The sequence below is a fragment of the Salmo salar genome, chromosome ssa02, assembly GCF_905237065.1.
Source record: "Salmo salar chromosome ssa02, Ssal_v3.1, whole genome shotgun sequence".
NCBI classification, from domain to species: domain Eukaryota; kingdom Metazoa; phylum Chordata; class Actinopteri; order Salmoniformes; family Salmonidae; genus Salmo; species Salmo salar.
This window is the reverse complement of record NC_059443.1, coordinates 74577288-74649376: the sequence shown is the minus strand read 5'-3', so window position 1 is coordinate 74649376 and position 72089 is coordinate 74577288. Positions and strand designations below refer to the sequence as shown.

General features: G+C 43.2%; 3 protein-coding genes across 6 annotated transcripts; 1 reads left to right on the top strand and 2 right to left on the bottom strand.

Annotated features, from left to right (window-relative positions):
• Positions 1-15977: 15977 nt before the first annotated feature.
• LOC106593014 (E3 ubiquitin-protein ligase TRIM35) lies at positions 15978-35923 on the bottom strand. Its single transcript, XM_045709922.1, has 8 exons — positions 35643-35923; positions 21826-21921; positions 21429-21665; positions 21288-21310; positions 21031-21149; positions 20764-20948; positions 19831-20016; positions 15978-16569 (listed from the first exon to the last, which is right to left on the bottom strand). Exons 1-8 carry the CDS (start codon positions 35895-35897, stop codon positions 16000-16002), a joined length of 1671 nt encoding a protein of 556 aa, XP_045565878.1. The 5' UTR covers positions 35898-35923; the 3' UTR covers positions 15978-15999.
• On the bottom strand, positions 26308-34442 carry LOC123731409 (zinc finger protein 239). Its single transcript, XM_045709927.1, has 2 exons — positions 33184-34442; positions 26308-27236 (listed from the first exon to the last, which is right to left on the bottom strand). The coding sequence occupies exons 1-2, from the start codon at positions 33422-33424 to the stop codon at positions 26446-26448; spliced, it is 1032 nt and encodes a 343-aa protein (XP_045565883.1). The 5' UTR covers positions 33425-34442; the 3' UTR covers positions 26308-26445.
• A 3673-nt stretch (positions 35924-39596) lies between the features above and the next one.
• Positions 39597-71818, top strand: LOC106592756 (nucleoredoxin-like protein 1). 4 transcript variants are annotated; one of them, XM_014184103.2, is made up of 7 exons: positions 39597-39702; positions 60092-60673; positions 63289-63672; positions 68856-69026; positions 69435-69595; positions 70423-70555; positions 70759-71818. In XM_014184103.2, exons 4-7 carry the CDS (start codon positions 68862-68864, stop codon positions 70978-70980), a joined length of 681 nt encoding a protein of 226 aa, XP_014039578.1. In that variant the 5' UTR covers positions 39597-39702; positions 60092-60673; positions 63289-63672; positions 68856-68861; the 3' UTR covers positions 70981-71818. The 4 variants fall into 4 exon arrangements, with proteins under 4 accessions (XP_014039578.1, XP_014039557.1, XP_014039586.1 ...); XM_014184082.2 differs by having other exon boundaries at positions 68853-69026; positions 70759-71816; XM_014184111.2 differs by lacking the exon at positions 63289-63672 and having other exon boundaries at positions 68853-69026.
• The last annotated feature ends 271 nt before the right edge of the window (positions 71819-72089 follow it).

Genomic DNA, 72089 nt, shown 5'->3' with positions numbered 1-72089 from the left:
CTGTATGGCTGGGTGGGTCTGTGTGGGTGGGGGTCTGTATGGCTGGGTGGGGTCTGTGTGGGTGGGGGTCTGTATGGCTGGGTGGGGGTCTGTATGGCTGGGTGGGGTCTGTGTGGGTGTGTTGGTGGGTGGGTGTGTTTTTAGGTATATCTGTAATTTTAGCCACAATTAAATCGTTGTTACAAAGAACCTACTGTAGATGTCTTACCACACACACATGCAAACACACACACACATTTGTTTTACTATCCTTGTGGGGACCAAACAACTGATCCCCATTCAAAATAATAACCCTAAACATAACCCCTAATTCAAATTCTAACCCTGATTGTAAATCTAACCCCTAAGCCCAAAAAAGCCTTTTCCTTGTGGAGTCTGTAGAAATGTCCCCACTCGTCAGAATGTTCCTTGTTTTACTATACTGTAAGGACTACTGAGGGTATCTTACAAAGCTGGTTTGAGAAGTTAGCGAGGTAACTTCGGTCAACTCTGAGTTCAACTCAGGATAACCAGTCATACGAAAGTGGCTCACCTTTAAGCCAGGTAAATGTCTATGGCAACGAATCCTTCAGAACTAACCTGTTTCGAGGCAGGCTAACTCATGGCTAACTACACTTACCCTGAATGAAATTAATGAGCCTTGAGTTGATGACCAAGGAAATCAGATTCCCTCCCTCTTGCGTTATAATCCCCTTCAAGACAGCTAATTAAATATTACATCTTTTTTTATTCAAATGTTTAAAAATAATTGTACAATTTTAAAATACCTACTGTATCACATTATTTAGTAATAACATAATGCATTTTCAACTTACGTACTGTAAACATTTGTATGACTTAATACAATTATGTTCTCGATAGGAGTGGGGGAAAAGTTGCTTCTGCATTGAGAAGTACATGAAACCACACCAAAGACAGCATTAACAATAAGTAATAAAATAAAGACAGTGTTCCTACAAGCCTCTCTCCCTCCCCCTACCTCTCCTCCACCCTCTATCTCTCTCCCTCCCCCTACCTCTCCTCCACCCTCTAGCTCTCTCCCTCCCCCTAACTCTCCTCCACCCTCTATCTCTCTCTCCTTCCCCTACCTCTCCTCCACCCTCTATCTCTCTCCCTCCCCTTACCTCTCCTCCACCCTCTATCTCTCTCCCTCTCCTTCCCACTACCTGTCCTCCACCCTCTATCTCTCTCCTTCCCCTTATCTCTCCTCCACCCTCTATCTCTCTCCCCCTACCTCTCCTCCACCCACTATCTCTCTCCCCCTACCTCTCCACCACCCTCTATCTCTCTCCCCCTACCTCTCCTCCACCCTCTCTCTCTCTCCCTCCCCCTACCTCTCCTCCACCCTCTCTCTCCCTCCCTCCCCCTACCTCTCCTCCACCCTCTCTCTCTCTCCTTCCCCCTACCTCTCCTCCACCCTCTCTCTCTCTCCCTCCCCCTACCTCTCCTCCACCCTCTCTCTCTCTCCCTCCCCCTACCTCTCCTCCACCCTCTCTCTCTCTCCCTCCCCCTACCTCTCCTCCACCCTCTCTCTCTCTCCTTCCCCCTACCTCTCCTCCACCCTCTCTCTCTCCCTCCCCTACCTCTCCTCCACCCTCTCTCTCTCTCCCTCCCCCTACCTCTCCTCCACCCTCTCTCTCCCTCCCTCCCCCTACCTCTCCTCCACCCTCTCTCTCTCTCGTTCCCCCTACCTCTCCTCCACCCTCTCTCTCTCTCCCTCCCCCTACCTCTCCTCCACCCTCTCTCTCTCTCCCTCCCCTACCTCTCCTCCACCCTCTCTCTCTCTCCTTCCCCCTACCTCTCCTCCACCCTCTCTCTCTCTCCCTCCCCTACCTCTCCTCCACCCTCTCTCTCTCTCCTTCCCCCTACCTCTCATCCACCCTCTCTCTCTCTCCCTCCCCTACCTCTCCTCCACCCTCTCTCTCTCTCCCTCACTCTACCTCTCCTCCACCCTCTCTCTCTCTCCCTCCCCCTACCTCTCCTCCACCCTCTCTCTCTCTCCCTCCCCTACCTCTCCTCCACCATCTCTCTCTCTCCCTCCCCCTACCTCTCCTCCACCCTCTCTCTCTCTCCCTCCCCCTACCTCTCCTGCACCCTCTCTCTCTCTCCCTCCCCCTACCTCTCCTCCACCCTCTCTCTCCCTCCCTCCCACTACCTCTCCTCCACCCTCTCTCTCTCTCCCTTCCCCTACCTCTCCTCCACCCTCTCTCTCTCTCCCTCCCCCTACCTCTCCTCCACCCTCTCTCTAACTCTCCTCCACCCTCTCTCTCTCTCCCTCCCCCTACCTCTCCTCCACCCTCTATCTCTCTCCTTCCCCCTACCTCTCCTCCACCCTCTCTCTCCCTCCCTCCGCCTACCTCTCACTCTCTCCCTCCCCCTACCTCTCCTCCACCCTCTCTCTCTCTCTGCCTCTCCTCCACCCTCTCTCTCTCTCCCTCCACCTGCCTCTCCTCCACCCTCTCTCTCTCTCCCTCCCCTAACTTTCCTCCACCCTCTCTCTCTCTCTCTCCTCCCCCTCCACCCTCTTTCTCTCTCCCTCCCCTACCTCTCCTCCACCCTCTTTCTCTCTCCCTCCCCCACCTCTCCTCCACCCTCTATCTAACTCTCCTCCACCCTCTCTCTAACTCTCCTCCACCCTCTCTCTCTCTCCCTCCCCCTACCTCTCCTCCACCCTCTATCTCTCTCCTTCCCCCTACCTCTCCTCCACCCTCTATCTCTCTCCTTCCCCCTACCTCTCCTCCACCCTCTATCTCTCTCCTTCCCCCTACCTCTCCTCCACCCTCTATCTCTCTCCCCCTACCTCTCCTCCACCCTCTATCTCTCTCCCCCTACCTCTCCTCCACCCTCTATCTCTCTCCCCCTACCTCTCCTCCACCCTCTCTCTCTCTCCCTCCCCCTACCTCTCGTCCACCCTCTCTCTCCCTCCCTCACCCTACCTCTCCTCCACCCTCTCTCTCTCCTTCCCCCTACCTCTCCTCCACCCTCTCTCTCTCCCTCCCCAACCTCTCCTCCACCTTCTCTCTCTCTCCCTCCCCCTACCTCTCCTCCACCCTCTCTCTCTCTCCCTCCCCTACCTCTCCTCCACCCTCTCTCTTTCTCCTTCCCCCTACCTCTCCTCCACCCTCTCTCTCTCCCTCCCCCTACCTCTCCTCCACCCTCTCTCTCTCTCTCCCCTAACTCTCCTCCACCCTCTCTCTCTCTCCCTCCCCTACCTCTCCTCCACCCTCTCTCTCTCTCCCTCCCCTACCTCTCCTCCACCCTCTCGCTCTCTCCCTCCCCCTACCTCTCCTCCACCCTCTCTCTTCCTCCCTCCCCTACCTCTCCTCCACCCCTCTCTCTCTCCTTCCCCCTACCTCTCCTCCACCCTCTCTCTCCCTCCCTCCCCGTACCTCTCCCTCTCTCCCTCCCCCTACCTCTCCTCCACCCTCTCTCTCTCTTTCTGCCTCTCCTCCACCCTCTCTCTCTCTCCCTCCCCCTGCCTCTCCTCCACCCTCTCTCTCTCTCCCTCCCCTACCTCTCCTCCACCTTCTCTCTCTCTCTCCCTCCCCCTACCTCTCCTCCACCCTCTCTCTCTCTCCCTCCCCCTACCTCTCCTCCACCCTCTCTCTCCCTCCCTCCCCCTACCTCTCCCTCTCCCTCCCCTAACCTCTACTCCACCCTCTATCTCCCTCCCTCCCCGTACCTCTCCCTCCCCCTACCTCTCCTCCACCCTCTATCTCTCTCCCTCCCCCTACCTCTCCTCCACCCTCTCTCTCTCTTTCTGCCTCTCCTCCACCCTCTCTCTCTCTCCCTCCCCTGCCTCTCCTCCACCCTCTCTCTCTCTCCCTCCCCTACCTCGCCTCCACCCTCTCTCTCCCTCCCCCTCCACCCTCTTTCTCTCTCCCTCCCCACCTCTCCTCCACCCCTCTCTCTCTCCCTCCCCATACCTCTCCTCCACCCTCTTTCTCTCTCCCTCCCCCTACCTCTCCTCCACCTTCTCTCTCTCTCTCCCTCCCCCTACCTCTCCTCCACCCACTCTCTCACTCTTCTCTCTCTCTCCTTCCCCCTACCTCTCCTCCACCCTCTCTCACTCTCTTCTCTCTCCCCCTACCTCTCCTCCACCCTCTCTCTCTCTCCCTCCCCCTACCTCTCCTCCACCCTCTCTCTCTCTCCCTCCCCTACCGCTCCTCCACCCTCTCTCTCTCTCCCTCCCCCTACCTCTCCTCCACCCTCTCTCTCTCTCCCTCCCCTACCTCTCCTCCACCCTCTCTCTCTCTCTCTCCCTCCCCTACCTCTCCTCCACCCTCTCTCTCTCTCCCTCCCCCTACCTCTCCTCCACCCTCTCTCTCTCTCGCTCCCCCTACCTCTCATCCACCCTCTCTCTCCCTCCCTCCCCCTACCTCTCCCTCTCTCCCTCCCCCTACCTCTCCTCCACCCTCTATCTCTCTCCCTCCCCCTACCTCACCTCCACCCTCTCTCTCTCTCTCTACCTCTCCTCCACCCTCTCTCTCTCTCCCTCCCCCTACCTCTCCTCCACCCTCTCTCTCTCTCCCTCCCCCTACCTCTCCTCCACCCTCTATCTCTCTCCCTCCCCCTACCTCTCCTCCACCCTCTCTCTCTCTCTCTCCCTCCCCCTCCACCCTCTTTCTCTCTCCCTCCCCCTACCTCTCCTCCACCCCTCTCTCTCTCCCTCCCCATACCTCTCCTCCACCCTCTTTCTCTCTCCCTCCCCCTACCTCTCCTCCACCCTCTCTCTCTCTTTCCCTCCCCCTACCTCTCCTCCACCCACTCTCTCTCTCTTCTCTCTCTCCCTCCCCCTACCTCTCCTCCACCCTCTCTCTCTCTTCTCTCTCTCTCGCTCCCCCTACCTCTCCTCCACCCTCTCTCACTCTCTTCTCTCTCCCCCTACCTCTCCTCCACCCTCTCTCTCTCTCTTCTCTCTCTCCCTTCCCCTACCTCGCCTCCACCCTCTCTCTCTCTTCTCTCTCTCTCGCTCCCCCTACCTCTTCTCCTCTCTCTCTCTCTCTGATACTCTCCCTCCTCTCCTCTCTCTCTCCCTCCCCCTACCACCCTCTTTCTCTCTCTCCCTACCACTCCTCCACCCTCTCTCTCCCTCTCTCTCTCTCCCTCCCCTACCTCTTCTCCTCTCTCTCTCTCTCTGACTCTCTCTCTCTTGTCCCCCTCTCTCTCCCTCCCCACCTCTCCTCCACACTCTCTCTCTCTGTGTCTGATGCTCTCTCTCTTCCCCACTCTCTCTCCCTCCCCCACCCTCTCTCACTGTCCGGCTCTCTCTCTCCTTCTCTCTCCATAACCCGTCATTGTAAATATAACCGTGGGAAATACGAGTGCTGAAGGTGCTGTAGCACCACCTGGTGGTGAGATGTTAAAACAGTAACAATTTGTGTTCCAATAAAAATGCGTTATTGATGTAAATGATCATGAGATTTGGTTAGGGGGAAGAACAAAACATGGGATATTTATATATAGGGCCCATTCTGAATGCCACAAAGAGGGACTTAGGAAAATGACAGTTGGCTCAGAACAGGGCAGCACGGCCGGCCCTTAAAAGTCCACGGAGAACAAACATTAATGATTTGCATGTCAATCTCTCATGGCTCAAAGTGGAAGAGAGATCGACATCATCACTACTTGTTTTTGTGAGAAGTGTTGACATGCTGAATGCACTGAGCTGTCTGTTTTAACTACTAGCAAACAGCTCAGACACCCATGCATACCCCATAAGACATGCCACCAGAGGTCTCTTCAAAGTCTCCAAGTCCAGAACAGACTGTGGGAGGCGCACAGTACTACTTAGAGCCATGACTACATGGAACTCTATGGATGGAGCAGAACTAGTGGCTCTGTTCCAGCCATTATTAGGAGCCGTCCTCCCCTCAGCAGCCTCCACTGGTAGGTGTACTAGCAATCCACGCAGGGCTGGATGCAGCCCAGAGAGTGGTGCGTTCTACCTACTGGTATTGGATCAAGGTGGGCACATTTCTCCACGATGGATCACATAGCCATCCATTTGTATTCAGTTTTAATAAGCAGAATCTTAGCAATACACCACCCCTCTCGTTATTACACACACACACACACACACACACACACACATTGTAATTATGCAGTACAAAGAAATGTGCACTCTGTTCACAACAGTATATTCTTAGGCAGCACTTGAGGTTCAAGTTTGTGAGTTTCAAATTTGGAGAAGCTTACAATTTATCCTACCATTTCTACCCATCTACGTGCCAGTTGTGTTTTTCATATGCGCATTTTCGTGGAACAGTTTCCCTTTCAATAATAATGTTTTAATTTCTCAAAATCACCGTCACGTGATTAATAATAATACAAATCGTAATTAAAATTATAATTGTAAAACAATCATTAACATGAGAGCAGCAGACCGTCCCGTATGGAGACGTTGATTCACCAGGAGCCATTGGCCAACCTGGTATCAGAGCATTTCGTATTATTCTGTACGTAACTCTGCAAACACTCCCATTTAGTATTATATGTTAAGTTTCTTATTGTACATATTAATTTGTGGATGTCCATCATCCATTTCGAATGATTTGTTACGAACTACAATTCGTATTATATGCTAGGAATTTGCAAAAAGTATAAAACCGTTAAGTATTTACAAAATGTACTATATGTTACGAATTTGCAGAGCATACGATATGTTACGAATTCTAGCTATGTGGCTAGGTGGCTAATGTTAGCGAGCTGGCTAGAGGAGGGATTAGCTAAAAGGGTTAACCTCTATGGGCTAGGTGGGATGCTTGCGTCCCACCTACTCAACAGCCAGTGTAATCCCATGGCGCGATATTCAAATACCTTAGAAATGCTATTACTTAAATTTCTCAAACATATGACTATTTTACACCATTTTAAAGACAAGACTCTCGTTAATCTAACCACACTGACCGATTTCAAAAAGGCTTTACAACGAAAGCAAAACATTAGATTATGTCAGCAGAGTACCCAGCCAGAAATAATCAGACACCCACTTTTCAAGCTAGCATATAATGTCACAAAAACCAAAACCACAGCTAAATGCAGCACTAACCTTTGATGATCTTCATCAGATGACACTCCTCGGACATTATGTTATACAATACATGCATGTTTTGTTCAATCAAGTTCATATTTATATCAAAAAACAGCTTTTTACATTAGCATGTGACTAGCATGTGACTAGCATTCCCACCGAACACTTCCGGTGAATTTACAAAATTACTCACGATAAACGTTCACAAAAAACATAACAATTATAGATACAGAACTCCTTTATGCAATCGCTATGTCCGATTTTAAAATAGCTTTTCGGTGAAAGCACATTTTGCAATATTCTGAGTAGATAGCTCGCCATCACGGAGAGAGAGCGCTCTTATCGTGGCCGCAGACACACACAGAGAATACGCTATCTGCGATGGATACGTGGCACCCTGAAAAGCGGTTGAACACAGCACGTATCCGGTCAAACTATTATACAGGTGAGCGCCACTATTCATTAACATTATGGGTAGACCTATAGTAGCGTAAAATTCATGATATTAATAATAAACATTTACATGTGGATATTGTCTTTTTAACAAGGACATTTATAGACCATTTGGAGCAGACCTAAATATACCATTTGGAGCAACTTTGATGGAGGTGGGGGCCACAAAATATCAGTGGAGAGAACATTTTATCGTTCTAGAGTTCATTTAATGCAATTCTATACATTTTGCCATTGGGTGTACAGAAAATGATGCGGTTTTAAAGCAAGTTTGCTGCAATTCTACACATTTTACCAGGTGGGCAGAGAGAAGATTTAGCAATTCTATAACTCATTTCCTGAAATTCTACACATTTTGGGGTGAAGAGAAATGTTTGCAGTTTATTATATCTGAGTGAGACTAACAAAATCAATGGGGCCCCAGCAGTTAATACAACCATTATAACACGTTTAGATAGCTGGCCGCAAAACTAACGAAGCAATCTAAAAAATGTTGGCCTACATGCCATGGGCTAATACTGTAACAGGAGAAACACTGCTGATGCACAGCCACATTTAGAAAAGTCACCTGTGTATCTTACTATTGTAATTCACAACAGTGAGTTGAGACCCCGACGAGCCTTAACCACACCGAGAGTGTTTACCCTAAATGTTACACAGCATCATCTGGATTTGTATGGCACCAAAGTTTAACATTCACCGTCTGCTACCAATTTCTGTCAAGCCGTCTACACATACAGTTTGACCCATACGTTCTATAAATCCAACGTACGCACCACACCGAACACACTGCAACTGCCTCTGCAATGAAATGCTGCAAGGAAACACAGCGTTCCATAGGAAATGAATGTACTTCTGGTGTACCAAAACGCAATGAGGTTGTCGGGGTGATCGAAGCGTAAGTTCCAAACAAAAGAAAAGAACGTTGCCTGTCCCTGATTCAGAGCTACTGTGGGGGTTGATATTGTTATAATCTGGGTGACCGGTGTACCATATGGATAGTTACTGAATATGATGGAAATAGTTCAATTGACTTTCTGGTGGTTTTTAATCCTCTGTGATGGTTAATGTGTGATTAGTGGTAGGCTACTCCCATGACTGAGACAACTGTCTACAGGAAATGTGTCATAAACAGTTCATTCATTCATAGACAGTTAGTTATTGTGTATAGACAGTTCATTCATTCATTCATAGACAGTTACTGTATAGTTAGTTATTGTGTATAGACAGTTCATTCATTCATTCATTCATAGACAGTTACTGTATAGTTAGTTATTGTGTATAGACAATTAATTCATAGACAGTTATTGACTATTTTATTTAACTAGGCAAGTCAGTTAAGAATAAATTCTTATTTACAATGACGGCCTACTGGGGAACAGTGGGTTAACTGCCTTGTTCAGGGACAGAACAACAGATTTGTTTTACCTTGTCAGCTCGGGGATTAGATCCAGGAACCTTTCGGTTACTAGTCCAACGCTCTAACCACTAGACTACCTGCCGCCCCAAAATTGACTATAGACAGTTATTGTGTATAGACAGTTATTGTGTAAAGACAGTTATTGTCTATACACAGCTTTTGTGTATAGACAGTTATTGTGTAAAGACAGTTATTGTGTATAGACAGTTATTGTGTGTAGACAGTTATTGTCTATAGACAGTTATTGTCTATAGACAGTTATTGTGTATAGACAGTTATTGTGTATAGACCGTTATTGTGTATAGACAGTTATTGTCTATAGACAGTTATTGTCTATAGACAGTTATTGTGTAAAGACAGTTATTGTGTATAGACAGTTAGTGCATCGACAGTTATTGTGTAAAGACAGTTATTGTCTATAGACAGTTATTGTGTATAGATCGTTATTGTGTATAGACCGTTATTGTGTATAGACAGTTATTGTCTATAGACAGTTATTGTCTATAGACAGTTATTGTCTATAGACAGTTATTGTGTATAGACAGTTGTGTTTTGACAGTTATTGGGTATAGACAGTTAGTGTATCGACAGTTATTGTCTATACACAGTTATTGTGTATAGACAGTTATTGTGTAAAGACAGTTATTGTGTATAGACAGTTAGTGCATCGACAGTTATTGTGTAAAGACAGTTATTGTGTATAGAGAGTTATTGTGTGTAGACAGTTATTGTCTATAGACCGTTATTGTGTATAGACAGTTCTTGTGTATAGACAGTTATTGTGTTTTGACAGTTATTGGGTATAGACAGTTAGTGTATCGACAGTTATTGTCTATAAACAGTTATTGTGTATAGACAGTTATTGTGTAGATAGTTATTGTCTATAGACAGTTATTGTGTATAGACAGTTATTGTCTATAAACAGTTATTGTGTATAGACAGTTATTGTCTATAAACAGTTATTGTGTATAGACAGTTATTGTCTATAGACAGTTATTGTGTAGACCGTTATTGTCTATAGACAGTTGTTGTGTATAGACAGTTATTGTCTATAACAGATTACCGACCATTTTGAATCCCACCGCACCTTCTCCGCTATGCAATCTGGTTTCAGAGCTAGTCATGGGTGCACCTCAGCCACGCTCAAGGTCCTAAACGATATCTTAACCGCCATCGATAAGAAACAATACTGTGCAGCCATATTCATTGACCTGGCCAAGGCTTTCGACTCTGTCAATCACCCCCAAAGCCAATTCCTCCTTCAGCCGCCTCTCCTTCCAGTTCTCTGCTGCCAATGACTGGAACGAACTACAAAAATCTCTAAAACTGGAAACACTTATATCCCTCACTAGCTTTAAGCACCAGCTGTCAGAGCAGCTCACAGATTACTGCACCTGTACATAGCCCATCTATAATTTAGCCCAAACAACTACCTCTTCCCCTACTGTATTTATTTATTTTGCTCCTTTGCACCCCATTATTTCTATTTCTACTTTGCACTTTCTTCCACTGCAAATCTACCATTCCAGTGTTTTACTTGCTATATTGTATTTACTTCGCCACCATGGCCTTTTTTGCCTTTACCTCCCTTATCTCACTTCATTTGCTCACTTTCTATATAGACTTATTTTTCTACTATATTATTGACTGTATGTTTGTTTTACTCCATGTGTAACTCTGTGTTGTTGTATGTGTCAAACTGCTTGCTTTATCTTGGCCAGGTCGCAATTGTAAATGAGAACTTGTTCTCAACTTGCCTACCTGGTTAAATAAAGGTGAAATAAAAAAATAAAAAAATAAACAATTTCTATAGACAGTTGTTGTCTATAGACAGTTATTGTGTGTAGACAGTTATTGTCTATAGACAGTTATTGTGTGTAGACAGTTATTGTGTGTAGACAGTTATTGTGTGTAGACAGTTATTGTGTATAGACAGTTATTGTGTATAGAGTTATTGTGTATAGACAGTTATTGTGTATAGACAGTTATTGTGTATAGACAGTTGTTGTGTATAGACAGTTATTGTGTATACACAGTTATTGTCTATAGAGAGTTATTGTGTATAGACAGTTATTGTGTATAGACAGTTGTTGTGTATAGACAGTTATTGTGTAGACAGTTGTCTATAGACAGTTATTGTGTATAGACAGTTATTGTGTGTAGACAGTTATTGTGTATAGACAGTTATTGTGTATAGACAGTTATTGTGTATAGACAGTTATTGTGTAGGCCCGTATATACCACAGTATTGTAATAGTTCACATTATAGTATTCATTGGCAGTCAGTTAAATGACTCTGCGTTTAGACAAGGCAGAATATATCCTGTTAAGTTCCAAACACAAAGTGAAAACAGTCTTCCAACTTCTGGGTCAGGTGTAGTGAAGTAGTGGTGAAGGAGATGTGAACTGGACCAGGACATGACTAGGGTAACATGATAGGTGGGACCAATCCCAAACAGACTCCTAGACTCTACGCACCTGTGGAGATCTGAGAGGATTTGATTGTAATAAGTAATATGGTGAAACATCCACGTAGCAAGGTGGAGGGCAAGATGGTGCTATTACCAGATTGTTTACAGTCAAATCCTCTTAGATCTTTACAAGGGAGTAGGGCTTAGGAGTCGATTTGGCACTGGGCCGTGAACTCATGGCTCTGAAGGTTATTCTCTCCATGATAAAGTTCCTGGCAAAGAGTAGCGAAGTTCCTGGATACGGGCCCTGGCAACAGGGTAAATGATACGTGGGATGCTTAGGACGACCCAACTCTGACGTCAACCCATTGAAATTAAAATTTAAGGTAAAGGTTAGGTTAAGTTTAGGGAATGGTTAGGGGTAAAGATCAGGGTTTGGGTTTAGGGTCAAGGAGGTTGTCGCAAGTATCCCATTTAGCATATACCGTGGCAACATCTCTGATCCAGCCACCACTCTGGTACAGGGGAATGTCATGGAGTACTAAACCAAATAAAATCACAACTTTAACGTCTCACAGAATGGACAAACAGGATATAAATGACATTTTGACGTGTGTGTCTGTAGTACTTGGGGGGGGGTAACCATGGCATGTTGGAGATATAAAGCAAATCAGAAACATCATGGATGTTACATGAAATGGACCCAGCTTTTAGGGGAGACTGAACATAACCCTGAAAAATCATACTGACAACGGAAAGACAGAAACCAACTGTAGACCTTAAAAAACGTTGCTGGAAGTTATCTTTACAGAGAAAGTTTGAAGATGAACCAATGTAAGTTGTTGACTAACTGTGTCTGTACATGTTCAGGTTGACTTCCCCACGGAATCTCCGGGATGGATATCACTATGTTGACTAACTGTTTGACAATGTTCACGATGACTTCCCCTCGGAATCTCCGGGATGGATATAACTATGTTGACTAACTGGGATGGATATCACTATGTTGACTAACTGGGATGGATATCACTATGTTGACTAACTGGGATGGATATCACTATGTTGACTAACTGAGATGGATATCACTATGTTGACTAACTGGGATGGATATCACTATGTTGACTAACTGTGATTTTTTATCCTCAATCCATTTTAATGTGTTTTTTATCATCACTACATTTTAATGTGTGTTTTGTTATAGTCTATCTTCATAGGCAATTATATATGCATTTTACGTGTGTCATATACAATTCATTCATTCAGTCATAGATAGTTATTGTGTGTAGTTATAGTGCAATACTTTTGACCAGGACCCATAATGACTTTCCTTATATACAGTGAGGGGAAAAAGTATTTGATCCCCTGCTGATTTTGTACGTTTGCCCACTGACAAAGAAATGATCAGTCTATAATTTTAATGGTAGGTTTATTTGAACAGTGAGAAACAGAATAACAAAAAAATCCTGAAAAACGCATGTCAAAAATGTTATAAAATGATTAGCATTTTAATGAGGGAAATAAGTATTTGACCCCTCTGCAAAACATGACTTAGTACTTGGTGGCAAAGCCCTTGTTGGCAATCACAGAGGTCAGACGTTTCTTGTAGTTGGCCACCAGGTTTACACACATCTCAGGAGGGATTTTGTCCCACTCCTCTTTTCAGATCTTCTCCAAGTCACTAAGGTTTCGAGGCTGACGTTTGGCAACTCGAACATTCAGCTCCCTCCACAGATTTTCTATGGGATTAAGGTCTGGAGACTGGCTAGGCCAGTCCAGGACCTTAATGTGCTTCTTCTTGACCCACTCCTTTGTTGCCTTGGCCGTGTGTTTTGGGAAGGAGGTTCTCTGGCTGAAGGAAGGAGGTTCTCACCCAAGATTTGACGGTACATGGCCCCGTCCATTGTCCCTTTGATGCGGTGAAGTTGCCCTGTCCCCTTAGCAGAAAAACACCCCCAAAGCATAATGTTTCCACCTCCATGTTTGACGGTGGGGATGGTGTTCTTGGGGTCATAGGCAGCGTTGCTCCTCCTCCAAACACAGCAAGTTGAGTTGATGCCAAAGAGCTCCATTTTGGTCTCATCTGACCACAACACTTCTGTTTCTCACTAAATAAACCTACCATTAAAATTATAGACTGATCATTTCTTTGTCAGTGGGCAAATGTACAAAATCAGCAGGGGATCAAATACTTTTTTCCCCTCACTGTAGTGCACTACTTTTGACCAGGACCCATAATGAAATTCCCTATATAGTGCACTACTTTGACCAGGACCCATAATGATATTCCCTATATAGTGCACTACTTTTGACCAGGGTAATAGAATGAAAGTGTATTACCTAGTAATTATCTTGTTGTTCTTCTTCTCCTCCACTTACCTCCTTTTTCCTCCATCTCTCCCCTCTCTGTTCCTCCATCCCCCTCTTTCCCCTCCCCTTCATCTCCCCTCCCCTCACCTTCATCTCCCCTCCCCTTCCTCCCCTCTTCTACGTCTATCCCCTCCCCCCTCACATTCCTCCCCTCTTCTACATCTCCCCTCACCTTTCTCCCCTCTTCTACGTCTCTCCCCTCATCTTCCTCCCCTCTTCTACATCTCCCCTCTCCCTCCTCCCCTCTTCTACATCTCTCCTCTTCTTCTACATCTCTCCTCTTCTTCCTCCTCTCTTCTACGTCTGCTTCTTCCCTCTCTCTCCTATCCCTCTCCCCCTCTCCACTCCCCTGTCTCACACCCTCCCCCTCTCCATTTCACCCCCCCTCTCCTCCCCTGCTGTCCTCGTCTCATCCCCTCTCTCCTCTCCCTCTCCACTCCGTCCCCTCCCCCCTCTCTGCTCCCCTCCTCTCTCCCCTCTCCACCAGAAATAATGCTACTTGGCTACTTCTGTCTGCGTCTCTGAGATCCATAGGGGTTGTCCTCAGCTCTGTACCCTGGTCATGGAGCCTGGAGGCTGGGTTAGGATTGTACCTCACTGTGGGAGGATGGAGGTTCCCCTATGTGGCTCTACGCATCGCCAAGAGAGACCTAATGTTAGAACGGAGGAATGGATGGTCTGGTTTGATTGGAGGTGGGTGTGGAAGCAGCTCTCATCAACTTCAACCTGCGCCGTGATTCGCTGCTTCACTGTGTGGGTGTGCCCAGAGCGAATGGGGTGGTGTTTGTGGTGGAGCTAGCAGAAGGTAAGAAGGGAGGAGAGGGTGAGGAAGGAGAGGAGAAGCAATCTAATTGTTCAATTTTGAGAGCAGCTTCTGTCCGTCGAGTCTACTTTGGATACTATTGACCAATGTCCTTCTCTTCCTCCTCCAGCTCGCCCTCCCTCTCTCAATCCTCGCTCCCTCCCTCCCTCAACCATGTGTGTATTACAGCATTTTTTCCACTATAATAACCTCAACAATGTGTGTATTACAACATTACCTCCACTATAATACACTCAACCATGTGTGTATTACTACATTACCTCCACTATAATATACTCAACCATGTGTGTATTACTACATTACCTCCACTATAATATACTCAACCATGTGTATATTACAGCATTACCTCCACTATAATACACTAAACAATGTGTGTATTACAACATTACCTCCACTATAATACACTCAACCATGTGTTTATTACTACATTACCTCCACTATAATATACTCAACCATGTGTGTATTACAACATTACCTCCACTATAATACACTCAACCATGTGTATATTACTACATTACCTCCACTATAATATACTCAACCATGTGTGTATTACTACATTGCCTCCCCTATAATATACTCAACCATGTGTATATTACAATATTACCTCCACTATAATACACTCAACCATGTGTATATTACTACATTACCTCCACTATAATATACTCAACCATGTGTGTATTACTACATTACCTCCACTATAATACACTCAACCATGTGTATATTACTACATTACCTCCACTATAATATACTCAACCATGTGTGTATTACTACATTGCCTCCCCTATAATATACTCAACCATGTGTATATTACAATATTACCTCCACTATAATACACTCAACCATGTGTATATTACTACATTACCTCCACTATAATATACTCAACCATGTGTGTATTACTACATTACCTCCACTATAATACACTCAACCATGTGTGTAGTACTACATTACCTCCACTATAATACACTGTGTATTACAACATTACGCAGAAATGCTTGTAAGAGATCTCAAATATAGTGTGTTAGGTGATCTAGTCAATGACAGCAGATCTAGGGGATCTAGTCTGTGGAGGTAGGAAATCTAGTCTGTGAAGGTAGGGGATCTAGTCTGTGGAGGTAGGAGATCTAGTCTATGGAGGTAGGGGATCTAGTCTGTGGAGGAAGGAGATCTAGTCTATGGAGATAGGGGATCTAGTCTGTGGAGGTAGGGGACCTAGTCTGTGAAGGTAGGGGATCTAGTCTGAAGGTAGGGGATCTAGTCTGTGGAAGTAGGAGATCTAGTCTGGAGGTAGGGGATCTAGTCTGTGGAGGTAGGGGATCTAGTTTGTGGAGGTAGGGGGATCTAGTTTGTGGAGGTAGGAGATCTAGTCTGTGGAGGTAGGGGATCTAGTCTGTGTTGGGTGATCTCTTGTGTGTTGGATGATCTGGGCTGGGCTGCAGGGCAACTTGATCTCTGTGTTGTTGGTTGTGGATCTCTCAGTGGATCTCTCAGTGGATCATTCAGTGGATCCTGTCCTCCTGACCTGGACTAGCGGCCTATCCTTTGTGATGTGGTAGCTTCCATTGGATCTGGTGTTGGTAATCTGCTTCTGAACAGCGGATCCAGTGTGTGGGATCTTGCCCTTTCCCTTTCCGGTGGATTTAGTCTTTGGGATCCGGCCCATCATTTGAGCGGATCCGGTGTTTGACGTTTTGTCAGGGGATCTTGTCTCGTGGTTCTGGTCAGTGGTTGAGATCTTGGGAGATCCGGTCATTGAGATCTGGGCTTCGACAGGGGATCCGGTTTCTGTCAGCTTGCTGTCGTCAGTGGATCTAATCTTGGTATCCTCTCCCTCATTGGATGATCCGTCGTGTGGGATCTGGTCTCCATCGTCATCCTCAGGGATAGGATCTAGCTTTACCTCCACATACACTCTCTGGGGTAACACCACTAGCCAGCACTTAGAACAGCTGCTCTCGAAGTACGGATACAGCGTCTCTGTGAAGCGGTGCGTGAAGGTGAACAGGAGTTTGTCCCTCATCGCGTCCCAGAATTCCACCTGACCCTCCTCCCAGTCCAGAAACATCTAAAGATAACATAAAACGTCATTGTCCATTAGGCACTAAATGGAAATTGGTTATTGTATGTCCCCTTCAGGCAAGGAGAAGATGGATTATCTGTAACAAATTATAAATGAAGAAAAAAGGAAAGCTGTTGTTGGCGCTCTTTCTTACAAGGTAAAACTACAGAAACAGAAGACTAAGTTAGACACACAGGGTCAACAGTTAATGAACCTCTCTAGGGTATGTGGGACGAAATCGTCCCACCTACTCAACAGCCAGTGGAATCCCGTGGCGCGTTATTCAAATACCTTAGAAATGCTATTACTTCAATTTCTCAAACATATGACTATTTTACACCATTTTAAAGACAAGACTCTCGTTAATCTAACCACACTGTCCGATTTCAAAAAGGCTTTACAATGAAAACAAAACATTAGATTATGTCAGCAGAGTACCCAGCCAGAAATAATCAGACACCCATTTTTCAAGCTAGCATATAATGTCACATAAACCCAAACCACAGCTAAATGCAGCACTAACCTTTGATGATCTTCATTAGATGACACTTCTAGGACATTATGTTATACAATACATGCATGTTTTGTTCAATCAAGTTCATATTTATATCAAAAACCAGCTTTTTACATTAGCATGTGACGTTCAGAACTAGCATACCCACCGCAAACTTCCGGTGAATTTACTAAATTACTCACGATAAACGTTCACAAAAAACATAATTATTTTAAGAATTATAAATACAGAACTCCTTTATGCAATCGCTATGTCCGATTTTAAAATAGCTTTTCGGCAAAAGCACATTTTGCAATATTCTGAGTAGATAGCCCAGCCATCATGGGCTAGCTAATTTGACACCCACCAAGTTTGGCCCTCACCAAACTCCGATTTACTATTAGAAAAATTGGATTACCTTTGCTGTTCTTCGTCAGAATGCACTCCCAGGACTTCTACTTCAATAACAAATGTTGGTTTGGTTCAAAATAATCCATAGTTATGTTCAAATATCCTCTGTTTTGTTCGTGCGTTCAAGACACTATCCGAAGGGTGACGCGCTTCGTGACAAAAAAATTCTAAATATTCCATTACCGTACTTTGAAGCATGTCAACCGCTGTTTAAAATCAATTTTTATGCGATTTTTCTTGTAAAAAAGCGATAATATTCCGACCGGGAAACCCTGTTTACGTTCAAAGACGAAAAAATAAAAACATGGTGTCGCCTCGTGCACGCGCCTCAGTCTCATTGTTCTCTGATCGACCATTATCCAAATGCGCTACTGTTTTTCAGCTAGGGCCTGCAAAGACATCATTCAGCGTTTTGCCGCCTTCTGAGAGCCTATGGGAGCCGTAGGAAGTGTCACGTTACAGCAGAGATCCTCAGTTTTCAATAAAGAGAGTGTAGAAGCCCAAGAAATGGTCAGAGAGGGCGCTTCCTGTAAGGAATCTTCTCAGGTTTTTGCCTGCCATATGAGTTCTGTTATACTCACAGACAGGGGCGGAAATCCCTGGGGGGACTGCGGGGACACGACCCCCCCATCCTGGGAAAAATATGATTTGTCCCCCCCAATATATCACTGAAACATAACTATGTAATTTAAATAATATTAAAAATACACAATGAAAGCAATTGTGCTGATTATAGACACTTAATAGCGCGTTTTTAAGTTTCAAAAGATTGCAACCCCCCCACCCTTTTCCTCACAATGGTTTGATCCACTGGCAAGGTAACAGAGGGGTCGTAGCCACTGTCTGAAAGGCACTCAATGAACGTAACTGACGTGAGGTTAATCCAGTCAATCGCGCACACACACTAGCTGAATATGCAGAGCTAGCGCGCAAATATTAACTATTAAGCTAGCTAGTACCTATTCCATTTATGTGGCCTCGTCAAAGATGGAATCTTTGCTATCGTCAATTTATTCCGAGATCAGCATGCAGATGATGTAAGTTAGTGCTTCAAAGTCCCTGTGATAAGGTTAGCGATAAACTGAAGTCCAAACTGAACAGAACTACACTCTCTTCTACCATTGTCTTAAATATATTTAATGGTCTCGTTGCAAAAGCTAAATTGTCGCAAGGGAACTTTTATTTATTTATTTTATTTAACCCGGGTAGCAAAGATTATAGCAAACACCACTGAAACTGAATTGGTGCTCGCTAGCTTTGCAAATTCAGCTATTGTTGGAAGCCAGCCAATATGAAAGAAACTATTAAAATTACAAAAGGTTGCAGCATATGTTGTGTGAACTCATACAGCTGTCAACTCTTGTCATTTTAATCCGTTTCAAATTTGCTAGCTACCTTTTAGATCGAAGCCCAAATAGAATGATAAAAGATAAGATGATAGAAGCCCATCTCCTACTGTAAATAACCTACACACTGTGTGTGTGTGTAGCCAGCCAGCCAGGTAGAAAAATGGCAGAAAAATAAAAGACGGACATCAGAGTATTTTTCAGTACACCAAAACGCAAAGTAAGAACCCTAGTAGCCTAATATCTCAAAGACTAGTTGATAAAATGTTCATAAGAAAGAAATGAAATTCTAATGGAAATGTTTCACAATGATGTCATTAGGCAGAGCAGGCAACAGATGGCACACAGACAGCAGAGTTGGGGACAGATATGCAGGGACAGACTGGCAGAGACAGGGAGTCTCAGGTAAGTTTGTTGAGTCTTTGTTTGGCAACATTATGAAAGGTTCTCCATTTTTTTTACTTGTAAAATAGGAACATAATTGGAAAATGCCATGGATACCCCCAGTCTCAACTTAAACTGGTGACTGAACTAAGATTTGTTAAAGGCAATGGTATTGCTGTTGTGAGTAGTTGTGTAGTTTTGGGTACCGGTAGTTAGGAGTACGGCAAACACCTTATTTCTTTGGTTCCTTAATATACATTTACCATATTACAATGTAGGCTATGTGTTACAGCACTACTTTTGGTGTCCCCCTCAGGAATTGCTCTTGAGAAAATGTCATGTAATTGTCCCCCCCAAAGTTGATATCAGATTTTCGCCCCTGCTCACAGACACCATTCAAACAGTTTTAGAAACTTTAGGGTGTTTTCTATCCAAAGCCAATAATTATATGCATATTCTAGTTTCTGGGCAGTAGTAATAACCAGATTAAATCGGGTACGTTTTTTATCCGGCCGTGCAAATACTGCCCCCTACCCTAGAGCGGTTAACTAAATCTATTTTATTCTATTCTAATACTTATGGGTGTGCCTCCCCCTCTCTCAAGTACACCCTCTTATCTAACTATTGCCCCACCTTGATCCTGTGAAAGGGGTGGGACCAGTCCAGAGGGAGGGTGGTACAGGGTGTGGTCATGGCACGGTACGTCCCATTCCGTAGGCTGAGGGTCCATAGCCCCTCCTCCGGACACGCCTCAAACTCCTCCCTCCTACGCACCGATTGGCTGGCCACACCAACTGTCCAGTTGCTGCTCTCTCCAACCTTGAAGCAGGATATATTTGTTATTATTATACTCATGTATACTTAAAATTATATTTTGAATTGTACCGACAAAGTAACATTCCTGAAATACAGATATATATAATATTCCTCCAATACCATCAATAAAGAACCTCCATCAGTGTGTGTGTTTATGGGCCCTGGTCAAAAGCACCAAGAACCTCCATCAGTGTGTGTGTTTATGGGCCCTGGTCAAAAGCACCAAGAACCTCCATCAGTGTGTGTGTTTATGGGCCCTGGTCAAAAGCACCAAGAACCTCCATCAGTGTGTGTGTTTATGGGCCCTGGTCAAAAGCACCAAGAACCTCCATCAGTGTGTGTGTTTATGGGCCCTGGTCAAAAGCACCAAGAAACTCCATCAGTGTGTGTGTTTATGGGCCCTGGTCAAAAGCACCAAGAAACTCCATCAGTGTGTGTTTATGGGCCCTTGTCAAAAGCACCAAGAACCTCCATCAGTGTGTGTGTTTATGGGCCCTGGTCAAAAGCACCAAGAACCTCCATCAGTGTGTGTTTATGGGCCCTTGTCAAAAGCACCAAGAACCTCCATCAGTGTGTGTTTATGGGCCCTTGTCAAAAGCACCAAGAACCTCCATCAGTGTGTGTGTATGGGCCCTGGTCAAAAGCACCAAGAACCTCCATCAGTGTGTGTGTTTATGGGCCCTGGTCAAAAGCACCAAATAGTGAACAGTGTGCCATTTGGAACCCATCCTCAGTCAGTGAGTACCCCACCTCCACTGTCCAGCAGTGGGTGCCGGCGCTGAATCCTTCCCAGCCCAGAGTGCAGTTGATCGGGTCAAATCTCTCCGGGTTAGCGGGCTGGATCTGGATCCTCTCCTTTCCCAGCTGGACAGAGGTTAGCCCAGGGGAGAGGACCAGAGATGGGCAGGACGTGGTCGGGTCCAGGGTTACTGGAGCTGGAAGGGAGGGGTTGTGGGACAGGGAAAGTGAGAGGGGGAGATAGGACACACACCACTCCGTCCCTCCCCCCAGACTCACTGTAAGGGGTTATGTGCAGCATGTCGTTCCAGACGGTGTAGCGGAGGTTGGTCAGGTGTTTAGACACGTCTATCAGAGGACCACACACCTCCTCTGGCTCCCCATGACTCTGCCACGTCCTACACACACACACACACACACACTCTCTATTCTGTTACAGGGCTCTGTGTGTGTTTGTGTATGATTTGTTCCCTAAAAGAAAACAAAAAGAGAAGCACAGAGCGAGCGAGAGAGAGAGAGAGAGATAGTCTGCATACCTCTTTACTGTCTCCTGGTAATTCTGGAAGACAAAGCAATGTCTTATCACATTTATGCCAATGCACAGTATGCCATCACACACACACACACACACACACACACACACACACACACACACACACACACACACACACACACACCTGCAGAAAGGCGATGTCATCCCTGTCTTCCTTCATCTCTTCCTCGATCTCTCGGATGGTTTTAGCCAGCAGCTCCATCTCTTTTCCCATTCTCTCTCTCTTCTCCTTCATCACTCTATTCCTCTCCTCCTCTTCCTCCCTCAGCCTTGCTAGCCTGGCCCCCTCCTCCTCTCTCAGGAACTGGTGCAGCTTCTCAAACTCCTCCTTTATCTGTCTCTCTGTCTGCTGGGCATGGCTCTGGGGGAGGGACGGAGGAACGTAGGGGGGAGGCAGGGTGCACAGATGTGATAACTTTGTGACAGCTGATTTGTGACAACTCATGTAAAAGGGGCTTTATAAATACAGCGATTGTTTAGTTGTGATTGATTCATTGACAGACCGACAATGCAAGTCGTACCTGGTTGTGTTGGGAGGCGTGTTCAAAGATCCGCGTAACCTTCTCAAACCTCCTGCTCTTCCCTAGCAGCTTCCCCAGTGAAGTGTTCAGCTCCCCCTGGTGGGCAGTAGGAAGAATGACAACCAGCGTATCACAATACAATAGATGTATACTTTTTTTTTTTTCATAGCGACTAGTGTTGAACATTTGCTAGTAATAGTTCAGTGCAATGCATCGGACGATTGTTGTTCGATGTGTCAATGTGTTTGTCCCCATCCAAATAAACCAAATAAAAAAAATACAAAGGCGATTGACTATGATAAACACTTTATCTACCTCCCCAATGCAAAATAGTTTCAAAAAATGTCAACATATATTTTGTGGAAAAGAGATGTTTGTATGTTTCTTAACGACGCAGCATACTCAGGGGAGAACGATTCCCTCATTGAAGCCACGGAAAGTCAAGGCCGACCGCGGTACTGCAGACGTTGTTAGCAGAAAACAGGATCCCTCATTATATGAATGAGGAAATGGCAAACTCTCACCAGAGATGTTCGATCTGGTTCAAGTCCGGGCTCTGGCCGGGCCATTCAAGGACATTCAGACTTGTCCCGAAGCCACTCCTGCGTTGCCTTGGCTGTGTGCTTAGTGTCGTTGTCCTGTTGGAAGGTGAACCTTCGCTGCAGTCAGGTCCTGAGTGCTATGGAGCAGGTTTTCATCAAGAATCTCTCTGTACTGTGCTCTGTCATTTTTTCCTCGATCCTGACGAGTCCCAGTCCCTGCCGCTGAAAAATATCCCCACAGCATGATGCTGCCACCTCCATGCTTCACCATAGGGATGGTGTCAGGTTTCCTCCAGATGTGACGCTTGACATTCAGGCCAAAGAGTTCAATCTTGGTTTCATCAGACCAGAGAATATTGTGTCTCATGGTCTGAGTATTTAGGTGCCTCAATTTTGAGTCTCATAGCAAAAGGTCTCAATACTTATGTAAATAAGGTATCTTTTTTTATACATTTGCAAACATTTCTAAAAACCTGTTTTCGCTTTGTCATTATGGGGCATTGTGTGTTGATTGCTGAGAATTTGTATTTATTTAATGCCTTTTTGAATAAGGCTGTAACATAACAAAATATGTAAAAAGTCAAGGGGTCTGAATACGTTCCGAATGCGCTGTATATGACAGACACGTCTTGCCATTTATGAATGTGTTATTCAATGTGTTTCTATGGGATATAGTAGTAAAGGACAAATTCAATTATATACCTACAGGGGTCCTAAAACTCTAAATCAAATAGCTAAATGATCCATGGTATGACCAGCTTAACACCATTGCATTTGTTAGTTTAGTAGAACCCCAGGGCCCCGGTGGGTGGAGATTTCACTTAAGGACCAATGGAATGTTCTAAAATGTACAAACTCCACCCATCCAGGGCACCGGGCCATGCAAAATGAACTCGCCACTGTCAAGCTCTGCTTACCGGCTATGGAGTGGCTGCCCAGAGGTGGGACTCTGGAGAATTTAAATAAATGTGCCGTCCATCAAATTGTGTGGTACTTCACTTGCATGATCATTGAGAAGCAAAATAACAGTTGTAGCCTGGGTTACGCAGATTGTTTTTCCCCAATGCAAAACTCAGGTGGGGAGTTACATGCAGCCAGGGGCGCAACTTTCACTAGGGACGGAGGGGGGGGGACATGTCCCCCTCACATTGAGAAATTGCATTTTTGTCTCCCTCCAGTTTTATCATTGGAATGTGATACAAAAAAACGTTGACGTGTGGTTTGGGACCATGCGGACACCTCCAAGCAGTCGGGTAGGCTGTTTGGAGAGTTTATATGACAAAAAAGCAAACCAAAAAAAGTTGTCAATTCCACTTCTAAAACAAAAGGTTTCGCTGCATACAGCGATCTCGGCAGCATTTTCCATACAAGCAAGACACAGACAGGCAGTCTAAATAGTAATTTAATGTTCTGTTTTCAGCATCATTACAAACACAGGGAACAGACAAGCAGTCAAAATAGTAGTGTTCTTTTTCAGCATCTCAGGCTAAGATATGGCAGCATAACTATAAAGATTACGTCATCACAAATGTAAACGTGTGGTTAAAACGCAGATTGTTTTTCCCCAATACAATGCCCTGCTTCTGCAATATCCTTACTTACAACAGCCAGAGAAGGTTGTAGCCTTCTGCTACTGTAATATCCTTAGTTACAACAGCCAGAGAAGGTTGTAGCCTTGTGCTACTGTAATATCCTTAGTTACAACAGCCAGAGAAGGTTGTAGCCTTGTGCTACTGTAATATCCTTAGTTACAACAGCCAGAGAAGGTTGTAGTCTTGTGCTACTGTAATATCCTTAGTTACAACAGCCAGAGAAGGTTGTAGCCTTGTGCTACTGTAATATCCTTAGTTACAACAGCCAGAGAAGGTTGTAGCCTTGTGCTACTGTAATATCCTTAGTTACAACAGCCAGAGAAGGTTGTAGCCTTGTGCTACTGTAATATCCTTAGTTACAACAGCCAGAGAAGGTTGTAGCCTTGTGCTACTGTAATATCCTTAGTTACAACAGCCAGAGGTTGTAGCCTTCATCCTTTATTACGATCCATGATCTTGACTGTCTTACCGATGACAGTCCATATTGGCTGTCTTACTGATGACAGTCTATACTGGATGCCCAACTGATGACAGTCTATATTGGCTGCCCAACTGATGACAGTCTATATTGGCTGCCCAACTGATGACAGTTGGAGCACGTCTCTTTGCTGATGCCGCGTTGCCCAGTGAAGGTTCTACTGCAGCCAAAGGCTCATTAGTATAACTGAGAAATTGCCCAAAAATCGTACAAATATATATTAACAGGCCCATGGGCCGCAGGCCATGTCACCTTTTTCATTTTTGTATTTTAATATATAAAAAAAATGTGTGTCAATTTTGACCACCCCACCCAGTAAAAAATGGTCCAGCCCATCTGGCATTTGCCAGATGGCCAATTCTCCCCTGGCTTCTATCCTGTACAGTGGGGGGAAAAAGTATTTGATCCCCTGCTGATTTTGTACGTTTGCCCACTGACAAAGAAAGGATCAGTCTATAATTTTAATGGAAGGTTTATTTGAACAGTGAGAGACAGAACAACAAAAATATCCAGACAAACGCATGTCAGAAATGTTATAAATTGATTTGCATTTTAATGAGGGAAATAAGTATTTGACCCCCTCTCAATCAGAAAGATTTCTGGCTCCCAGGTGTCTTTTATACAGGTAACGAGCTGAGATTAGGAGCACACTCTTAAAGGGAGTGCTCCTAACCGCAGCTTGTTACCTGTAAAAAAGACACCTGTCCACAGAAGCAATCAATCAATCAGATTCCAAACTCTCCACCATGGACAAGACCAAAGAGCTCTCCAAGGATGTCAGGGACAAGATTGTAGACCTACACAAGGCTGGAATGGGCTACAAGACCATCACAAAGCAGCTTGGTGACAAGGTGACAACATTTGGTGCGATTATTCGCAAATGGAAGAAACACAAAAGAACTGTCAATATCCCTCGGCCTGGGGCTCCATGCAAGATCTCACCTCGTGGAGTTGCAATGATCATGAGAACGGTGAGGAATCAGCCCAGAACTACACGGGAGGATCTTGTCAATGATATCAAGGCAGCTGGGACCATAGTCACCAAGAAAACAATTGGTAACACACTACGCCGTGAAGGACTGAAATCCTGCAGCGCCCGCAAGGTCCCCCCTGCTCAAGAATACATATACATGCCCGTCTGAAGTTTGCCAATGAACATCTGAATGACTCAGAGGACAACTGGTGAGTGTTGTGGTCAGTGGAGACCAAAATGGAGCTCTTTGACATCAACTCAACTCGCCATGTTTGGAGGAGGAGCAATGCTGCCTATGACCCCAAGAAGACCATCCCCACCATCAAACATGGAGGTGGAAACATTATGCTTTGGGGGTGTTTTTCTGCTAAGGGGACATGACAACTTCACCGCATCAAAGGGACGATGGACGGGTCCATGTACTGTCAAATCTTGGGTGAGAACCTCCTTCCCTCAGCCAGGGCATTGAAAATGGGTCGTGGATGGGTATTCCAGCATGACAATGACCCAAAACACATGGCCAAGGCAACAAAGGAGTGGCTCAAGAAGAAGCACATTAAGGTCCTGGAGTGGCCTAGCCAGTCTCCAGACCTTAATCCCATAGAAAATCTGTGGAGGGAGCTGAAGGTTCGAGTTGCCAAACGTCAGCCTCGAAACCTTAATGACTTGGAGAAGATCTGCAAAGAGGAGTGGGACAAAATCCCTCCTGAGATGTGTGCAAACCTGGTGGCCAACTACAAGAAACGTCTGACCTCTGTGATTGCCAACAAGGGTTTTGCCACCAAGTACTAAGTCATGTTTTGCAGAGGGGTCAAATACTTATTTCCCTCATTAAAATGCAAATCATTTTATAACATTTTTGACATGCATTTTTCTGTTTTATTTTGTTATTCTGTCTCTCACTGTTCAAATAAACCTACTATTAAAATTATAGACTGATAATTTCTTTGTAAGTGGGCAAACGTACAAAATCAGCAGGGGATCAAATACTTTCCCCCCCCACTGTATGTGTTATTTCATACTCTTTCAGGTTCCCTAACTGACTAAAAGTCTTTCTGCACTGGGAGCCTTCTCTTCCTGTGTGTGTATCGTCTCATGCTTTTTTAGGTTCCCTAACCGGGTAAATGTCTTTTCACACAGAGAGCAGTGGTAGGTCTTTTTTTCTGTGTGTGTTCTCTCGTGATATTTAAACCCCCCTAACTGGGTAAAAGTCTTTCCACACAGGGAGCATTCGTACGGCTTTTCTCCTGTGTGTGTCCTCTCGTGTGTTTTCAGGTTCCATAACCAGGTAAAACCCTTTCCACACTGAGAACATTGGAAAGGCTTCTCTCCAGAGTGTATTCTCTCATGCTCTTTCAGATGCGATGACTGGTTAAATTTCTTTTCACAATGGGAGCATTGGAAAGGTTTTTCTCCTGTGTGAGTCCTCTCGTGCTCTTTCAGCTTTGATAACCATTTAAAACTCTTTCCGCACTGGGAACAGTGGTTTGTCTTCTCTCCCTGTGTGTGTATTCTCTCATTCTTTTTCAGGTTCCCTAACTGGGTAAATGTTTTTCCATTCTGAGAGCAGTGGTAGGTATTTTTTTGTCTGTGTGTCCGCTCATGATATTGAAAGCCCCCTAACTGGGTAAAAGTCTTTCCACAAATGGCACATTGGTAAGGCTTTTCTCCAGTGTGTGTTCTCTCGTGCTCTTTCAGCTTTGATAACCAGGTAAAACTCTTTCCGCAGTGGGAGCAGTGGTGTGGTCTCACTGGTTTGGGTGTCTCTGGGTCTGGTTCCCCTGAGGGACTCTTCCCACTGTCAGAGGGAAAGTCTGGCCTCTCTCCTGCCAAAGACAAACAGAGTATTTAGTTAAACTGAAATGAAACCTCCACATGATTAAACTGTCTTCCTATGAGGTTTAATCCAGACTAGATCCCAAACGGTACATTTGGATCCTGGATGGTGATTGGTTGATCGCTGTTAGTTATTCACAATAATCAACAGGTAATGCCTGTTAAAGGGATATTTCGGAATTTTCACAATATCTACTTCCCCAGAGTCAGATGAACTCATGGATACCATTTGTATGTCTATGCATGCAGTTTGACGGAAGTTTCTAAGTAGCCGTAGCGCAATTGCTAACTAGCGTTAGCATAATCACTGGAAGTCTATAGTATCTGCTAGCATGCTAGCATAAACTAACTAACTTCCTTCATACTTGACAGAGAGACATAAAAATGGTATTCACAAGTTCATCTGCCTCTAGGGAGTAGATAAAGGGCCTCGTTGCTAAAATCCTGATGCATCGCTTTAATAGTTCTATTTGAATTATCCCTACGCATCCACTGTCCCACAGCCCAGCCTGGCAATTCATAAACTAATCTCCATTTTTACCCCATGCTTCTTGCCTAACATTTGGTATGAAACAGAGGGGAATTGTATAAACCTTGCCATCTGTAAGACCCAATCAAATCTCCGATGTGCAGAACGGAATCACGGATTACAGACATTAAAACAGAATTCAGCAACATTAGAAAATGTATTGATCATAGTAGGAAATCAACTAAATGTATTGAACTAACTAGAAAATGTATTGATTTGCACAAGATTATGATAAGACATGAACTTAATTGATCCGTACATCGATCAAAATGCCTAAGTGAATGGTATTTTCATTCATTATACTGCTCAATGTCCCACTACTAACACAGTCTACTGCACAATACCCCGGCCCAGGTTGGAAATATCAGTTTTTAATTAGTTGACTATCTTCTATTATATTCTGCAATATATTCTTGCAAAATTCTGTTTCTATCTCATTTAATTTTATAGTATTGTTGCACTGTCAAGAGATAAACCTGTAAGGAAGCATCTTATTGCCGGTGTAGGCCGTCATTGTAAATAAGAATTTGTTCTTAACTGACTTGCCTAGTTAAATAAAAAGGTTAAATAAAAAATAAATGGCACTGTTTACCCCACGTTCATCATGTTTATATAACAAATAAACAAAGGTGAACTTGATGCGACTGTGTTAGCTTTAGTTGGCTAGCTAGCAAGGGAAAAGAAGATTAGACTGCCAGCATAGAAATCATTTCTGTTTAGAATGGACAACCAGTGTGCTTGACTAGAAACTATGCTTACAGAAGCTTTTTCTCCTCTCAACCTCAGAAATAGAACTAAAGACTGGCTGATGCCTGCTCTATATCTGTTAGACAGTGGTATCAGAAATAGAACTAAAGACTGGCTGATGCCTGCTCTATATCTGTTAGACAGTGGTATCAGAAATAGAGCTAACGACTGGTTGATGCCTGCTCTATATCTGTTAGACAGTGGTATCAGAAATAGAGCTAACGACTGGTTGATGCCTGCTCTATATCTGTTAGACAGTGGTATCAGAAATAGAACTAAAGACTGGCTGATGCCTGCTCTATATCTGTTAGACAGTGGTATCAGAAATAGAGCTAACGACTGGTTGATGCCTGCTCTATATCTGTTAGACAGTGGTATCAGAAATAGAGCTAACGACTGGTTGATGCCTGCTCTATATCTGTTAGACAGTGGTATCAGAAATAGAGCTAAAGACTGGTTGATGCCTGCTCTATATCTGTTAGACAGTGGTATCAGAAAGACCATGTATTAGTTGATATTTTAGTTTGTGTTATTGAATAGAAATGTTCTTATGCCTTATTGCTTAAATTCAATAACCTGTTGTTTAATTTTTAACATTTAATCCATATCAAAATAATCCTTCCTTTTCCTGATTCGGTCCTCTTCATAATTTGGCAATAAAATACAACCTCTTGTAATAATAGACATGATATAGTATCTTGGAGATTTCAAATCAGATCGGACCATTACCTGATAACTAAAAAACGAATAACACCATTGAGATTTTAAAAACAAATTCATTAAATAATGTTTAAAAACATATACAATAATTTTGCTCTCATGGGCAAACTGCAGAGTTTGTGTTAAAGTGTGTACACCGCGGATAAAGATGAACAATAATGACTGTCTACAATAAATCATTAAAATACTGAGAGAAATTTGGGAAATTATATTATTTTATACTATTACAGTTGCTCAGAGAAAGAGATTTTGTTTAACAAGTAATAACACATTCTCAAAAAGGAAGGGGTCAAAATTATAGGCATCTCAGTTTTCAATTCCTGAAATAGACACCTCTGTTCTCAATACCACTGGTCATCTGACCAAAGCACCAGTTCCAATCCAAGTGCCAAAGCTGGTTAGAAAACTCCAGGCGTTTACATGTATGGGATGACATGAAAATAGAGCCGTTTGGCCACGTACGCCAGTGGTGGGTTTGGCGTCGAAATTAGAGCAGAAAATATCCCCATAGCTACTGTAAAATATGGTGGTGGATATTTTATGTTATGGGGCTATTTTGCTTCCACTGGGGCCCTTGTTAAGGTCAACGGCATCATATCCTGGTACTTCACATATTACCAGGACATTTTAGCCAAAAACCTTGTTGCCTCTGCCAGGAGGCTGACACTTGGCTGCAAGTGGATCTTCCAGCAAGACAATAACCCCAAGCACACATCAAAATCTGTAAATAAATGTATAATTGGCCTCAAAATCTCAAATGTTGTTTCAATCCATCTCAATGACTTGAAATGTATTGAAAACCTGTGGTTTGGATTGATAAGGACAGCCCATAAGAGACAAAAAGATTTCACAGGTCTGGAAGGATTCTGTATGGAGGAATTAGTCAAAGATCTGGAAGGATTCTGTATGGAGGAATTAGTCAAAGATCTGGAAGGATTCTGTATGGAGGAATTAGTCAAAGATCTGGAAGGATTCTGTATGGAGGAATTAGTCAAAGATCTGGAAGGATTCTGTATGGAGGAATTAGTCAAAGATCCGGAAGGATTCTTTATGGAGGAATTAGTCAAAGATCTGGAAGGATTCTGTATGGAGGAATTAGTTAAAGATCTGGAAGGATTCTGTATGGAGGAATTAGTCAAAGATCCGGAAGGATTCTTTATGGAGGAATTAGTCAAAGATCTGGAAGGATTCTGTATGGAGGAATTAGTTAAAGATCTGGAAGGATTCTGTATGGAGGAATTAGTTAAAGATCTGGAAGGATTCTGTATGGAGGAATTAGTTAAAGATCTGGAAGGATTCTGTATGGAGGAATTAGTTAAAGATCTGGAAGGATTCTGTATGGAGGAATTAGTCAAAGATTTGGAAGGATTCTGTATGGAGGAATTAGTCAAAGATCTGGAAGGATTCTGTATGGAGGAATTAGTTAAAGATCTGGAAGGATTCTGTATGGAGGAATTAGTCAAAGATCCGGAAGGATTCTGTATGGAGGAATTAGTCAAAGATCTGGAAGGATTCTGTATGGAGGAATTAGTCAAAGATCTGGAAGGATTCTGTATGGAGGAATTAGTCAAAGATCTGGAAGGATTCTTTATGGAGGAATTAGTCAAAGATCCGGAAGGATTCTTTATGGAGGAATTAGTCAAAGATCTGGAAGGATTCTGTATGGAGGAATTAGTCAAAGATCTGGAAGGATTCTGTATGGAGGAATTAGTTAAAGATCTGGAAGGATTCTGTATGGAGGAATTAGTCAAAGATCCGGAAGGATTCTGTATGGAGGAATTAGTCAAAGATCTGGAAGGATTCTGTATGGAGGAATTAGTCAAAGATCCCTCAAAACAACACTTTTTAGAAACACATTTTAGAAAAAGGCTCAGTGCCGTTATTCTCACAATGTGAGGTATTGAAAGGTAATGAAAACAGAGATGTCCATAATTCTGACCCCTAACTTTTTACGAATAAAATGAAAATCAAATTGTATTTGTCACATGCACCGAATACAACAGTGAAATGCTTACCTACAAGCCCTTAACCAACAATGCAGTTTTAAGAAAATACCTACAACAAAAAAAGTATGAGATAAGAATAACAAATAATTAAAGAGCAGCAGCAGTAAATAACAATAGTGGAGCTATAAACAGGGGGCACTGGTACAGAGTCAATGTGCGGTGGCACCGGTACAGAGTCAATGTGCGGTGGCACCGGTACAGAGTCAATGTGCGGGGCACCGGTACAGAGTCAATGTGCGGTGGCACCGGTACAGAGTCAATGTGCGGTGGCACCGGTACAGAGTCAATGTGCGGTGGCACCGGTACAGAGTCAATGTGCGGTGGCACCGGTACAGAGTCAATGTGCGGGGGCACCGGTACAGAGTCAATGTGCGGGGGCACCGGTACAGAGTCAATGTGCGGGGGCACCGGTGTCGAGGTAATATGTACATGTAGGTAGAGTTATTAAAGTGACTATGCATAGATAATAACAGAGAGTAGCAGCAGTGTAGAAGAGGGGGTGGGGGGGCTGGGCAGCCATTTGATTAGCTGTTCAGGAGTCTTATGGCTTGGGGGTAGAAGCTGTTTAGGAGCCTCTTGGACCTCGACTTGGCGCTCCGGTACATACTACCTTTGAGAATATCTTTCTCTGAGCAATTGTATAGAATTCCTCCATTTTGTGAGCGTACACTATAGGCTAGCTCAGTATTTGAATAATGTATTGTTTTCTTCATCAACCGTCAAGGACTTGATCATGACTCTCAGTTCCATTATATTACACAGAATTCCATTCTTTTACTTTTAGATGTGTGTGTATTATTGTTGTTGTGAATTGTTAGATACTACTGCACTGTTGGAGCTAGAAACACAAGCTTTTCACTACACCCGCAATAACATCTGCTAAATGTGTGACCAATAAAATTTGATAAGAGTCATTGGATGAAGGCGTCTTCTGTACGGGGGAGTTTTGTTAAGAGGCCAGATGCTCGGTCTGAACATTAACATGCATCGTTTGTGGTACGGTTTTGGAAGCATAAGGACCTTAATTTTCATATCAGCAAGAAATTATATAAAAAATGAAAAAAGGTTACAGTGAGGGTGAGGGTTCCCACACGGCCATCGCCATGTTACAGAGGGTGTTTACAGAAAACAGCCGGAAAACAGAGTGGCCTACCTGTGCTAATTAGCTATCTGTGTCTCCTAACACCTGTGTGTAAACAGAAGACAGAGTGGACTACCTGTGCTAATTAGCTATCTGTGTCTCCTAACACCTGTGTGTAAACAGAAGACAGAGGATTCCTCATTGTATCTGTGCCATTATAGTGTCTGTGACAGCCTTATGGGCAGCGCCATTGAGGCTATCTCCATTTTGAAGTAGTCCATTTTCTTCTTCACGATTGGCTGATCCCACCTGATGACCCGGTTGGACGTGACTCCAACTGGGTCACCAGGAGGTTTCAGCCAATGAAGTTGGAAGTCCCACCCAGTTGACTACATTGAAATGATGGAAGCCTTCAATGGCTCTGCCCATACTAATAGTCTTTTGGCCACTAAAGACCTCTATCATTCACTGTGGTTAAAACAGTGTACAGTAGTGGAGGCTGGTGGAAGGAGCTATAGGAGGACGGGCTCATTGTAATGGCTGGAATGGATCCGAAGGTGGTTTCTATATGTTTAATACCGTTCCATTTATTCCATTACAGCCATTACAATGAGCCTGTCCTCCTATAGATCCTCCCACCAGCCTCCTCTGGTGTACAGTAAGTGTATATTTATCATTTGGTTAATTATCTTGATGTGATATGAAAGTAGAGGGATTTATGTTTCTAGAACTGTACCGCAATTGAGAACCGATTCACGTTTAGATTGAGTTTTTGGCTGTCAGAGCCAATTCGCCTCTAAACAGAACATTAAAGGTTATTTTAGCTCATTATCATCACCCCACTAGTTACTTACCGGCGTTCATCAGATCTCCAGTTTTGTCTTCCTCATTTTCCAATGTGACAGTAACCTCCCCCTGCTCCTTCACTCCAAAAACGACATCCCCCTCTTTCACTCTGAACGCTTCTGTATCTCCTTTCACTGTGACGTCCTCCTCTTCCTCCTCTTCTTTCACGACAATATTAAGCCACAGACCCTCTTTCTCCGTCCAGCAGACCTGTTCTTTGGCAGTGGGGGAGTAGTTTAGTGAGCTCATGGTCGGGGATGTTAGCTAGCTAGTTAGTTAGCATAAACAACTAGCCTAGTGCTAACTTAACCAGCCAGCTAGATGACTAACAACGTAAATATGCAATTAAACGGGGTAACTAGTAGATACGACAGACGTGTGTTTCAAACACAGCAACTTCCCATTCACCGAAACCGTCTAAAGAGCTACAATGTTCCGGCTATGTTGGCTAGCAAGCTACGGGGCTGGCTGACAAGCTCCTTCTACTTCTTCGGGGTTTATCTGCGGGTGGCAGTCAAAGTGTAATGATGCATTACCGCCACCTACTGTACTGGAGTGTGGGCCAGAGACCGGGAGAACTGAAATCCTGTCGGCCTTTTAAAAAATTATATAAAGATTGGAGACTGTATATAATTATGTTCTACTTGGTACTCTCTTTAAACAGTGGTTTAGTGACAGTTTTTTTGTTGTTGCCAGTGCACAAAAAATAATAAATAAATGGTGTCATAATTTCTTACACACATTGACTTGAAGAAATGTTTGTATTTTTATACCCTCAAACACAAAATTTGGCCTACCTACTTTCAAAATATGCCATCATCGCTGTCAATCGTGAATGATATTCTCTATGATCTGTGATTAAAAAGAAAGGAAAAGTCCCCAAAAAATGCTTCTATGTGACATCACAGCGTGGGATTAAAAGTAAGAAAAACTGCGATTTTCAAAACCTAAAACGAGGTTTGGAAAATGTTTCAACTTTTGATGATGTCATCAATAGAGATGTTTTACTTAATTTTTTCTTCTGCAAAACGTAGAAATGTGCTGTTTTCACATATGTAGACACTGGTATTGTGCTAGAAGGAGATTTGATTTGATTTGATTTTTTTAGGTAATGAAAATGAAGTTGTAAAGTGATCGAATTGCAAAAAAATAATAATTTACTGAAGATATAGAACTTTCAACATACAGAAAGTGTCACAGTGGGATGTGTTTTGCTTCACACATTTTGAAAGTTCTTGACAACTTGATTGATGACCTGCAAAACATTTTGGGACTGTTCCAACAGTCCCAAAATAGGCCCCCACACTGGCCCATTTTAAGGGCCCCCACACTGGCCCATTTTAAAGGGCCCCCACACTGGCCCATTTTAAGGGCCCCCACACTGGCCCATTTTAAGGGCCCCCACAATGGCCCATTTTAAGGGCCACCACACTGGCCCATTTTTTCCCTTGAGGCCTTTTTTGTGAATCCCCCATTATTACCCAGATAATAATATTGCTAAAAAAGAAACAAGTTACACTAGCCCACTGGGCTAAAAGTGAACAAGCCCATCTGTCATTTGCCTGAAATGCCAGATAGCCAGTGTGCTTGTGTGTGTGTGTGTGTGTGTGTGTGTGTGTGTGTGTGTGTGTGTGTGTGTGTGTGTGTGTGTGTGTGTGTGTGTGTGTGTGTGTGTGTGTGTGTGTGTGTGTGTGTGTGTGTGTGTGTGTGTGTGTGTGTGTGTGGCCTCATAGACTAGGTCATATTTCTCTACGTGTCAGTTAAGTGTCAAAGCACATGGAGACAGGAACCGAAATAACACTTCATGATCTTAGTGGCATAACTCTTTTGTTGCTGAGAATTTTCCTGCACCACATAAAATGCAGATGAGCTTCATGATTTACATCAATTCACTGAAAACCTGCAGTAACACACGGTTAAATTAACAGTATCACACTTCATGTAGCCTCATATTAGCCAGCTAATAGACTAACCACCGATCAAGCAACATTATGGACTGAACGTTCAAATCCTGTTGCTGCAGGATTCTTTTGCTGCGACAATGCTGGTCAAATTACGATGCTACATCTGTATGTATGTGGCATGGCAACGACAACAGAGTGGATTACGAAACATACAGTGCAAACCACACACACTATCTTATGTAACTGCACAGATATGCCACATAAAAGTATCTGCTAAATGGCAGAAACTCGATGAACAGATATTTAAATGCGAAGTTACATAAATTAGGGGTGTAGGTAGCTTGTAGACCTGTCTGTCTGTCTGTCTGTCTGTCTGTCTGTCTGTCTGTCTGTCTGTCTGTCTGTCTGTCTGTCTGTCTGTCTGTCTGTCTGTCTGTCTGTATGTATGTATGTATGTATGTATATATGTGTGCTTGTCTGTCTGTCTACCAGTCTGTCTGTGTGCTTGTCTGTCTGCCGTCTGTCTGCGTGCCTGCCTGCCTGTCCGTCTGTCTGTCTCTTACCTTACAGTCAGGTACAGCCTCCGTTATGGGGTAGACTCTGTGCCCCTCGTGGGTCTCAGTCAGTCCACACTGACTGCACACTGGCTCCAGGTCATCCACACAGAACAAGGTAAACTTCTCTCCATGCTCCCGGCACAGCTCTGGATCTCCAGGGGGAAGGACGAAGCCCTCTGCCCCAGGGAGAAGGGCCTTGAGCGGGGTGGAACCCCCTGAGAGGGACCCTAATGCTCCAGCTTCTAGTCTGAGAGCCTCCATGGTTTATTTTTCTGAGCAAGAGTGCAAGTTGGAGAGAGGAACGAAAAGGGGAGGAGAGAAAGAGAGAGGGAGGGAGGGAGGGAGGGAGGGAGGGAGGGAGGGAGGGAGGGAGGGAGGGAGGGAGGGAAAGAGAGTGAGAGAGAGAGAGAGAGAGAGAGAGAGAGAGAGTGAAAGAGGGAGACAGTTGTGAGAGAGAGCGGGAGGGAGAGGGAGAAGAGGGAGGGAGAGACTGAAGGAGGGAGGGGATATTGGTATTTTGTGTTCATGTGTGTTTGTGTGTGTGTGTATGCATGTGTTTGTGTGTGTATGGGTGCGTATGTGTGTGTGAGTGGGTGCGTATGTGTGTGTTTGTATGTGTGTTTGAGTGTGTGTGTCTATCAGTACCTGTGTGTAACTCCATGAACTGAATGCTAGATGTATGTATGTAACTCCATGAACTGAATGCTAGATGTATGTGTGCCATAGAGGTTAACTTTAGTATCTGAACTCTTTCAAGTTCTTTGAGCTTTTTCTTTAGCCTACATGTGCAAGATGGGCGGGGTTTACCTATTTTGGGACTATTTTTATTGGTCCTTAGCTCCTGGCAATCACAGATGAAGTAGTGTTGAATCCAGCGTAGGTCAAATTACAAACCCCACCCTCTCTCTCTCTCTCTCTCTCTCTCTCTCTCTCTCTCTCTCTCTCTCTATTCAATTCAAGGGGCTTTATTGGCATGGGAAACGTGTTAACTTTGCCAAAGCATGTGAGGTAGATCTCTCTCTCTCTCTCTCTCTCTCTCTCTCTCTCTCTCTCTCTCTCTCTCTATATATATATATATTTCCCCTACTCTCTCTCACCAGACACACCAAGCCTAGGGCCCCAATCCTTACCACGTCTGTGGTTGGTATCTACGGTTCAAATCCTACTTTAAGCAGGGAACATGGAAGCTGAACCTCACATGCACACATAACTGGAGACTCAGACTGACACTAATACTTGATTTAATGCTTCATTAAATGCTTCTTCAGGTTACGAGCGAACATACCTGGGTTCAAATAGTATCCGCTTTCTTTCAAATACTTTATCTGGGCTTGATTGAGCTTGCCTGGCAGCAATGGAACTCATAGGCAAGTCTCAAAAGTCTAGAACCCTGCCCATCTGGCACTCCTGGCAGGCTAAAGCAACCGGTCAAAGTATTGGAAGGAAAAAGAAATACTATTTGAACCCAGGTATGGTCGCTTGTAACCTGAACATTCCCTTAAATCAAGCATGAGTGTCAGCCTGAGTCTCCAGTTATGTGTGCATGTGAGGTACGGCTTCCATGTGCACTGCTTAAATTAGGATTCAACCCACAGGTACCAACCAAGGACGTGACTTCATTGCAACAAAAAGTCTGTGTCTCAAATGGCAACCTATTCCCTACGTAGTGCACTACAGCGTATATGGATGTATCTGAATTATTGTTGATGATGAACAATGTTATGCATTCCAAATTAATGGCATTGTTGCGTTCTGGGTTTATTTAGTAAATTAGCTTTTATGATTATATGTCTCAAATGGAACACTATTCACTACGTAGTGCACTACAGCGTATATGGCTGTATCTAATGTAAGTCTCAAATGGCAGCCTATTCCCTACGTAGTGCACTACAGCGTATATGGATGTATCTACAGTAAGTGCATTATTATACCATATACTTGCCCCTGTATAAAGATACAATTATCACAAAATATAATAATGATGTCATGTACTAATGATGTAATGTACTGTACTGTAATAATGATGTCATGTACTAATGATGTACTGTAATAATGATGTCATGTACTAATGATGTAATGTACTGTAATGTAATAATGATGTCATGTACTAATGATGTAATGTAATAATGATGTCATGTACTAATGTTTTAATGTACTGTACTGTAATAATGATGTCATGTACTAATGATGTAATGTACTGTACTGTAATAATGATGTCATGTACTAATGATGTACTGTACTGTACTGTAATAATGATGTCATGTACTAATGATGTAATGTACTGTAATGTAATAATGATGTCATGTACTAATAATGTACAGTACTGTGCTGTAATAATGATGCCATGTACTAATGATGTAATGTACTGTAATGTAATAATGATGTCATGTACAAATGATGTAATGTACTGTACTGTAATAATGATGTCATGTACTAATGATGTAATGTAATGTAATAATGATGTCATGTACTAATGATGTAATGTACTGTAATAATGATGTCATGTACTAATGATTTAATATACTATAATAATGATGTTATGTACTAATGATTTAATGTACTGTAATAATGATGTCATGTACTAATGATGTAATGTACTGTAATGTTATAATGATGTCATGTACTAGTCATGTTATGTACTTTAATGTAATAATGATGTCATGTACTAATATTGTCATATCATATTTCACATAGATCGTTTTTTGATTCTAGTAACAGGGTCACAGGTCACACACACATCCTTTGCATAAAATATAACAAGAGAAGGAAGTTATCCATATTCATCTGACTGGCATGTTACATTTATATTTGAGTCGTTAGTAGATGCTCGTATCTAGAGTGACTCAGTTAATTCATTCAACTTAAAGGAAAAATCCACAAATTTTTTTTATTTTAGATTTTTTTTGTAACTAGTCCACTGTTGATACAGTCCCAAAATGTTTTGCATGTCAGCGTTTTCAAGATATAGGAAATTTTTTAAGAAGCCATGTGTCACTTGCCACATCGTCATGATGATACGTTTAGCATCATGATGGTACGTTTAGAGTCATGATGGTATGTTTAGAGTCATGATGATACGTTTAGCATCATGATGGTACGTTTAGAGTCATGATGATACGTTTAGCATCATGATGATACGTTTAGCATCATGATGGTACGTTTAGAGTCATGATGGTATGTTTAGAGTCATGATGGTACGTTTAGCATCATGATGGTACGTTTAGAGTCATGATGATACGTTTAGAGTCATGATGGTACGTTTAGAGTCATGATGATACGTTTAGAGTCATGATGATACGTTTAGAGTCATGATGATACGTTTAGAGTCATGATGGTACGTTTAGAGTCATGATGATACGTTTAGAGTCGTGATGGTACGTTTAGAGTCATGATGATACGTTTAGCATCATGATGGTACGTTTAGAGTCATGATGATGTGGCAAGTGACACTTAGCTTCCAGTTACGATAACCATATATCACATAATATAAACCATCAGGCGTAGCAAAGGATGTATTTTATTTCCATGCCGTCATCACGTAGCATTTTCCACTGTAACAGATACCTTAGCAGGTAACATCTAAACAGGGTAATTATCTAGTGTAAAGAAGAGTGGATACATCTTCTCTGTAAATCTGTGGTATTACGTGTTGAGGATTTTGTTGTTGGCAGCATTAACAAAGGACACCTCTCCTCTGTCCCAGTCCAGCATCACAATCATCCTCTTCAGATTCCTCCTTGTTACAAATAATATTACCATTCAGACAATGTATAGCTCAAAATTGGGTTTGTATGTACGTAGGTTGTCTTTTATTTTTACAGGCTCTCTGGAAACTTTGGTGGCAAGGGCATCAACTCCTCCACAAACTCACAGTCCAACACTTCCCAGCAGTGGTGTCCTGAGTCAAACATTCCAGAGCCAAGGACCGCCCCATATTTATAAATACTCTCTGGGTTGTTGGGAAGATTCCGGCTCGGACCACTTCTGGTCAGATCCTCAGACAGGATGAGATCTGGGTGTAAAGTGTTTGGATCCAGAACCACAGGATCTCCAGAGAGACATAGAGGTTAGTCAATATGCAGGAAACACTGCCAATTTAAAAACATAGATTTTGAATTTGAATTCATAAAAAAAATGGTTTTGGAATATTTCCATTTGTCATAATTGTTTATAATATTATTAAGGATTATTAAGGTTTAAGACATGTTATGTGATTATATAAAATCAGCAAAAAAAAGAAACATCCTCTCACTGTCAACTGCGTTTATTTTCATCAAACTTAACATGTGTAAATATTTAAGTGAACATAACAAGATTCAAACACTGAGACATAAACTGAACAAGTTCCACAGACTTGTGACTAACAGAAATTGAATATTGTGTCCCTGAACAAAGGGGGGGGTCAAAATCAAAAGTAACAGTCAGTATCTGGTGTGGCCACCAGCTGCATTAAGTACTGCAGTACATCTCCTCATGGACTGCACCAGATTTGCCAGTTCTTGCTGTGAGATGTTACCCCACTCTTCCACCAAGGCACCTGCAAGTTCTCGGACATTTCTGGGGGGAATGGCCCTAGCCCTCACCCTCCGATCCAACAGGTCCCAAACGTGCTCAATGGGATTGAGATCCGGGCTCTTCGCAGGCCATGGCAAACACTGACATTCCTGTCTTGCAGGAAATCACGCACAGAACGAGCAGTATGGCTGGTGGCATTGTCATGCTGGAGGGTCATGTCAGGATGAGCCTCCACGAAGGTTACCACATGAGGGAGGAGGATGTCTTCTCTGTAACGCACAGCATTGAGATTGCCTGCAATGACAACAAGCTCAGCCAGATGATGCTGTGACACACCGCCCCAGACCACGATGGACCCTCCACCTCCAAATCGATCCCGCTCCAGAGTACAGGCCTCGGTGTAACGCTCATTCCTTCGACGATAAACGTGAATCCGACCATCACCCCTGGTGAGACAAAACCTCGATTCATCAGTGAAGATCACTTTTTGCCAGTCCTGTCTGGTCCAGCGACGGTGGGTTTGTGCCAATAGGCAACATTGTTGCCGTTGATATCTGGTGAGGACCTGCCCTACAACAGGCCTACAAGCCCTCAGTCCAGCCTTTCTCAGCCTATTGCGGACGGTCTGAGCACTGATGGAGGGATTGTGCGTTCCTGGTGTAACTCGGGCAGTTGTTGTTGCCATCCTGTACCTGTCCCGCAGGTGTGATGTTCGGATGTACCGATCCTGTGCAGGTGTTGTTACACGTGGTCTGCTACTGCGAGGACGATCAGCTGTCCATCCTGTCTCCCTGTAGCGCTGTCTTAGGTGTCTCACAGTACGGACATTGCAATTTATTGTCCTGGCCACATCTGCAGTCCTCATGCCTCTTTGCAGCATGCCTAAGACACGTTCACACCGGTGAGCAGGGACCCTGGGCATCTTTCCTTTGGTGTTTTTAAGAGTCAGTAGAAAGGCCTCTTTAGTGTCCTAAGTTTTCATAACTGTCCTTAATTGCCTACCGTTAGTAAGCTGTTAGTGTCTTAACGACCATTCCACAGGTCCATGTTCATTAATTGTTTATGATTCATTGAACAAGCATGGGAAACAGTGTTTAAACCCTGTACAATGATGATCTATGAAGATATTTGCATTTTTACAAATTATCTTTGAAAGACAGAGTCCTGAAAAAGGGATGTATCTTTTTTGCTGAGTTTAAATGTTTTCCTGATTGAAAAGCAGTGAAGATATTTGAAATACGACATTCAGTGTACTTCTAGAGGTGACTGGAATGGAAATGGAATTGAGTCCAATCCTGCTGACCAGAGGGTTTTGTTTCTGCTGTAGGTATCACCATGATCTGTGTTGAAATCACATCATAAACAGAGCTGTAGTCATGTGTTGTAGTAGCATGTTATACAGGAGCTGTAGTCATGTGTTGTAACTACATGTTAGACAGATATGGCTTATTAACCTATACCTTCTGAATAATGATGATCCAAGCTTCTTTGAAAATATATATAAGAATTTATCAACCCTACAAGCAACACTATTATTATGGTGGGAGATTTTAATACGGTCTTAAATACCTCTATGGACCGGAAAGGAAATCACACTACAAACTATCACCCACAGGCACTTATGGAAATCATGAATATCATGGATATATTGGAATTAGTGGATATATGGAGACTTAAATACCCTGACCTAGTGAGATATACATGGCGGAGGCTTAATCAAGCTAGACGTCTTGATTACTTTCTTATGCCATTCTCTCTGGCACCAAAAGTTGAAAAGTGTAAAGGCACACTTTTAAGTGTGCCTTTAGAGGCCATGCAATTCAGTACTCATCTATAAAACAAAAGCAATTTAGATCAAAAGAGTCCATATTAACAAAAGAAATTGAAGGACTAACAGTACAGTTAGATAGCAATAAAAACGGTACCATAGAGGCACAGAATAAGTTACAGGAAAAACAAAAATAAATGGAGGAACTTATTCAAGAAAGATCCAGTGTAATATATAAAAATAAAGCGAACTGGATGGAATATGGGGAAAAATGCACCAAATTCTTTTTCAATCTTCAATATAGAAATGCTACCAAAAATATGGATTAAAACTTGTTAGAAATGATGGAGTCACACATGATTCACCAAATTATATTTTGAAATGGGAAGTAAAGTACTTTAAGAATATGTTTTCGTTTCAGGCTCCTCCATCTCCACTAACTGGAACTAATTGTATGTTTTTTCCCTAATAATAATGTAAAATTAACATCTGTAGAGAAAGACTCATGTGAAGGCCAAATTACAGAGGAGGAACTGCTTGATGCAATTGGGCCTTTAAGGATGGGAAAACTCCAGGGCTGGATGGCATACCAGTGGAATATTTCAATTTTGGGGAATCTCTTATAAAATGGGTTAAAGTTATGTATAGTAACCCTAGGTGTAAAATAGTAAATAATGGCTACATCTCAGAAAGTTTTAAACTATCTAGAGGAGTAAAACAAGATTTCCACTATCGGCATATTTATGTATTATTGCCATTGAAATGTTAGCTGGTAAGATTAGATCAAACAATAATATTAAGGGATTAGAAATCCGTGGCTTTAAAACAAAGGTGTCATTGTACGCCAATGATTCATGTTTTCTTTTAAAACCACAATTAGAGTCTCTCCACGGCCTCATAGAGGATCTAGATACTTTTTCTATCCTCTCTGGATTAAAACCAAATTATGATATTACGTATTGGATCACTAAAAAAAGCAAATTTTACATTACCATGTAGTTTACCAATTAAATGGTCTGACGGAGATGTGGACATACTCGGTATACAAATCCCAAAAGAAAGAAAGGATCTCACTCCAATCATTTTTTTTTTTTTAGAAAGTTAGCAAAAATAGATAAGATCTTGCTACCCTGGAAAGGAAAATACCTGTCTATTTGTGGAAAAATCACCCTGATAAACTCTTTAATCATATCACAGTTTACCTATTTGCTTATGGTTTTGCCTACACCTAGTGACCTGCTTTTTAAATTATATGAACAAAAAATATTCCATTTTATTTGGAACGGCAAGCCAGATAAAATTAAAAGGGCCTATTTATATAACGAATATGAATTCGGAGGGCAGAAATGATTAAATATTAAAGCATTAGACCCCTCACTAAAGGCATCAGTCATACCAAAGTTATACTTAAATCCAAACTGGTTTTCTAGTAAATTGGTACGAATGTCTCATCCTATGTTCAAGAAGGGCCTTTTTCCCTTTATTCAGATTACACCTGCCCACTTTCGGTTGTTTGAAAAGGAAATAATCTCCAAAATATCTTTATTTTTTAAACAAGCCTTAGAAAGTTGGTTGCAATTTCAGTTTAATCCACCTGAAAAGACAGAACAAATAATACAACAAATATTGTGGTTAAATTCAAATATAGTAATTGATTAAAAAAACTGTCTTTTTTGAAGAAATGTTTAAAAAATGTATAATTTTAGTGAATGATATTATAAATAGGACTGGTGGAGTGATGTCACACATGCAGCTACACAGACATATGGAAATGTCTGCTCTACCCAAAATTACAACCAATTAACCTGTTATGGCTAGGAGGCAGTATTTTCACGGCCGGATAAAAAACATACCCGATTTAATCTGATTATTACTCCTGCCCAGAAACTAGAATATGCATATAATTATTAGCTTTGGATAGAAAACACTCCAAAGTTTCTAAAACTGATTGAATGGTGTCTGTGAGTATAACAGAACTCATTTGGCAGGCCAAAACCTGAGAAGATTCCATGCAGGAAGTGCCCTGTCTGACAATTTCTTGGCCTTCTTGATTATCTCTATCCATTACAGGGGATCTCTGCTGTTACGTGACACTTCCTACGGCTCCCATGGGCTCTCAGAAGGCGGCAAAAAGCTGAATCGTGGCTTTGCAGGCTCTGGCTGAAAAAAAGTAGCGCGTTTGGATAGTGGCTGGTCACAGTACTGTCGACCCCATGCTTTATTTTCTTTCGTCTGTTTACCTAAACGCAGATTCCCGGTCGGAATATTATCGCTTTCTTGCGAGAAAAATGGCATAAAAATTGATTTTAAACAGCGGTTGACATGCTTCGAAGTACGGTAATGGAATATTTAGAAATCTTTTGTCACGAAATGCGCCATGCTCGTGACCCTTATTTACACTTCGGATAGTGTCTTGAACGCACGAACAAAACGCCGCTATTTGGATATAACTATGGATTATTTGGGACCAAACCAACATTTGTTATTGAAGTAGAAGTCCTGGGAGTGCATTCTGACGAAGAACAGCAAAGGTAATAACATTTTTCAAATAGTAAATCTGACTTAGGTGAGTGCTAAACTTGCTGGGTGTCTAAATAGCTAGCCCTGTGATGCCGGGCTATCTACTGAGAATATTGCAAAATGTGCTTTCACCGAAAAGCTATTTTAAAATCGGACATATCGAGTGCATAGAGGAGTTCTGTATCTATAATTCTTAAAATAATTGTTATGCTTTTTGTGAACGTTTATCGTTTGTGACATTATATGCCTGCTTGAAAAATGGGTGTGTGATTATTTCTGGCTGGGTACTCTGCTGACATAATCTAATGTTTTGCTTTCGTTGTGGACAGTGTGGTTAGATTAACGAGAGTCTTGTCTTTAAAATGGTGTAAAATAGTCATATGTTTGAAAAATTGAAGTTTTTGCATTTTTGAGGTATTTGAATATCGCGCCACGGGATTACACTGGCTGTTGAAAGCGTCCCACCTAGCCCATAGAGGTTAAGCCAGTACATGTCCAGGCCCGTCTGAAGTTTGCTAGAGAGCATTTTGATGATCCAGAAGAGGATTGGGAGAATGTCATATGGTCAGATGAAACCAAAATATAACTTTTTGGTAAAAACTCAACTCGTCGTGTTTGGAGGACAAAGAATGCTGAGTTGCATCCAAAGAACACCATATCTACTGTGAAGCATGGGGGTGGAAACATCATGCTTTGGGGCTGTTTTTCTGCAAAGGGACCAGGACGACTGATTCGTGTAAAGGAAAGAATGAATGGGGCCATGTATCGTCAGATTTTGAGTGAAAACCTCCTTCCATCAGCAAGGGCATTGAAGATGAAACGTGGCTGGGTCTTTCAGCATGACAATGATCCCAAACACACCGCCCGGGCAACGAAGGAGTGGCTTCGTAAGAAGCATTTCAAGGTCCTGGAGTGGCCTAGCCAGTCTCCAGATCTCAACCCCATAGAAAATCTTTGGAGGGAGTTGAAAGTCCGTGTTGCCCAGCGACAGCCCCAAAACATCACTGCTCTAGAGGAGATCTGCATGGAGGAATGAGCCAAAATACCAGCAACAGTGTGTGAAAACCTTGTGAAGACTTACAGAAAACGTTTGACCTGTGTCATTGCCAACAAAGGGTATATAACAAACTATTGAGATAAACTTTTGTTATTGACCAAATACTTATTTTCCACCATAATTTGCAAATAAATTCATTCAAATTCCTCCAATGTGATTTTCTGGAATTTTTTTTCTCATTTTGTCTGTCATAGTTGAAGTGTACCTATGATGAAAATTACAGGCTTCTCTCATCTTTTTAAGTGGAAGAACTTGCACAATTGGTGGCTGACTAAATACTTTTTTGCCCCACTGTATGCATGCGTGTATGGATATATATATTTACCCCCCAAAAATATGGGGGATTGGAAATGATGCAGACAATTACATTGATGGAAGCAATATTTTTTCCGCAATATTAAGCTGATCCACCCCTAGGATAAAAATTTTAAAAAAGACTGTGAGCTCTCCTTCTCTGTGGCTGACATGAGTAAAACCTTTAAACGTGTTAACCCTCACAATGCTGTCAGCTCAGACGGCATCTCTAGCCACATCCTCAGAGCATGCGCAGACCAGCTGACTGGTGTGTTTATGGGCATAATCAATCCCCATCCCAGTCTGCTGTTCCCACATGTTTCAAGATGGTCACCATTGTTCCTGTTCCCAAGAAAGCTAAGGTAACTGAACTAAATCGCTATCGCCCCGTAGCACTCACTTCTGTCATCCCCTCTTCAACCTCAGGAGGCTGAGGAAATATCGCTTGTGACCTAAAACCCTCACAATCTTTCACAGATGCACACCGCCTGCTTTCACCGCCTGCTATGGCAACTGCACCGCCCTCAACCGCAAGGCTCTCCAGAGAGTAGTGCGGTCTGCACAAAGCATCATCGGGGGGCAACTACCTGCCCTCCAGGACACCTACAGCACCCGATGTCACAGGAAGGCCAAAAATATCATCAAGGACAACAACCACCCGAGCCACTACCTGTTCACCCCGCTATCATCCAGAAGGCGAGGTCAGTACAGGTTCATCAAAACTGGGACCGAGAGACTGAAAAACAGCTTCTATCTCAAGGCCATCAAACTGTTAAAGAGCCATCACTAACACAGAGAGGCTGCTGCCAACATAAAGTCTCAAATCATTGGCCACTTGAATATGTTCTCTCATGTCACCCCGCTCCTCCGCACACTCCACTGGCTTCCAGTTGAAGCTCGCATCTGCTACAAGACCATGGTGCTTGCCTACGGAGCTGTGAGTGGAACGGCACCTCCGTAACTTCAGGCTCTGATCAGTCCCTACACCCAAAGAAGGGCACTGCGTTCATCCACCTCTGGCCTGCTCGCCTCCCTACCTCTGCGGAAGCACAGTTCCCGCTCAGCCCAGTCAAAACTGTTCGCTGCTCTGGCACCCCTATGGTGGAACAAGCTCCCTCACGACGCCAGGACAGCGGAGTCAATCACCACCTTCCGGAGACACCTGAAACCCCACCTCTTTAAGGAATACCTGGGATAGGATTAAGTAATCCTTCTAACCCCCCCCACCCTCCCCCCAAAAAGATATAGATGTACTATTGTAAAGTGGTTGTTCCACTGAATATCATAAGGTGAATGCACCAATTTGTAAGTCGCTCTGGATAAGAGCGTCTGCTAAATGACATAAATGTAATGTAAATGTAATACAGGAGCTGTAGTCATGTGTTGTAGTAGCATGTTATACAGGAGCTGTAGTCATGTGTTGTAGTAGCATGTTATACAGGAGCTGTAGACATGTGTTGTAACTACATGTTATACAGGAGCTGTAGTCATGTGTTGTAACTACATGTTATACAGGAGCTGTAGTCACGTGTTGTAACTACAAGTTATACAGGAGCTGTAGTCATGTGTTGTAACTACATGTTATACAGGAGCTGTAGTCATGTGTTGTAGTAGCATGTTATATAGGAGCTGTAGACATGTGTTGTAACTACATGTTATACAGGAGCTGTAGTCATGTGTTGTAGTAGCATGTTATACAGGAGCTGTAGACATGTGTTGTAGTAGCATGTTATACAGGAGCTGTAGACATGTGTTGTAACTACATGTTATACAGGAGCTGTAGTCATGTGTTGTAACTACATGTTATACAGGAGCTGTAGTCATGTGTTGTAGTAGCATGTTATATAGGAGCTGTAGACATGTGTTGTAACTACATGTTATACAGGAGCTGTAGTCATGTGTTGTAGTAGCATGTTATACAGGAGCTGTAGACATGTGTTGTAGTAGCATGTTATACAGGAGCTGTAGACATGTGTTGTAACTACATGTTATACAGGAGCTGTAGTCATGTGTTGTAACTACATGTTAGACAGATATGGCTTATTAACCTATACCTTCTGAATAATGATGATCCAAGCTTCTTTGAAAATATATATAAGAATTTATCAACCCTACAAGCAACACTATTATTATGGTGGGAGATTTTAATACGGTCTTAAATACCTCTATGGACCGGAAAGGAAATCACACTACAAACTATCACCCACAGGCACTTATGGAAATCATGAATATCATGGATATATTGGAATTAGTGGATATATGGAGACTTAAATACCCTGACCTAGTGAGATATACATGGCGGAGGCTTAATCAAGCTAGACGTCTTGATTACTTTCTTATGCCATTCTCTCTGGCACCAAAAGTTAAAAAAGTGTAAAGGCACACTTTTAAGTGTGCCTTTAGAGGCCATGCAATTCAGTACTCATCTATAAAACAAAAGCAATTTAGATCAAAAGAGTCCATATTAACAAAAGAAATTGAAGGACTAACAGTACAGTTAGATAGCAATAAAAACGGTACCATAGAGGCACAGAATAAGTTACAGGAAAAACAAAAATAAATGGAGGAACTTATTCAAGAAAGATCCAGTGTAATATATAAAAATAAAGCGAACTGGATGGAATATGGGGAAAAATGCACCAAATTCTTTTTCAATCTTCAATATAGAAATGCTACCAAAAATATGGATTAAAACTTGTTAGAAATGATGGAGTCACACATGATTCACCAAATTATATTTTGAAATGGGAAGTAAAGTACTTTAAGAATATGTTTTCGTTTCAGGCTCCTCCATCTCCACTAACTGGAACTAATTGTATGTTTTTTTCGCTAATAATAATGTAAAATTAACATCTGTAGAGAAAGACTCATGTGAAGGCCAAATTACAGAGGAGGAACTGCTTGATGCAATTGGGCCTTTAAGGATGGGAAAACTCCAGGGCTGGATGGCATACCAGTGGAATATTTCAATTTTGGGGAATCTCTTATAAAATGGGTTAAAGTTATGTATAGTAACCCTAGGTGTAAAATAGTAAATAATGGCTACATCTCAGAAAGTTTTAAACTATCTAGAGGAGTAAAACAAGATTTCCACTATCGGCATATTTATGTATTATTGCCATTGAAATGTTAGCTGGTAAGATTAGATCAAACAATAATATTAAGGGATTAGAAATCCGTGGCTTTAAAACAAAGGTGTCATTGTACGCCAATGATTCATGTTTTCTTTTAAAACCACAATTAGAGTCTCTCCACGGCCTCATAGAGGATCTAGATACTTTTTCTATCCTCTCTGGATTAAAACCAAATTATGATATTACGTATTGGATCACTAAAAAAGCAAATTTTACATTACCATGTAGTTTACCAATTAAATGGTCTGACGGAGATGTGGACATACTCGGTATACAAATCCCAAAAGAAAGAAAGGATCTCACTCCAATCATTTTTTTTTTTAGAAAGTTAGCAAAAATAGATAAGATCTTGCTACCCTGGAAAGGAAAATACCTGTCTATTTGTGGAAAAATCACCCTGATAAACTCTTTAATCATATCACAGTTTACCTATTTGCTTATGGTTTTGCCTACACCTAGTGACCTGCTTTTTAAATTATATGAACAAAAATATTCCATTTTATTTGGAACGGCAAGCCAGATAAAATTAAAAGGGCCTATTTATATAACGAATATGAATTCGGAGGGCAGAAATGATTAAATATTAAAGCATTAGACCCCTCACTAAAGGCATCAGTCATACCAAAGTTATACTTAAATCCAAACTGGTTTTCTAGTAAATTGGTACGAATGTCTCATCCTATGTTCAAGAAGGGCCTTTTTCCCTTTATTCAGATTACACCTGCCCACTTTCGGTTGTTTGAAAAGGAAATAATCTCCAAAATATCTTTATTTTTTAAACAAGCCTTAGAAAGTTGGTTGCAATTTCAGTTTAATCCACCTGAAAAGACAGAACAAATAATACAACAAATATTGTGGTTAAATTCAAATATAGTAATTGATTAAAAAAACTGTCTTTTTGAAGAAATGTTTAAAAAATGTATAATTTTAGTGAATGATATTATAAATAGGACTGGTGGAGTGATGTCACACATGCAGCTACACAGACATATGGAAATGTCTGCTCTACCCAAAATTACAACCAATTAACCTGTTATGGCTAGGAGGCAGTATTTTCACGGCCGGATAAAAAACGTACCCGATTTAATCTGATTATTACTCCTGCCCAGAAACTAGAATATGCATATAATTATTAGCTTTGGATAGAAAACACTCCAAAGTTTCTAAAACTGATTGAATGGTGTCTGTGAGTATAACAGAACTCATTTGGCAGGCCAAAACCTGAGAAGATTCCATGCAGGAAGTGCCCTGTCTGACAATTTCTTGGCCTTCTTGATTATCTCTATCCATTACAGGGGATCTCTGCTGTTACGTGACACTTCCTACGGCTCCCATGGGCTCTCAGAAGGCGGCAAAAAGCTGAATCGTGGCTTTGCAGGCTCTGGCTGAAAAAAAGTAGCGCGTTTGGATAGTGGCTGGTCACAGTACTGTCGACCCCATGCTTTATTTTCTTTCGTCTGTTTACCTAAACGCAGATTCCCGGTCGGAATATTATCGCTTTCTTGCGAGAAAAATGGCATAAAAATTGATTTTAAACAGCGGTTGACATGCTTCGAAGTACGGTAATGGAATATTTAGAAATCTTTTGTCACGAAATGCGCCATGCTCGTGACCCTTATTTACACTTCGGATAGTGTCTTGAACGCACGAACAAAACGCCGCTATTTGGATATAACTATGGATTATTTGGGACCAAACCAACATTTGTTATTGAAGTAGAAGTCCTGGGAGTGCATTCTGACGAAGAACAGCAAAGGTAATAACATTTTTCAAATAGTAAATCTGACTTAGGTGAGTGCTAAACTTGCTGGGTGTCTAAATAGCTAGCCCTGTGATGCCAGGCTATCTACTGAGAATATTGCAAAATGTGCTTTCACCGAAAAGCTATTTTAAAATCGGACATATCGAGTGCATAGAGGAGTTCTGTATCTATAATTCTTAAAATAATTGTTATGCTTTTTGTGAACGTTTATCGTTTGTGACATTATATGCCTGCTTGAAAAATGGGTGTGTGATTATTTCTGGCTGGGTACTCTGCTGACATAATCTAATGTTTTGCTTTCGTTGTGGACAGTGTGGTTAGATTAACGAGAGTCTTGTCTTTAAAATGGTGTAAAATAGTCATATGTTTGAAAAATTGAAGTTTTTGCATTTTTGAGGTATTTGAATATCGCGCCACGGGATTACACTGGCTGTTGAAAGCGTCCCACCTAGCCCATAGAGGTTAAGCCAGTACATGTCCAGGCCCGTCTGAAGTTTGCTAGAGAGCATTTTGATGATCCAGAAGAGGATTGGGAGAATGTCATATGGTCAGATGAAACCAAAATATAACTTTTTGGTAAAAACTCAACTCGTCGTGTTTGGAGGACAAAGAATGCTGAGTTGCATCCAAAGAACACCATATCTACTGTGAAGCATGGGGGTGGAAACATCATGCTTTGGGGCTGTTTTTCTGCAAAGGGACCAGGACGACTGATTCGTGTAAAGGAAAGAATGAATGGGGCCATGTATCGTCAGATTTTGAGTGAAAACCTCCTTCCATCAGCAAGGGCATTGAAGATGAAACGTGGCTGGGTCTTTCAGCATGACAATGATCCCAAACACACCGCCCGGGCAACGAAGGAGTGGCTTCGTAAGAAGCATTTCAAGGTCCTGGAGTGGCCTAGCCAGTCTCCAGATCTCAACCCCATAGAAAATCTTTGGAGGGAGTTGAAAGTCCGTGTTGCCCAGCGACAGCCCCAAAACATCACTGCTCTAGAGGAGATCTGCATGGAGGAATGAGCCAAAATACCAGCAACAGTGTGTGAAAACCTTGTGAAGACTTACAGAAAACGTTTGACCTGTGTCATTGCCAACAAAGGGTATATAACAAACTATTGAGATAAACTTTTGTTATTGACCAAATACTTATTTTCCACCATAATTTGCAAATAAATTCATTCAAATTCCTCCAATGTGATTTTCTGGAATTTTTTTCTCATTTTGTCTGTCATAGTTGAAGTGTACCTATGATGAAAATTACAGGCTTCTCTCATCTTTTTAAGTGGAAGAACTTGCACAATTGGTGGCTGACTAAATACTTTTTTGCCCCACTGTATGCATGCGTGTATGGATATATATATTTACCCCCCAAAAATATGGGGGATTGGAAATGATGCAGACAATTACATTGATGGAAGCAATATTTTTCCGCAATATTAAGCTGATCCACCCCTAGGATAAAAATTTTAAAAAGACTGTGAGCTCTCCTTCTCTGTGGCTGACATGAGTAAAACCTTTAAACGTGTTAACCCTCACAATGCTGTCAGCTCAGACGGCATCTCTAGCCACATCCTCAGAGCATGCGCAGACCAGCTGACTGGTGTGTTTATGGGCATAATCAATCCCCATCCCAGTCTGCTGTTCCCACATGTTTCAAGATGGTCACCATTGTTCCTGTTCCCAAGAAAGCTAAGGTAACTGAACTAAATCGCTATCGCCCGTAGCACTCACTTCTGTCATCCCCTCTTCAACCTCAGGAGGCTGAGGAAATATCGCTTGTGACCTAAAACCCTCACAATCTTTCACAGATGCACACCGCCTGCTTTCACCGCCTGCTATGGCAACTGCACCGCCCCTCAACCGCAAGGCTCTCCAGAGAGTAGTGCGGTCTGCACAAAGCATCATCGGGGGCAACTACCTGCCCTCCAGGACACCTACAGCACCCGATGTCACAGGAAGGCCAAAAATATCATCAAGGACAACAACCACCCGAGCCACTACCTGTTCACCCCGCTATCATCCAGAAGGCGAGGTCAGTACAGGTTCATCAAAACTGGGACCGAGAGACTGAAAAACAGCTTCTATCTCAAGGCCATCAAACTGTTAAAGAGCCATCACTAACACAGAGAGGCTGCTGCCAACATAAAGTCTCAAATCATTGGCCACTTGAATATGTTCTCTCATGTCACCCCGCTCCTCCGCACACTCCACTGGCTTCCAGTTGAAGCTCGCATCTGCTACAAGACCATGGTGCTTGCCTACGGAGCTGTGAGTGGAACGGCACCTCCGTAACTTCAGGCTCTGATCAGTCCCTACACCCAAAGAAGGGCACTGCGTTCATCCACCTCTGGCCTGCTCGCCTCCCTACCTCTGCGGAAGCACAGTTCCCGCTCAGCCCAGTCAAAACTGTTCGCTGCTCTGGCACCCCTATGGTGGAACAAGCTCCCTCACGACGCCAGGACAGCGGAGTCAATCACCACCTTCCGGAGACACCTGAAACCCCATCTCTTTAAGGAATACCTGGGATAGGATTAAGTAATCCTTCTAACCCCCCCCCCACCCTCCCCCCCAAAAAGATATAGATGTACTATTGTAAAGTGGTTGTTCCACTGAATATCATAAGGTGAATGCACCAATTTGTAAGTCGCTCTGGATAAGAGCGTCTGCTAAATGTGTTGTAGTAGCATGTTATACAGGAGCTGTAGTCATGTGTTGTAGTAGCATGTTATACAGGAGCTGTAGACATGTGTTGTAACTACATGTTATACAGGAGCTGTAGTCATGTGTTGTAACTACATGTTATACAGGAGCTGTAGTCACGTGTTGTAACTACAAGTTATACAGGAGCTGTAGTCATGTGTTGTAACTACATGTTATACAGGAGCTGTAGTCATGTGTTGTAGTAGCATGTTATATAGGAGCTGTAGACATGTGTTGTAACTACATGTTATACAGGAGCTGTAGTCATGTGTTGTAGTAGCATGTTATACAGGAGCTGTAGACATGTGTTGTAGTAGCATGTTATACAGGAGCTGTAGACATGTGTTGTAACTACATGTTATACAGGAGCTGTAGTCATGTGTTGTAACTACATGTTATACAGGAGCTGTAGTCATGTGTTGTAGTAGCATGTTATATAGGAGCTGTAGACATGTGTTGTAACTACATGTTATACAGGAGCTGTAGTCATGTGTTGTAGTAGCATGTTATACAGGAGCTGTAGACATGTGTTGTAGTAGCATGTTATACAGGAGCTGTAGACATGTGTTGTAACTACATGTTATACAGGAGCTGTAGTCATGTGTTGTAACTACATGTTATACAGGAGCTGTAGTCATGTGTTGTAGTAGCATGTTATACAGGAGCTGTAGTCATGTGTTGTAACTACATGTTATACAGGAGCTGTAGTCATGTGTTGTAACTACATGTTATACAGGAGCTGCAGTCATGTGTTGTAACTACATGTTATACAGGAGCTGTAGTCATGTGTTGTAGTAGCATGTTATACAGGAGCTGTAGTCATGTGTTGTAGTAGCATGTTATACAGGAGCTGTAGTCATGTGTTGTAACTACAAGTTATACAGGAGCTGTAGTCATATGTTGTAACTACATGTTATACAGGAGCTGTAGTCATGTGTTGTAGTAGCATGTTATACAGGAGCTGTAGTCATGTGTTGTAGTAGCGTGTTATACAGGAGCTGTAGTCATGTGTTGTAGTAGCATGTTATACAGGAGCTGTAGTCATGTGTAGTAGTAGCATGTTATACAGGAGCTGTAGTCATGTGTTGTAGTAGCGTGTTATACAGGAGCTGTAGTCATGTGTTGCAGTAGCATGTTATACAGGAGCTGTAGTCATGTGTTTTAACTACATGTTATACAGGAGCTGTAGTCATGTGTTGTAGTAGCATGTTATACAGGAGCTGTAGTCATGTGTTGTAGTAGCATGTTATACAGGAGCTGTAGTCATGTGTTGTAACTACAAGTTATACAGGAGCTGTAGTCATGTGTTGTAACTACATGTTATACAGGAGCTGTAGTCATGTGTTGTAGTAGCAATTTATACAGGAGCTGTAGTCATGTGTTGTAGTAGCGTGTTATACAGGAGCTGTAGCCATGTGTTGTAGTAGCATGTTATACAGGAGCTGTAGTCATGTGTTGTAGTAGCATGTTATACAGGAGCTGTAGTCATGTGTTGTAGTAGTGTGTTATACAGGAGCTGTAGTCATGTGTTGCAGTAGCATGTTATACAGGAGCTGTAGTCATGTGTTTTAACTACATGTTATACAGGAGCTGTAGTCATGTGTTGTAACTACATGTTATACAGGAGCTGTAGTCATGTGTTGTAGTAGCATGTTATACAGGAGCTGTAGTCATGTGTTGTAACTACATGTTATACAGGAGCTGTAGTCATGTGTTGTAGTAGCATGTTATACAGGAGCTGTAGTCATGTGTTGTAACTACAAGTTATACAGGAGCTGTAGTCATGTGTTGTAACTACATGTTTTACAGGAGCTGTAGTCATGTGTTGTAGTAGCATGTTATACAGGAGCTGTAGTCATGTGTTGTAGTAGCGTGTTATACAGGAGCTGTAGCCATGTGTTGTAGTAGCATGTTATACAGGAGCTGTAGTCATGTGTTGTAGTAGCATGTTATACAGGAGCTGTAGTCATGTGTTGTAGTAGCGTGTTATACAGGAGCTGTAGTCATGTGTTGCAGTAGCATGTTATACAGGAGCTGTAGTCATGTGTTTTAACTACATGTTATACAGGAGCTGTAGTCATGTGTTGTAGTAGCAGGTTATACAGGAGCTGTAGTCATGTGTTGTAACTACATGTTATACAGGAGCTGTAGTCATGTGTTGTAGTAGCATGTTATACAGGAGCTGTAGTCATGTGTTGTAACTACATGTTATACAGGAGCTGTAGTCATGTGTTGTAGTAGCATGTTATACAGGAGCTGTAGTCATGTGTTGTAACTACATCTTATACAGGAGCTGTAGTCATGTGTTGTACCTACATGTTATACAGGAGCTGTAGTCATGTGTTGTAGTAGCATGTTATACAGGAGCTGTAGTCATGTGTTGTAACTACATGTTATACAGGAGCTGTAGTCATGTGTTGTAACTACATGTTATACAGGAGCTGTAGTCGTGTGTTGTAGTAGCATGTTATACAGGAGCTGGAGTCTGTGTTCTAGTAACATGTTATACAGGAGCTGTAGTCATGTGTTGTAACTACGTGTTATCTTCTATGGGCTAGGTGGGACCTACTCAACAGCCAGTGTAATCCCGTGGCGCGATATTCAAATACCTCAAAAATGCAAAAACTTCAATTTTTCAAACATATGACTATTTTACACCATTTTAAAGACAAGACTCTCGTTAATCTAACCACACTGTCCGATTTCAAAAAGGCTTTACAACGAAAGCAAAACATTAGATTATGTCAGCAGAGTACCCAGCCAGAAATAATCAGACACCCATTTTTCAAGCTAGCATATAATGTCACATAAACCCAAACCACAGCTAAATGCAGCACTAACCTTTGATGATCTTCATCAGATGACAACCCTAGGACATTATGTTATACAATACATGCATGTTTTGTTCAATCAAGTTCATATTTATATCAAAAACCAGCTTTTTACATTAGCATGTGACTAGCATGTGACTAGCATTCCCACCGAACACTGCCGGTGAATTTACTAAATTACGCACGATAAACGTTCACAAAAAACATAACAATTATTTTAAGAATTATAGATACAGAACTCCTCTATGCACTCGATATGTCCGATTTTAAAATAGCTTTTCGGTGAAAGCACATTTTGCAATATTCTCAATAGATAGCCCGGCATCACAGGGCTAGCTATTTAGACACCCAGCAAGTTTAGCACTCACCAAAGTCAGATTTACTATAAGAAAAATGTTATTACCTTTGCTGTTCTTCGTCAGAATGCACTCCCAGGACTTCTACTTCAATAACAAATGTTGGTTTGGTCCCATATAATCCATTGTTATATCCAAATAGCGGCGTTTTGTTCGTGCATTCAAGACACTATCCGAAAGGGTAAATAAGGGTGACGAGCATGGCGCATTTCGTGACAAAAAAATTCTAAATATTCCATTACCGTACTTCGAAGCATGTCAACCGCTGTTTAAAATAAATTTTTACGCCATTTTTCTCGTAAAAAAGCGATAACATTCAGACCGGGAAAGCCTGTATACGTACAAAGAGATAGAAAATAAATACATCTCGTGCCCTCGTGCACGAGCGTGAGTCTCAGAGTACTCTGACCAGCCACTATCCAAACGCGATAATGTCTTTCAGCCAGAGGCTGCCTCGATATCATTCAGCTTTTTCCCGGGTTCTGAGAGCCTATGGGAGCCGTAGGAAGTGTCACGTTACGGCAAAGATCCTCAGTCTTCAATAAAAAGAGCCAAGATGAACAACAACTTGTCAGAGAGGGCGCTTCCTGTTTGGAATCTTCTCAGGTTTTTGCCTGCCATATGAGTTCTGTTATACTCACAGACACCATTCAAACAGTTTTAGAAACTTTAGGGTGTTTTCTATCCAAAGCCAATAATTATATGCATATTCTAGTTACTGGGCAGGAGTAGTAACCAGATTAAATCGGGTACGTTTTTTATCCGGCCGTGTCAATACTGCCACCTATCCCTAACAGGTTAAACAGGAGCTGTAGTCATGTGTTGTAGTAGCGTGTTATACAGGAGCTGTAGTCATGTGTTGTAACTACATGTTATACAGGAGCTGTGTGTGTGTGTGTGTGTGTGTGTGTGTGTGTGTGTGTGTGTGTGTGTGTGTGTGTGTGTGTGTGTGTGTGTGTGCGTGCCAAGAGCAGGACAGAGAGAGTAGTGTGTACTTAACAGTGTGTTGCTGGAGGTTGTTGTTGTATGGAAGTTGCACAGGCTATGTCCCATATGACACTCTATTCCCTATATAGTTCACTACCTGAGCCCTATGGATCTTTGCCAAAAGTAGTGCACTATATAAGGAAGAGGGGTCTATTTGAGTGACAGCCTGAGTGTTTACAGTCAATATGGTAGAATACCAATGAGTTAAATGAGCTATGTGTGATAGAGAGACAGGGAGAGAAGGTGACATAGAGACAGGGAGAGAAGGTGACAGAGAGACAGGGAGAGAAGGTGACATAGAGAAAGGGAGAGAAGGTGACAGAGAGACGGAGAGAAGGTGAAAGAGAGACAGGGAGAGAAGGTGACAGAGAGACAGGGAGAGAAGTTGAAAGAGAGACAGGGAGAGAAGGTGACAGAGAGACGGGGAGAGAAGGTGACAGAGAGACGGGGAGAGAAGGTGACAGAGAGACGGGGAGAAAAGGTGACAGAGATACAGGGAGAGAAGGTGACAGAGAGACGGGGAGCGAAGGTGACAGAGAGACAGGGAGAGAAGGTGACAGAGAGACATCCTGAGAGTTGGACACTGTACAGTCAATATGGTAGGATAGTAATGAGTTAAATGAGCCATGTGTGACAGAGAGAGGGAGTGAAGGTGAGGAAGTTAAAGCGAGGGAAGAGAAAAGAAGAACTTCCAAAGAGGAGAGTTCAAGACTCCTCTTTGGAGGATATATTCAGAGGTCTGATAGAGGGACAGAAAGAGAGAAAGAGAGAAATGGGGGGTCGACATACCTGTTACCTGGACTCCAGACAATGCAAGTGTGGTTATCACTGTTTAATGCATTTGAAATTACAACACACTTTACCTCTCTCCCTCATGCTCTCCCCTCTCTCCCCTCTCGCTCTCCCCTCTCTCACCTCTCCTCCCTCTGTCCCCGACCCCTCTCTCCCCTTCTTACTAGCTTCCTCGCTCTCTCTCTCTCTCTCTCTCTCTCTCTCTCTCTCTCTCTCTCTCTCTCTCTCTCTCTCTCTCCCTCTCTCATTCAGCAGACTCTCTTAACCAGAGAGACTTACAGTCAGTGCTTTCAACTAAGCTAGATAAAACAACCACATATTGTTGCATGTGAATACTTTCCTCAATAAAGCAGCTATCAGCAGACCCGGGCTAGTAATGAGTTGGACACCCGTGGTTTACTGGTTTACTGGTTTATTGGTTTACTGGTTTCCTGGTTTATTGGTTTACTGGTTTACTGGTTTACTGGTTTATTGGTTTACTGGTTTACTGGTTTATTGGTTTACTGGTTTACTGGTTTATTGGTTTACTGGTTTCCTGATTTATTGGTTTACTGGTTTACTGGTTTATTGGTTTATTGGTTTACTGGTTTATTGGTTTACTGGTTTCCTGGTTTATTGGTTTACTGGTTTACTGGTTTACTGGTTTACTGGTTTACTGGTTTATTGGTTTATTGGTTTACTGGTTTACTGGTTTATTGGTTTACTGGTTTACTGGTTTATTGGTTTACTGGTTTACTGGTTTACTGGTTTATTGGTTTACTGGTTTATTGGTTTACTGGTTTCCCTATTTCTCACAAGGGAAAGCTGGTTGTTGGGGTGGGGAGGGGGGGGTTGATGTGATGATGCCACCATAAAATCCGTGTGGTGCAGCATGATAACGTGAACGTAATTGGTCAAGAATCTCAAGTTCTGAGTGTTCTGAATTTGGTCATTTATAGAGTGGTATCTTAGATGACAGTTGTGTTTGGAGACGTTAGCTCAGCAATGTGACCATGTTTCAGTTGGAAAAACCACAATCCGTTTATAAAAAAAAAAAAATCTTCTTCTTTCAACATAACATTTGTGTGTTGTATATATGACTGTCTAAATGAGTCTGAGGCGTGCTGATGGTTAGTTTGGCTGTCTGTAAATAAATGGGCAGGTTGTAGGTTGATTCTGGAGAGAGATTGGATAGCGTGCATCGCAGCACATCGGGCAGCTGTGATCCAGATTATTGCCAGGCAGTGGTCCCGTGTGGGCAGGATTTAAATCCAATCCCCAAGCCTAACCCTCATGTAAGTTGAGACATCCTCAGTTACACAAAGCTCATAAAACTCTGTTTTGAAAGTACTGACTTTATGACCAAAAATTCTATTTCCACTTTGTAGTCAATTTTGCAACTAGAACAAAAAAACTATCTGACTCATATCGATGCCACGTTTTCAACCAGAGAGGTTATTTTCTTCGGCTCAGTCGCTCTATAATGAGCATTGCTATAGTGGCACACCTGCAAAAAAAGGACTTTCTATCTACCTCTATTGTCCGCAAGCACAACAAACTTTCTACTGGGGTTTATTCACTAGGAACCAAACAGAACCAAACAGAATGAAACTGGAAAGGACCTACCTGAATTTGTCCAAAATAAATGTTTGTTTCCTTTGCAAAACGTTTTGCCACTGTGTGACTATTGAACACACCCCTGGTGTGTATCATGTTCTATAAGAAGGAACCTCTATCTACCTCTATGGTGTGTACCTGCAGGCTGAACGACTGGCGTGATGAAGGACTTCACACCCCTCTACAGACGCCACTACTGTTCCTGTCTCCTGGAGCGTGTGCAGAACCAGCTGTGAGACACAGACCCTTACTGCAACATCCTGGAAGAACACGCGTCACTTCCTGTCTATGGATCCAAATCTACTCCATGGTTGTATCCCCTTGTTCTTGACCTGTGCACCCCTCCTCTCCTCTCCCAGGATGTGATCCCCAACAGTGGGGTGCTACTGGAGGATGCTCTGCTACAGTATCTGGATAGCAGGTGGAGACGGCTCCACCTTCAGGTCACAAAGAGTTATGCAGTCCAGAGCCACGGCTCTAAAGAGGAGAAGAAACAGTCCAATGGGAAGGTTGGTGGGTTCAGTTTCAGTTATTAAATTGGTTCTAACGTGTGTGTGTGTGTGTGTGTGTGTGTGTGTGTGTGTGTGTGTGTGTGTGTGTGTGTGTGTGTGTGTGTGTGTTTTCAGGTGTATGGAGGTGGCTGGGAGCGCAGGAGGGATGTGGTTCTGTCTGGCTGTCACACCTGTACCTCCATCCTGGTGGACAACATGTGTCAGCACATCACAGGTACTTCATAACAGCTTTATAACACCCCTATAACAACTTTATAGTGAGATTGTAGGTAGTCGTTAGTCGGTACACAACACACTGTTAAACCAAGTTAAGATACCAACTTTATAACAGCTTTATAACAGCTTTATAACACATTTATTACACCTTTATAGCAACGTGAAACACCATTATAATACCTTTATAATAGCTTATAATACCTTTATAACTGCTTTTAATACCTGTATAATACCTTTATAATACCTTATAATACCTTTATAACTGCTTTTAATACCTGTATAATACCTGTATAATACCTTAATAATAGCTTATAATAGCTTATAATACCTTTATAACTGCTTGTAATACCCGTATAATACCTTTATAAAACCTTTATAACAGCTTATAATAGCTTTATAATAACTTTATAAGAAAGTCAAATCAAAGCTTTTAGATTTTTAAAGTGCTTTGTCTTGAAAACATAATTAACTGCTGACATGTAAAATGCACTTTGAGATTGATGCCCTTTGAGATTATTCTTGTATAACGAAAGCGCTTTACAAACCTTATGATTATTATGAATCGTATTATTTTTTTTTAAAAAGAACGTCACTGTGCTTGCTTAGCCATACCTCCTATTTTTTTATTCCGATTTTTCAGGGGATGCTGCAGCACCCTCAGGACCCCTACTTCCCACATCTATGAAGATTCCCCTGGTTCACTCCCAAATATTCCATGTTATATGTGCAATTCCTTATCACACCACACAGGGGCGCTACAGTTCATCTCTTTTGAGTCTGTATTACAAAAATCGTCAAGCAGTTTTATTTTTATTTTTTATTTCACCTTTATTTAACCAGGTAGGCTAGTTGAGAACAAGTTCTCATTTACAACTACGACCTGGTCAAGATAAAGCACAGCAGTTCAACACATAAAACAACACAGAGTTACACATGGAATAAACAAACATACAGTCAATAATACAGTAGAAAAAAAGAAAACTCTATATACAGTGTGTGCAAATGAGGTAAGATAAGGGACGTAAGGCAATAAATAGGCCATGGTGGCGAAGTAATTACAATATAGCAATTAAAAACTGGAATGGTAGATGAGCAGAAGATGAAAGTGCAAGTAGAGATACTGGGGTGAAGAGTAAGATAAATAAATAAATACAGTATGGGGATGAGGTAGTTGGATGGGCTGTTTACAGATGGGCTATGTACAGGTGTAGTGATCTATGAGCTACTCTGACAGCTGGTGCTTAAAGCTAGTGAGGGAGATATGAGTCTCCAACTTCAGTGATTTTTCAGTTTGTTCCAGTCATTGGCAGCAGAGAGCTGGAAGGAAAGGCGACCAAAGTAGGAATTGGCTTTGGGGGTGACCAGTGAGATATACCTGCTGGAGCGCATGCTACGGGTGGGTGCTGCTATGGTGTCCAGTGAGCTGAGATAAGGCGGGGCTTTACCTAGCAGGGTCTTGTAGATGACCTGGAGCCAGTGGGTTTGGCGACGAGTATGAAGTGAGGGCCAGCCAACGAGAGTGTACAGGTCGCAGTGGTGGGTAATATATGGGACTTTGGTGACAAAACGGACGGCACTGTGATAGACTGCATCCAATTTGTTGAGTAGAGTGTTGGAGGCTATTTTATAAATGACATCGCCGAAGTCGAGGATCGGTAGGATGGTCAGTTTTACGAGGGTATGTTTGGCAGCATGAGTGAAGGAGGCTTTGTTGCGAAATAGGAAGCCGATTCTAGATTTCGTTTTGGATTGGAGATGTTTAATATGAGTCTGGAAGGAGAGTTTAAAGTCTAACCAAACACCTAGATATTTGTAGTTATCCACATATTCTAAGTTAGAACCGTCCAGAGTAGTGATGCTGGTCGGGCGGACAGGTGCAGGCAGCGATCGGTTGAAGAGCATGCATTTGGTTTGACTTGCATTTAAGAGCAGTTGGAGGCCACGGAAGGAGAGTTGTATGTCATTGAAGCTCGTCTGGAGGTTAGTTAACACAGTGTCCAAAGAAGGGCCAGATGTATACAGAATGGTGTATCTAGTTGAATGGTGTATCTAGTTGTATCACAGTTGAATCTGGTTGCCTTCAGGGGGTGTCTTCTTTCGAGATTTTGCATGAGCTGCACCAAGAGCAAGCCAAGGGAAGGGTGGATCACCTCTCTCTCTCTCTCTCTCTCTCTCTCTCTATGAGATTAGTCTGCAGGTATTTTCAGCCTGTGTTTCTTATTGGATTAACACCAACACACTTCATAGTAATCATTTAACACCACAGTCAGCAGACACACACACACACACACACACACACACACACACACACACACACACACACACACACACACACACACACACACACACACACACACACACACACACACACACACACATACACACACACACACACACAGAGAGAGAGTCTGGACACAGCACCACCACCCGTCACCCTCTCTTTCTCTCTCCTCTGTCTTTCTCTCTTCTCCCCTCTCCTTCTGATATAATGTGATTAGTGTAGTTGATCCGCTGGGGTTTAGCTGACTTACCTCTCTCTCTCTGTCTCTCTCTCTCTCTGTCTCTCTCTCTGTCTCTCTCTCTTTCTTCTATCTCTCTCTGTCTCCCACACAGGTGATATTCTCAGTGTCTGACTCACCCTACTCTTCTGACCCAGCTAATCTCCCACTCTAGGGGGAGGAGAGGGGAGGCGACAGGGAGAGAGACACAGGGACAGAGAGAGAGAGAGAGAGAGAGAGAGAGAGAGAGAGAGAAACAGAGCGAGAGAGGGAGGGAAAACACTGGGAAGAGAAGCAGACGAATAAAGAATGAAGGAATAACGGAAAGAAGGGAGCGAGGGAGAGTGAGGGAGAGAGAGAGGGAGGGAAACAACAGAGGAAGAGACAAGATGAAGATGAAGAAAAATTGATAACAGGAACGGTTTTTTGGACAACCTGCCAGACGGAGAGACAGAGAGGACTACAGACTACAGTCTGAAGGTCAACTCGGAGATATCTGGTAGATATGTGTTCGATCTAGAGATAGTTTTAGTCCACCTATTATGCCATCGTTGACTTGAATGGGGAGGCCTGTTCTGTAGATTATAATTCCAGGGTAGATATATTATGGGTGCTTACCAAATGTAGCTTACAGGGCTAACTAGTTAGCAACACAACAATATTTTTATTTTTTGTTATTATTTTTCTTTATTTAACCAGGTAAGCTAGTAGAGAACATGTTCTCATTTACAACTGCGACCTGGCCAAGATAAAGCAAAGCAGTGCGACACAAACAACAACACAGAGTTACACATGGAATAAACAAGCGTACAGTCTATAACACAATAGAACAAATAGAAAGTCTATATACAGATGGCGTGCAAATGGCGTGAGGAGGTAAGGCAATAAATAGGGCATAGTAGCGAAGTAATTACCATTTAGCAGATTAACACTGGAGTGATAGATGAGCAGATGATGATGTGCAAGTAGAGATACTGGTGTGCAAAAGAGCAGAAAAGTAAATTAAAACAATATGGGGATGAGGTAGGTAGATTGGGTGGGCTATTTACAGATGGACTATGTACAGCTGCTCAGATAACTGATGTTTAAAGTTAGTGAGGGAAATATAAGTCTCCAGCTTCAGCGATTTTTGCAATTCGTTCTAGTCACTGGCTGCAGAGAACTGGAAGAAAATGCAGCCAAAGCAGGTGTTGGCTTTGGGGATGACCAGTGAGATATACCTGCTGGAGCGCGTGCTACGGGTGGGTGTTGTTATCATGACCAGTGAGCTGAGATGAGGCGGATCTTTACCTAGCATAGACTTATAGATGACCTGGAGCCAGTGGGTCTGGCGACGAATATGTAGTGAGGGCCAGCCGACTAGAGCATACAGGTCGCAGTGGTGGGTGGTATAAGGAGCTTTGGTAACAAAACAGACGGCACTGTGATAGACTGCATCCAGTTTGCTGAGTAGGGTATTGGAAGCTATTTTGTAGATGACATTCCCGAAGTCGAGGATCGGTAGGATAGTCAGTTTTACTAGGGTAAGTTTGGTGGCGTGAGTGAAGGAGGCTTTGTTGCGAAATAGAAAGCCGATTCAAGATTTGATTTTGGATTGGAGATGTTTAATATGAGTCTGGAAGGAGAGTTTACAGTCTAACCAGACACCTAGGTATTTGTTGTTGTCCACGTATTCTAGGTCAGAACCGTCCAGAGCAGTGACGCTAATCGGCCGGGCGGGTGAGGGCAGTGAACGGTTGAAAAGCATGCATTTGGTTTTACTAGCATTTAAGAGCAGTTGGAGGCCATGGAAGGAGTGTTGTATCGCATTGAAGCTCGTTTGGAGGTTAGTTAACACAGTGTCCAAAGAAGGGCCAGATGTATACAGAATGGTGTAGTCTGCGTAGAGGTGGATCAGGGAATCAACCGCAGCAATAGCGACATCGTTGATATATACAGAGAAAATAGTCGGCCCGAGAATTGAACTCTGTGGTACTCCCATAGAGACTGCCAGAGGTCTGGACAACAGGCCCTCAGATTTGACACACTGAACTCTGTCTGCGAAGTAGTTGGTGAACCAGGCGAGGCAGTCATTTGAGAAACCAAGGCTACTGAGTCTGCCGATAAGAATACGATGATTGACAGAGTCGAAAGCCTTGGCCAGGTCGATGAAGACAGCTGCACAGTACTGTCTTTTATCGATGGCGGTTATGATATCGTTTAGTACCTTGAGCGTGGCTGAGGTGCACCCCTGACCAGCTCGGAAACCGGATTGCACAGCGGAGAAGGTACGGTTGGATTCGAAATGGTCAGTGATCTGCTTGTTAACTTGGCTTTCGAAGACTTTAAAAAGGCAGGGCAGGATAGATATAGGTCTATAACAGTTTGGGTCTAGAGTGTCACCCCCTTTGAAGAGGGGGATGACCGCAGCAGCTCTCCAATCTTTAGGGATCTCGGACGATATGAAAGAGAGGTTGAAGAAACTGGCAATAGGGGTTGCAACAATGGCGGAGGATAATTTTAGAAAGAGGATCCAGATTGTCTAGCCCAGCTGATTTGTACGGGTCCAGGTTTTGCAGCTCTTTCAGAACATCTGCTATCTGGATTTGGGTGAAGGAGAAGCTGGGGAGGCTCGGGCAAGTAGCTGCGGGGGGTGCGGAGCTGTTGGCCGGGGTTGGGGTAGCCAGGAGGAAAGCATGGCCAGCCGTAGAGAAATCCTTATTGAAATTTTTGATTATCATGGATTTATTGGTGGTGACCGTGTTACCTAGCCTCAGTGCAGTGGGCAGCTGGGAGGAGGTGCTCTTGTTCTCCATGGACTTTACAGTGTCCCAAAACTGTTTTACAAAGCTAGCATTTGCTTTCCTGACTGACTGCGTGTATTGGTTTCTGACTTCCCTGAACAGTTGCATATCACGGGGACTATTCGATGCTATTGCAGTCTGGCACAGGATGTTTTTGTGATGGTCAAGGGCAGTCAGGTCTGGAGTGAACCAAGGGCTATATCTGTTCTTAGTTCTACATTTTTTGAAAGGGGCATGCTTATTTAATTACTTTTAAAGAACGACCAGGCATCCTTGACTGACGGGATGAGGTCAATATCCTTCCAGGATACCCGGGCCAGGTCGATTAGAACGGCCTGCTCGCTGAAGTGCTTTAGGGAGCGTTTGACAGTGATGAGGGGTGGTCGTTTGACCGCGGACCCATAGCGGATGCAGGCAATGAGTCAGTGATCGCTGAGATCCTGATTGAAAACAGCAGAGGTGTATTTGGAGGGCAAGTTGGTCAGGATGATATCTATGAGGGTGCCCATGGTTACGGATTTAGGGTTGTACCTGATGGGTTCCTTGATGATTTGTGTGAGATTGAGGGCATCTAACTTAGATTGTAGGACTGCCGGGGTGTTAAGCATATCCCAGTTTCGGTCACCTAACAGATCGAACTCTGAAGATAGATGAGAGGCAATCAATTCACATATGGTGTCCAGGGCACAGCTGGGAGCTGAGGGGGGTCTATAACAGGCGGCAACAGTGAGAGACTTATTTCTGGAGAGATTCAATTTTAAAATTAAAAGCGCGAACTGTTTGGGCATAGACCTGGAAAGTATGACAGAACTTTGCAAGCTATCTCTGCAGTAGATTGCAACTCCTCCCCCTTTGGAAGTTCTATCTTGATGGAAAATGTTGTAGTTGGGTATGGAAATCTCAGAATTTTTGGTGGCCTTCCTAAGCCAGAATTCAGATACGGCAAGGACATCAGGGTTGGCGGAGTGTGCTAAAGCAGTGAGTAAAACAAACTTAGGGAGGAGGCTTCTGATGTTAACATGCATGAAACCAAGGCTTTTTTTATTACAGAAGTCAACAAATGAGAGTGCCTGGGGACATGCAGGGCCTGGGGTAACCTCTACATCACCCGAGGAACAGAGGAGTAGGATGAGGGTACGGCTAAAGGCTATCAAAATTGGTCATCTAGTGCGTTGGGGACAGAGAATAAAAGGAGCAGATTTCTGGGCGTGGTAGAATAGATTCAGGGCATAATGTGCAGACAGGGGTATGGTGGGGTGCGGGTACAGTGGAGGTAAGCCCAAGCACTGAGTGATGATAAGAGAGGTTGCATCTCTGGACACGCTGGTTATACTGGGTGAGGTCACCGCATGTGTGGGACGTGGGACAAAGGAGGTATCTTGGGCATTTAGAGTGGGACTATGGGCTCCGCAGTAAACTAAACCAATGATAACTATCCTAAACAACAGTATACAAGGCATATTGACATTTGAGAGAGACATAAAGTGAGGCATAAAGCAATCACAGGTGTTGATTGGGAGAGCTAGCTAAGACAACAACGGGTAAGACAACAACAGCTAATCAGCTAAGACAACAACAACAGGTAAAATGGCGATGAATGGGCAGAGAGGGTCGGTTAACTACACACAGGGCCTGAGTTCGGTGCTGGGACCGACAGATAAATAAAAAATAAACAAAGTGGAATACCGTGATAAATGAACAGTCCAGCAGGCATCAGCTATGTAGCCAAGTGATCATAGGGTACAGTGAACAGCAATAGATGGAACAGGGAAGCCGCGGGGTAGTAATTACTACGCTAGCACATGGGAGACACAGCGTTTAAAGTTAGCAGGCTGGGGTAAGTAGAAGGGTCTGCCCCAACATCCAGCAAAGGCCGGTTGAGGGCACCGTGGATGGAATTACGTCTTGACAAAGGGTCCGGGCCATATGGCGAAAGAGGTATTGTAGTTGTAGTAATTTAGTTTGCTATCCGGGAGATGCGCCTGGCTCGCGGCTAACTGGTGCTAGCTCCGGGGCAGGGGCATTAGCCACTATAGCCACTCGATAGCAGCTAGCTAGCAGCGATGATTCGATGCAAAGGTCCAGAGCTTATGGCAAGTATTCGGTGGAGTAGTGGATTCTAGCCGTGTTGGGGGTAGAGTCCGGGAGGCGTCAGGTGAGTAGCCGGGTGATCACAGAGTAGGCCGGGAGGTGGGCCTGACTCAGGGCTAGCTTCGGGGTTGGGTCACTCGGTGGCAGCTAGCTAGCTGTGATGATCAGGAATAATGGTCTAGGGTTTATGGCAGGAATCCGGTGTTGTAGTGGAGAAAAACAGTCCAAGGCTGGTAGGTATCCAGGCTAAAAAACGACTGGTGCCTGTGCAGAAGGTAAAGGCCACTAGCAATGGCTAACAATGACTAAATAGCTAGTAGCTAATTAGCTGGTTAGCTTCTGATGGCTAGCTCCTGATGGAGGTTCTGGCTATAACGTCTAAATATTGGATCCGTGCCACATTCAGTGAGGCGGGTTACCGGAAGGTATATTGAATTTAAAAATGGAAAAGAGATTGAAAAATATATTGAAATATATACAAAAAAGACGAAAATAGAAAAAGTAAACGAGAGGATGACAAACCACGTCTGCACTGCTACGCCATCTTGGGAGAAAAAAAAATTATATATACATATATTTATGCTTAGCTCATCTTAGCTGAGAGAGGCTGAGTCCTCAAATGGCATTCCCTATCATGTGCACTACTTTTAACCAGGACCCATGGCCACCTATTCCCTATCTAGTGCACTACTTTTGTCTGAGTCCTCACTTCTCATGCAACTTCAATGGGGTGTACTGACGTGATTTCTCTCCCTCTCTCCTGTCTCTCTCTTGTTCCTTCTCCTCTCTCCTCTCCTCCCCACAGTAGTAGACCATGGTAGATTTGTTCCTAGGTCGTTCACTAGTATGTAACAACAGAGACCGTGTTGAGTACGATACGGAACGGGAAGTCATCCTCCGTCTCCAGAACCGGATCCTGCTCCTGTTCTTTGGTTCCGCAGACTGCCAACGGTGCCAGGAGTTCGTCCCAACGCTTAAGGTAAACACACACACCGCTAGCAGGCTCCTAGGCGCACACACACACACACACACGCACACATATATACACACACATTGACTCACTTGTCAATCTATAGTCTCTCTTTTCTCTCTCTCTCTCTTTCTCTTTCCTCTGTCTCTCTCTCGTCTTTTCTCTCTCTCATTCTCTTTTCTCTCTCTCTCTCGTTCTCTTTTCTCTCTCTCTTTCTCTTTTCTCTCTCTCGTTCTCTTTTCTCTCTCTCGTTCTCTTCTCTCTCTCTCTCTCTCTCTCTCTCTCTCTCTCTCTCTCTCTCTCTCTCTCTCTCTCTCTCTCTGCCAATTAAGGTATTATAAACATCTCATATCTTGCTTGCCTCCCTCCCTCTACACCCTTCCCCTTTCCTTCCCTCCATCTACCCCCTCCACTTAGGACTTCTTCAAGCGTCTAACTGATGAGTTCTACGTGGAACGCTCCGCCCAGTTGGTCCTTCTGTTCATCAGCCTGGACCAATCAGAGGAGCAGCTGGAGAACCTCCTCAAAGAGCTGCCCAAGAAATGCCTGTTCCTAACCCACGATGACCCCTATCGCAGGTATGGATGGATGGGGTTGGGTGGGTGGGGAGGAGAAATGTCTGTTCCTAACCCACGATGACCCCTATCACAGGTATGGATGGATGGGGTTGGGTGGGTGGGTGGGTGGGTGGGTGGGGAGGAGAAATGCCTGTTCCTAACCCACGATGACCCCTATCACAGGTATGGATGGATGGGGTTGGGTGGGTGGGTGGGTGGGTGGGGGGTGGGTGGGGAGGAGAAATGCCTGTTCCAAACCCACAATGACCCCTATCACAGGTATGGATGGATGGGGTTGGGTGGGTGGGTGGGTGGGTGGGGAGGAGAAATGCCTGTTCCTAACCCACGATGACCCCTATCACAGGTATGGATGGATGGGGTTAGGTGGGGAGGAGAAATGCCTGTTCCTAACCCACAATGACCCCTATCGCAGGTATGGATGGATGGGTTGGGTGGGAAGGATGGGGTTTGGTAGGGTGGGGAGGGGAGGAGTGTTTGTCTATAGAGTGTGTGTGTATCTTGCACTGTGAGCGTGTGTGTATAGAGTGATTGTGTGTATGTAATGTGTATGTGTGTGGGTGTGTATATAACGTGTGTGTATGACAACTGTCAACTGTCTGTCTGTCTGTCTGTCTGTCTGTCTGTCTGTCTGTCTGTCTGTCTGTCTGTCTGTCTGTCTGTCTGTCTGTCTGTCTGTCTGTCTGTCTGTCTTTGTGTGTGTGTCTGTCTGTCTGTGTGTGTGTGTGTGTGTGTCTGTGTCTATAGAGTATGCATGTATGTGTATATCTTACACTGTGTGTGGGTGTGTATATAACGTGTCTGTGTGTGTGTGTGTGTGTGTGTATCAGAGAGCTGGAGTCTATGTTTGAGGTAGAGGACGTACCGAGGGTGGTGGTTCTGCGTCCAGACTGTTCTGTTCTATCTCCCAACGCTGTCTCTGAGATAAGCAGCCTCGGAACCGACTGCTTCCACAACTGGCAGGTGTGTGTGTGTAATGGATAATGTCTCTGTGTGTGTGTGTGTGTGTGTGTGTGTGTGTGTGTGTGTGTGTGTGTGTGTGTGTGTGTGTGTGTGTGTGTGTGTGTGTGTGTGTGTGTGTGTGTGTGTGTGTGTATGTATGTTTCTATATATTATTTGTGTGTAGGTGTGTATATAATGTGTGTATAACAACGTGTGTCTGACAGGAATCAGCTGAGCTTATCGACAGGAACTTCATGCTGAACGAGGAGTTTGATGACAAAAAGATGCGGAGCGTCACTGACCCGATACGCCGCCTCAAATACAAGGTGAAGACGAAGAAGAGGAAGAGGCAGTGGGGGTGGGGGGGTGGTGGAGCCGGAGAGGATGAGGGAGAGGAGGAGGAGGACGAGCAGGAGGAGGAGGAAAGAGGAGAGAAAGAAGGATGAGAAGCAGAATGGAGGAGGAGCTTGTGGAGGAGGAGGAAGAGAAGGAGGTAGAGAAGGAGGATGATGAAGAGGAGGTGGAAGGTGGTCCTGGGGTTGAGATGTGTATAATATTGTGCGTGTGTATATATCGTGTGTATATAAAAGGGAAGAGGAAGAATGAGAAAAGTAGGTGGGATTCCACTCCACTCTTAAGCACAGGCCAATCATGTGAATTATCTCCAATGACTGGTTGGTTCTGTCAAGACAGACCTCTTGATTGGTTGATTGTCGCTTCTGTTAATGACTGGATTGCTGATGCTGCCAAGACAATTGTTGTGTCCCAAGTGGCACCCTATTGCCTTCATAGTGCACTATTTATGATCAGGGCCCATAGAGCTCTGGTCAAAAGTAGTGCACTATGTAGGGATGTAGTGTGACATTCGGGATATAGCCAATAATGGGTTGTAGTGATATAAAGCTTTTCATTAGGCCTCAAAACACTCATGCTAATGCTGATGCTAACTAACGATTAGCAATGACTAAATAATATGAACTGATGCTAACAAGCGATTAGCAATCACTGAATAATATGAACTGATGCTAACTAGCGGTTAGCAACACCAATTGCACACTCCCTCAAAACTGGAGATATCTGTGGCACTGTAGAGAGAGAGAGAGAGCACAAGGTGCCCCTGTGTAATGGTCATGCTGTTTAATCAGCTTCTTGATATGCCACCCCTGTCAGGTGGATGGATTATCTTGGCAAAGGAGAAATACTCACTAACACGAACATAAACAAATTTGTGCATTTTTTTGTTGTTGAGATATACGATTTTTGTGCATATGGAACATTTCTGGGATTTTTTTTATTTTTGCAGCTCATGAAACATGGTACCAAAACATTGCATGTTGCATTTATATGAGAGAGAGAAGCCCACTGCTGGCTTGCTTCTGAAGTTAAGCAGGGTTGGTCCTGGTCAGTCCCTGGATGGGAGACCAGATGCTGCTGGAAGTGGTGTTGGAGGGCCGGTAGGAGGCACTCTTTCCTCTGGTCTAAAAAAATATCCCAATGCCCCAGGGCAGTGATTGGGGACACTGCCCTGTGTAGGGTGCTGTCTTTCGGATGGAAC

Bases quoted from the DNA above. Each gene is read 5' to 3' on its own strand.
- LOC106593014 (XM_045709922.1), bottom strand. From the start codon at position 35,897: ATGGAGGCTCTCAGACTAGAAGCTGGAGCATTAGGGTCCCTCTCAGGG. The intron at 21,666-21,825 runs GTACGACTTGCA...TCCCTCCCCCAG, and splicing joins ACGCCTCCCAACACAACCAG to AGCCATGCCCAGCAGACAGA. The intron at 16,570-19,830 runs GTGGGGCAATAG...TGTTATCTTTAG, and splicing joins ACCCCTTTCACAGGATCAAG to ATGTTTCTGGACTGGGAGGA.
- LOC106592756 (XM_014184111.2), top strand. From the start codon at position 68,862: ATGGTAGATTTGTTCCTAGGTCGTTCACTAGTATGTAACAACAGAGAC. The intron at 69,027-69,434 runs GTAAACACACAC...CCCTCCACTTAG, and splicing joins AGTTCGTCCCAACGCTTAAG to GACTTCTTCAAGCGTCTAAC. The intron at 70,556-70,758 runs GTGTGTGTGTGT...TGTGTCTGACAG, and splicing joins ACTGCTTCCACAACTGGCAG to GAATCAGCTGAGCTTATCGA.
- LOC123731409 (XM_045709927.1), bottom strand. From the start codon at position 33,424: ATGAGCTCACTAAACTACTCCCCCACTGCCAAAGAACAGGTCTGCTGG. The intron at 27,237-33,183 runs GTAAGTAACTAG...TGTCTTTGGCAG, and splicing joins TGGAGATCTGATGAACGCCG to GAGAGAGGCCAGACTTTCCC.